Source organism: Microcaecilia unicolor, chromosome 6 (assembly GCF_901765095.1).
Source record: "Microcaecilia unicolor chromosome 6, aMicUni1.1, whole genome shotgun sequence".
NCBI classification, from domain to species: domain Eukaryota; kingdom Metazoa; phylum Chordata; class Amphibia; order Gymnophiona; family Siphonopidae; genus Microcaecilia; species Microcaecilia unicolor.
In genome coordinates, this window is record NC_044036.1 from 303,121,387 (window position 1) to 303,193,475 (window position 72,089).

The window sequence follows — 72,089 nt, forward strand, 5'->3', positions numbered from 1 at the left end:
ATATGCTGTCTCTTCTCATGATACAAGTGGTGAATAATTACACCAGGTATTAGGGATATATGATCTGGCTGAACTTCATCCATTCTGGTTGTCAGCTGGACCTAATCCAACCCCAGGAAATTCAATATATTTGGAAGTTTAGAGAAACCTGATTTCTGTGGTTAGAAGTTGGAATTTTGATTTTCAAGCTGAAAAATGCTCAGAACTGATACTTTGGGATTTAGTGACTAAAGATGTGTGTTTGTTATAGACACAAACTGGCAAATAGTTCTCTTCAAGTCAAATAAGGTCTTTGGTGAACTGGGTTTTCTCAGGACTCTAATCAGATTCTTGGAACTGAGTCTCTATCAAGTGATGGCATTCAGTCTGAGATGCCTGGATAATATTGGTGATAGGCTTTTACAAAGAGGGGTCCTTTTACAAAGGTGCGCTAGCGTTTTCAGCTTGCGTTAAAAATAAGCTTGCACTAAATCTAGAGAAGCCCATGGGTGTCACTAGCATTTACCGCTCACTAAAAATGCTACTGCACCTTTGCAAAAGCACCCCACACTGAAAAGAATTGCAGAAATTCTCTGACCAGTGGTGTTTAGAAGGCTGAGAGTGCCTAGAGGGAAGGGGTCCCATCCTGGTAACTATTTTAATGGAAAGTGGTATTTCTGTTGGATAACAGCTGACTCCAGACCATAAGCACATGAATTAATACTGAAGCACATTCATCAAATTTAGGGCAATTTATGACAACAGTCACAATTGTTATAGTACTGAACCTGTTTCTCCATTTTGTCATGGCAGGCTTAAGTCAGGAGTGATCTTAAGAGGTCCTCATCTCTCCTTAATTTTATCCCTCCTTATCCTTTCTCCCAAATTACACTATCCTATCCTGTCTACCCTCTTTTATCCTAGTCATATATTATCTAGCTCAACTTATCATACACTACTAAGCCCGACTTTACGTTGTTTTACTACTGTTTTATTGAAAATTCTATTCTTAACTTTGTATTTCAAATTACTATGTAAGCCGCATTGAGCCTGCATTGTGTGGGAAAGCGCGAGGTACAAATGTAATAAATAATAATAATAATAATAATAATGCCACGACACCTTGAGTAAATTATAAGGCACTGGCCAATAGCAAGGCAGCTTTTGTTTGATGATATCACAGTGTGCCCTGCAAGTTGTCTTATTTGGCTCTGTCTGTCTGTCTTTATATAAGGAATGTGCATATGTTTGAAATAACATGGGTAATGTCCATGACATTACCCATGGAAACCCCACCCCCCCTAAATTTTGGATTTTTTGGATGTCAATAGTGCACACTCTTCTGAAAGAGTGTGCACTATTTATGAAGAATGCATTCTTTTTTGGAAGAGTGCACACTTTTTGTGAATAGCATGCACTATTCATGAAGAATGCATTCTCTTTTGGAAGAATGTGCTCTTTTCATGAAGAACGCCCACTATTCATGAAGAATACATTCTCTTCTGAAAGAGTGTGCACTTTTTTGTGAAGAGCACACACTATTCACGAAGAATGTGCACTCTTTTGGAAGTGTGCGTACTTTTTGTAAAGAGTGCACATTATTCATGAAGTATTCATTCTCCTTTGGAAGAGTGTGCACTTTTCATGAAGAGCGTGCGCTATTCATGAAGAATGCATTCTCTTCTGAAAGAGTGTGCACTTTTTGTGAAGAACACACACTTTTTGTGAAGAGCACACAATTTACAAAGAATGTGCACTCTTTTGGAAGAGTGTGTACTTTTGAAAAAAGAGTGCACATTATTCATGAAGAATGAATTCTCTTTTGGAAGAGTGTGCACTTTGAGCAGGCAGTATTCACGAAGAATGTGCACACTTTTGGAAGAAAGTGTACTTTTTTTTCTGATAGTATCTGCTTGCAGATGTGCAATGGTGCACACATACACACACTATCAGTAAAGAGTGCACGCTTTTTCAAAAGAGCATGCATTCTTTATGACTAGTGCATGCTCTTCATGAAAAGTACATGGAAGAATATGTGCTCTTTCAGAAGAGTGTGTGCTCTTTCTGAAAGAGCACGCACTATTAATGATATTGCTTCTGTAATGACAAAAAGCAAAAGCAACAACAACAAAAATCGAAGCTTAATGAAAATTCACATAAATGGCAAGAGAAATGATACAACATGAACATATTGGGGCTGCACCCCAGTGGCGTAGCAAGGGCGGGGCGGTGGTGGCGGTCCGCCCCGGGTGTCATCGGGTGCGGGGGTGCTTCGCTCCTGCTGCTCCGCCTTTAAAATTTTTTTTCCAAGCGCCGGAGAGTGGCAGGCAGCGCGCCTCACGCCTGCCCTGCTAGTAAAGAAGATCTCGCTGAAGTCGTCGCCCTTCCCACACTGAGTCCCGCCTGCCCTCGCGGTAATAGGAAGTTGCCTCAGAGGGGGGCGGGACTCAATGTGGGAAGGGCGACGACGTCAGCGAGATCTTCTTTACTAGCAGGGCAGACCCGAGGCACGCTGCCTGCCACTTTCCGGCGCTTCAAAATTTTTTTTTTAAAGCAGGACAGGGTAGGAGAACGGAGGTCGGGTCGGGGGGTCGGGGGGTCAGAGGGGATTGGGGAGGGGTGGGGGCGCTCAGAGGGGTGCTTAAAGGGGATTAGGGAGGGTGGGAGAGCATCAAGGAGGGGTGGGGGACCTCAGAGGGGTGCTTAAAGGGGATTAGGGAGGGTGGGGGAGCTCAGAGAGGGGAGAAGGGGATTGGGGAAGGGTGGGGGAGCTCAGAGGGGTGCTTAAAGGGGATTAGGGAGGGTGGGGGAGCATCAAGGAGAGGAGAAGGGGATTGGGGAGGGGTGGGGGCACTCAGAGGGGTGCTTAAAGGGGATTAGGGAGGGTGGGAGAGCATCAAGGAGGGGAGAAGGGGATTGGGGAGGGGTGGGGGCGCTCAGAGGGGTGCTTAAAGGGGATTAGGGAGGGTGGGAGAGCATCAAGGAGGGGAGAAGGGGATTGGGGAGGGTGGGGACGCTCAGAGGGGTGCTTAAAGGGGATTAGGGAGGGTGGGAGAGCATCAAGGAGGGGAGAAGGGGATTGGGGAGGGTGGGGACCTCAGAGGGGTGCCTAAAGGGGATTAGGGAGGGTGGGGGAGCTCAGATGGGTGCTCAGAGAGGGGAGAAGTGGATTGGGGAGGGTGGGGGTGCTCAGAGGGGGGAGGGGAGTGCTCAGATGGGAGAAGGGGTCTGAAGCTGGAACTGGGGTATGACAAGGGGGCAGGAGGGAAAATGGGTCCATGCCTGGGGCAGGTGGGAGAATGGGTCTGGGGCTGAAAGGGGGGGATGCAAGGCATGTGGTGGATGAAGGGGACTGGAACTGGGGGCTGAAAAGAGGGGGCAGAGAGAGAGGGGACAGATCCTGGATGGAAGGGGGGCACGTGAGGGAGGGCAGACCCTGGACGGATGGGAGAGGGAGGCCTGGACGGATGGGAGAGGGAGGGCAGAAGGATTGAAGGGGCAGAGAGAAAGGGCAGATGGTGAGTGGAAGGGGAGAGAGAAAGAGGGCAGTCTGGGGCAAATGGTGGATGGAAGGGGCAGAGATAGAGGGCAGATGTTGATGGAAGGGGGGGAGAGATGGCAGACTGGGGCAGATGGTGCATGGAAGGGGCAGAAGTGGATGGAAGGGAGAGAGGGCAGACAGTGGATGGAAGGGGCAGAGAGAAAGGGCAGACACTGGATGGCAGAGAGAGAGAGAGCGAAGACAGATGCTGGATAGAAGGAAGACAGTGAAAAGATGAGGAAAGCAGAAACCAGAGACAACGAACTGTAAATATATATATTTTTATTTTTTTTGCTTTAGGATAAAGTAGTATTGTAGCTGTGTTAATAAATGTTTATAATAGAACATGTAAATAAGGTAATCTTTTTATTGGACTAATTTTAATACATTTTACTTTCGGAGAACAAAACCCCCTTCCTCAGGTCAGGATAGGACACTGTAACAGTACTATACTGAATTGACCTGAGGAAGGAAGTTTTGGCCTCTGAAAGCTAAATGTATTAGTCCAATAAAATGATATTATTTGTTTTATTTCTATTTGTTAATTTGTAACGTGGTGATTGGTATTTGTCAGTTTTTTCAAATTTACATCTGCTGTCTTTATATTTTGCACAGTACTAGAGGACATTTTCTGTTTCTGTGGTGTTGCATTGTATGCAGAGTCTGGCATCAGGGGTTCAGTTTAATATTTGTCTAAATAGAAAGTTTATGATTACTTATTCTATAGTGGATTAGGGTGTATCTATTTGTGAAAAAGACATGGCTTTTGGTTGGCATTGACTGTGCAGGATCGACGATCTGTACTAATCTGTCTGTTTTCGTTTTACAATAGGTGAATTGATGTTCTAGTGCTCACTGTAGTGTTTAAGATGCTTTCCTTTTCCTTGTGTGACTCGTACAAATTACTGCTTATGGTATGGTAGAATTGCTCTATAGGTCCTGAGTGTTTTGTATTCTCGGCATGCCTAGTGCTGGATTTCGGGGGGGGGGGGGGGTGTTAAAAAATGACCGGCCCCGGGTGTCAACTACCCTAGCTACGCCACTGCTGCACCCACCTCTTTTATATTGCAAATTGGTAAACCACTTTGATGCCTTTGTGAAGGGCAGTATATGGAACTCTTTGCCAGAGGATGTGGTAACAGTGGTTAGCATATCTGGGTTTAAAAGAAGTTTGGACAAATTCTTGGATGAAAAGTCCATAGTCTGCTATTGAGGCAGACATGGGAAGCAACTGCATGCCCTGGAATTTGTAGTATGGAATGTTGCCACAATTTGCATTTCTGCCAGGCACTTGTGACCTGGCATGGCTACTGTTTGGAAAAGAGGATACTGGGCTAGATGGACCATTGGTCTAACCCAGTATGGCTACTCTTATGTTCTTATGTTGTTATGTTTAAGTAAACTTGTAAACAAAGTAAACTTTCACACTGAATTAAGTAATGTGGTTGTCATGTTACTCCTCTTAGATATGTAGAACTAAGGGTCAGTGAGGAAACATGTTGTAGGTTTACTGCCCCATTTACATATAATGTCAAAGAAAGAACTGACAAAGAGAAAGCCACCAAAGTGGAGGAACAGAGTGACTACAATGACAGTCTCAAAAGGTACAGAGGAGTAGGGTATATGATGACTCTTCCAACAGAAGATATGTTCTGCGATTTGCAAAGATTATTTTCACTCCATTAGATGGTGTCACATAAGGTGTGTTAACTATAGAAGATTCTTATATATCGCTTTGGTTTAAGCACATGACCCGAGATTACACGCTCATAGACTCCTGAAGCAGACGGTTTCACCAGACATGGCTCCGTGTTGAGTCTCGGTGTTTTTATAACAATAAACTCTCCTTTTGTGGAATTTTTATGTTCTCCTGGTTTTCTGTTGGAAGAATCATCATACACCCTACCCCTCTGTGCCTTGAAGAAGGAATTGACACATACAGGTTGGAAGATTCAGAATTTCCCTGGTATTTTGCACAAGTTGTTGCTGAACACGAAGCCTTTTGTAAAATATCTATAAGGACACTGAAAAATACATATGTATTTTCTGGAATATAAAGTAGAAACAGCTGTGCAGAATATAACCTGTTCAAAAAAAGAAAATCATCATCACTTAGGGCTTTACAGGTGTGTATGCTTGCATCTGTGCGGGTAAGTGCCAATCTTGCGGCATGCATGTGTATGTACTGGATTTTACAAAGCTATGTGCACAAGAGAAGCCAATTAAGCAGCTGAGTGAAATTCCCACTGCAGTTCCTTGTGACCCTGGGCAAGCCACTTAACCCTCCATTGCACCAAGTACAAAACTTAGATCGTGAGCCCACTAGGGACAGAGAAAGCGCCTGCATATAATATCTGTAAACCAGTTTGGTTATACCGCAGAAAGGTGGTATACCAAATCCATGACCCTTTATCCTTTTAATGTATTTTTGAGGTGTTAGACATTACAGTGGTAAGCACAACTGCCACTTGAATCCATGGTGGAGACCCAAAGGTCAAATGCTCAGGTGGATGGCACTCTGTATGCCTTGGAGCAGGTGCAAAAGCCAGTGTGGAAATTTTTAGAAATATATGTGCAGTACCTTTGTTAAATGGGAACTATAAATACAGTATATGCAAGTCCCAGCCAGGTGAACTCAACACAGACTGTGTTTCGGCTTGTCAGCCTTCCTCAGGAGTCAATTTGCTGTAATACATGTTGCAATTGTAGGGCCCCTTGGGATTCACTGCTAGAGCAGTATGAATCCTGTAGCAAGAGCATAATAACAAAAATAGAGGAGAGGAATATCTTATCATGCTAAATCTTACACACTCATGAGAATGTTGCAATGCTTGTTCTCTTTTATTCTTTCCAACACAATGGATGTTGGAAAGAAAGTATACATAAAGGAGTCAAGAATGTTTGCCTGGAGCAGATTGGACTGGGGGGGTTCCAGAAAAATAAGCTCCCCCTAAAATGACCCAATGCATTTTTATGTGACAAGCTGTTCTAGCTTTTGTAGTATTGAAACTTTGATGGACTGCATCACAGCAGTTAGGGAATTGCTCCTTTTAAACTGTCTCTCTTCTCTTTAGTAGTCTCTTGGTCACAGATGCAGAATACCCATGGACACCATGGATAGATATACCCAAGATAGATACATACATCCACAGCAGGATTGGAAATAATGACAGCATGAAGTTGCCTAGCAATATCACTATCTTGCATAGCAATTTTATAAATGTCTTCAATTATCTCTCTATCTCTATTTCTTCTGCCTGCAAGACAGGTCTGTATATCATATGTTCCAGCCCTCTTTCCAGATTAACCCACAGTTCCTCCTCCTTACCTCATAAACCCTGCAATTCTATTGTTTCAATATTATTTTTACATATTACAACATTCCTTTTCCCTTTCTTCCTACCCTGTTCATCCTGAATAGATTATAGTCTAGTATAACTATATTCCAGTCAAGTATCTCTAGGTTCCACATTTCTGTGACCACCACTAAATCCAAGTCAACCTCATCCATTATAACCTCAAGATTCAAAATTAGTATATGTGCTTTCCAGATGTTCTTCTAATTTCTATAAAAGTGTTTAATATAGTATTTTCCTGTGGGAAAGGGCCTTGATATACTGCCTTTCTGTGGTTACAGTCGAAGTGCTTAACATACTATATACAGGTACTTATTTTGTACCTGGGGAAATGGAGGGTTAAGCGACTTGCCCAGAGACACAAGGAGCTGCAGTGGGAATTGAACCCAGTTCCCCAGGATCATTGTTGGCTACACTGGGAATCAAACCCAGTTCCCCAGTATCAATGTCACCTGCACTAACCACTAGGCTACTCCTCTCACTTTTACTTATCTGTAGATTTTGTCCACCCATTGCTATTTATCATAGTTTATAGCCGTCTTCAGTAGGTTAGACTGTATGTTCTGAAAGACATTTTGCCCCTTCAAGTAGCCCTTGGAAAACCATCCAAATGGCCCAGGAAGCCAAAAACACACTCTCATTGAGACCATCCATGCTGTCATGCTTTCATCTGCAGGATATGAGTTTCCTTGCCTCAGCCTTTACACTCAACTGGGAGGACTGAAGAGAACCTCACTTGAGCACCTATTTGCGTCACCCTCTTTCCAGGGCCACTTAGTCACTTTTGATACATTCAGTAGGATATCTAGCTGTGTCAGAATCCAGCGACTCAACCTTGTTCTTTATTCCTAAAAGCTTAGGATGGAATTACAGAGGAAATAGTCATTTCATATGCCTGGAGAGAACCTGTTTTACCCTTTTGCTTTTTTAAAAATTTTATTATGGGAAGGGGGATTTTAGTCTCTCACTCTATGTCTGAAGGTAAAGAGGTATCTGAATAAAATCCTGGGAATTCTCAATGAGATATTTGTATGCAGTAAACATAGGAGAGACTGAGAAAGATGTTCAGAGAAGGAGATAAAAAGCTTCCTTAAAGGGCGCTCACACTCACACAGAGGAAAAGTTGGAAGAGATATTATCCAAATACCAAAATCAAGAAGAGAATGAAGTAAAGAGTTCGGTGAAGCAAGCATTGTGTCCAAGATTTGAGAAGGGAATACAGAATTGCCCTATTCACAGATCTTAAGGAGACCCCAAGAACCAGGAAGGACGCTCAGCTCAGAGACAGATTTAAATTCCAAGGAACCAAATACAGATCTTGCTTCATATGAGATTGGTTATAACTGAGACCAATCCATCTGCTATATTTCTGTTTATCCTCAGTTTACCACAATTTTCAGTAGAGTTATGATGGGATACTATCCCAACCTCCCTGTGGTTTTCTTTAAACAAACTATGGCCAATTCCTCATATCCTGGTGCATGGACCCTGAAGAAAGTCTTCCCAGTAGTGGAGAATTGAAGAGTAGTGGGTGATGAGAAGCAACTCAGCCCTGGAATTGAGTGTGCGTTCTCTCTCAATGATTATAGTCCAAGAGAATGGGTTATACTATTGTAGAAGGGACACAGCAGGAGGCCAACAAGAGAAAGAAATATCAGAAGGTGATATTAAGGGGAGGATTCAATGTCTATTCTATTTTTTTTCTACCTTGAAACTAACTGTAGGTTGGGACTGTCGCCAAGACCAATATTTTTTTTACATTGTATTTATGGCATGCATGTTTCCAATATTTAGAATGAATGACTTGTACTGCATCCTAAATAGTTCTCCCTTGCCATTATTCAGCAGTCCTTGATCCTTGTAGCAAGACTATCTCATGCATTGTGTGATGAATCATCTGCTGTTCTGCATCTCTGAGCACTGTAAGCAAAGTTCCACATTTAGACAATGGAATGCAGTGAATATTTAGATTCTGCTTCTGTGAAAGTGTTGCTTAATGTTATGCGTAAGCAAAAACATTTTTTGAAAAGCCAATCGGCAGTGAGGCACAAATTATTAAGATTTCTATTTCCCTTTGCTAGATGACAATGAACATGGCAGAAAGGATGATTTTACAGCAATCCCTCATTACAGAGAAATGTATTTCATGGAAAGACTTCAATGGACAGAAGATGGGGACTTCTATTACTGGAATTTGGCCTAGAACACTTCTTGTAGTACTGAGCTTCCTGTGGGCTATGTAGGGATACAAAAGCCTGCTTCCTTTCTTTCTCTAGTTTGAAACACCTGGGATAGACAGCGCACTGAAACAACATTGGAGAAACTTGGTATTGGTGTGCTTAATGGCACCCTGACATAATATCCCAGACAAGAAAGCCCCAACAAAAGAGCCTTGTAACAAAATAGCCCTTGACAAATCAGCCCCTAACAAAATAGCCCCCTAGAAAAAACAACACATCACAGAAAAAGATGATAAAATACAAGTGAAATCTTCACTGATAAAGACTCCTACCAGCATTGCATTGTATAAAGCATATCTAAATAAACAAAATTCTATAGCTACCAAATGGTATTCATGATCCATTCTGCTGTTTAAGGAAATTATTCTTCCATCAACGTGCTAATTAAAAAAACCCCCAAAACAATACTATCATCATTTTCATAGTCTTACCAACCTTATCCTGTTTGGCACGGTAAGATTATTAGGAAAAAAAATGCAGTGCCTGATCGGGCCCTTTTGTTGGAGGGGCTAATTTGTCAAGGGCTATATTGTGGGCAGGCCGTTTTGACAGTGGCTGTTAAGTCAGGGGCTATTATGTTGGAAACTTTTTTGTCGGGGGCCATTTTGTCAGGGCTATTTTGACCAGGTACCACTTGGGGATGTGTGCATACACTTGCCTAAGTGATAGCATTCTAAATATTTACCTGTGCAACATGAGTGTAAATGTTGGTACCTAGGTTATAGAATTGCCCTTTATGGTGCTTATTTTTGAAGCTCTATTCACTGTTTTGGATGATTGAAAACTGACATTTAGACATCCATATTGAATGGATGATCAAATCCCTGTTTTACAAAGGCAGGATATGGAGGTCTAACACTGCAGAATGTCTATATAACAAGGGGATGTGGTCTGGGTGTGTTTTGGGTTGGACTAGGGAGGGCCCAAAGTATGGACATCCAACTGCGATTACAGAAGGGGAAGGGATGACCATCTAAAAAGAAGAATGTCTGTGTTTAGACCTGGTACAGGTCTCACTTGGATATCCCTATTCTGAGTTGGATAGTCCTTTCAAAAATGTCATTCTATATGTTTATATTTGGGAAAGCAAACTGGTATATAGTCAATGATACAAATTATTTCCAGTTTATATATAAAGAAATTAATCTCTCATAGTTTCTTTAAAGATATATTAAACAAAAGAGACCTCAAAGCTTCCCAGTGAGGCAATTCAATACTGAATGTTTGTACCCCCACTGGATACACCTCAACTGTATTAGGAGCAAGGTATTATCGCTGGTCTCTACAATAAAAGAAGAGGGAAAAAAAAGAACCAATATAAAAAAACTCTTTCATACAGAGAAAAACCATTGGTTCCTAAAAAATCCCCCCCCCCCTAAAGTAATTTTCAATATGAAACAATGAGAGAAAGTGCTCAACTAATTTCAAAAAACATACAGCAGACTTATACTATAAAAAAATCCCCTGAATGGTGCACCCATTAGTACTTATCTGACAATGAACATCAAAATCCCATGACATCTTCTAATAACTTTCAGCAATGTCACCATCCACTCTTCGCTGGCAAAATTAATCACAAACCTGCAAAAAACCCTGCAAAATCTTCTACAAGAGCACCTTGTTTCGCTGGAGCTTGCTGCTTCAGGAAGAATACATATCCTTATCTGTGGACTTTTGGCCCTTTCACAGATAATATTGTGCCAAAAATCCTTCTCAATGCATAGTAAACAGATGGAGAGTGGGCTTTCAAATTATCCAGAGAGTGGCGTCATTCAGTTGCTCTCAGGATAAGTCATATGTTTAGTTTAGGCTTGCCGAATAGCAGCAGTGTAATGGATTCCATAATATGTATAATCCTGTGAATATAGCGGCATCGAACCTATGTATTAATTTAAATGCTAAAGCTGGCATTAAAGTAAATTTGGTCATCGCTGCCACAAAATCTTTACTGGGCAATAAAGAGACAGACAAAAAGGTATTCTCTTCACAGCAGAAAGATTAGTTGATACACAGACTGTTGCAAATTCTTAAGCTGACTCTTTCATAGCTACGAAGGTTTCTTTATCTTCTTTCCTTCTCAGAGAAGGACTACTCCTTTGATGTACTGATCAGACAGATAGGATAACTCTTCTGCTCAGTCATCTCACATCCATGCTCCAGCTTCTGGATCTGGAAGACACTTCCAACTCCTTCCTCTCCTTTTCTTCTCCATGTCCCTTGTGACAGATATATTCCTTAAGCTTCCTATTCATCTTCAGCTTCCTAAGCTACAAGGACAAGTAGGAAAATAACAAAAAAAAAAAGTCTAAAAAAATGTTAGCTTTCAGGTTTTTTGACTTTATATTGCACCCATGACTGGCAGGATCCTGTCCTTGCAGTCCAGCAACTTACAACACTACAATTTACAGATTTTCAACAACCACATAGAGAAACAAACACAACAGCAGAAGGTAAGAGCAGCCTATCTTCAAGAGACCTTTATTTCTATACTTCATTTGAAATCACTCAAAAGCCTCCTGGGATGTAAAAGTCCAAACAAGTTCTTTAGAAAGCCTGACTTGATCAAATTTTGGCAACAGCCTGCATCAGGAGCATAGAATCAGAAAGATTAAAAAAAAAACAACTCTGTAAAAACTGAAAAAAACTATAAATACACAGTATTTTATTTATCTAAAATGTTTGTAACCCACAAATTCTGTCCAGAACTTTCTACGTGGCAAACAATAAAAAACATAGGGGGGGGGGGGGGGGGGGTCGATATTCAGTGTGGTTTAAATGGTGGGAGATGCTCCTGTCCGCTTAAGCCAAGAGGGCTGGGAGCCAATATTGAGCAGCACTTAACTGGAGAGGGCTGCTGAGTGTTGGCTCTATCTGTCACAACATTCTCTGGTTAGTGCCGGGGCAGTCCAGGGGTAGAGCCGGGGAAGAGCAAGAGCTGAGAGTTATTTGGGCACTGAAGACATTCAGGGTCCCTTTTACAAAGGTGTGGAAGGGCCTACACGTGTACAGCGTGTGCCAAACTGGCACTACCGCCTGGCTAGTGCATGAGTCAGGCAGTAATTCAGAATTTGGTGCGCGATGAATCCCGCGGTAGAAAATAATTTTCTACTTTCTACCACAGGCCGCTTAGCCGGTGGTAAACAGCAGTTGGTGCGTGCTGCATTCGTACTGCGTGGGTAGCGTGTGAGACCTTACCGCTAGGTCAGTGTGGGGCGATAAGGTCTCAGGCTGAAAATGGACACACGCTGGTTTCAATTTCAGCACAGGTCCATTTTCTGACCCCTTAAAAAAGGCCCTTTTTCCTAGATGCAGTAAAAAATATGTCCCAGTGTGTGCCGAAAAGACAGGCTCATACTACCGCAGGCCACTTTTTACCATGGCTTAGTAAAAGGACCCCCTCAGTGCTGCTGCCTGTATAGCTAACTGGGCAGCTGGCCTGCACAAAAGACAGTTCTATCCAAATAGGTTTTATGACAGGAAACATCATCAGTTAAATTGTAAAACATTTCACATTGGGCGCCCTGCATTTATTTTTCCTTTATTCCATCTGGGTCCTTTTGGCTTCTGCTACTCACCTTGGATTCTGGGTTTGGACAACAAAGATCAGGCAGCTGCCAGCAAAATGCAGGGCTCAACCCCAAAAGAAGGTTGCCACTGCAAATGGACAACCCCACTCTCTCTTCCCCTGGATCCAGGTTACCATGTCCCATGAAGAATTTGTTGGTGAATCTTGCCTGTTCAGTGTTCTTGGATCCTCCTTATTGATAAGCATTGTCACATATATGGGGATGAGGTGACTCCTAAAATCATATTTGTTTCTTTATTATTTGTAGGTTGTTTATACTGCCCCCTCTCATGCTGAATAAAAATGCCCCTACATGTTTCTCCAGTAATATCTGAACTTACCCAATGTACATAGAATACTAACCAGCATTCAGTTCTCTTTTGTATCCATAATAGTGAACAGTTTCTACGGATGAACAGTCTAATGGAAGTACTATAATCAGGACTGACAGTGAAGTGACATTGAAGCCATTGTCATTCAGATAATATGGAAGTTAGATGGTAATGTATGTCTCCTAGACAACAAAGTGGATCAATGCTGGCCTAGGAGGTAAGAAAATAAAATCATTTTAAAATGTGGAGAGAATAAGAAAAGGATGTTGGATTCATGGAATGGCCATCCAGCAGATGTAGTGGAAGCAAGAATAGTACGACAGCACAGCAGAGGCGTAGCCAGACCTCAGATTTTGGATGGGCGCATGTAGTCTCTACATCCCCCTTGGCATCAGCAAAAAACATACCTAAGCTGGTGGGGATCGCCAAGCTCCACCAGCCGCAGAGGTTCTCCAGAGGCAAGAACAGCTCCCATTCTAGTAACATAGTAACATAGTAGATGACGGCAGAAAAAGACCTGCATGGTCCATCCAGTCTGCCCAAGATAAACTCATGTGTATACCTTACCTTGATTTGTACCTGTCCTTTTCAGGGCACAGACCGTATAAGTCTGCCCAGCAGTTTTTCCCGCCTCCCAACCACCTGTCCCGCCTCCCATCACCGGCTCTGGCACAGACCATATAAGTCTGCCCTCCCCTATTCTCGCCTTCGAACCACCAACCCCTCTTCCCCCCACCTGCTCCGCCACCCAATTTTAGCTAAGCTTCTGAGGATCCATTCCTTCTGCACAGGATTCCTTTATGCATATCCCACGCATGTTTGAATTCCGTTACCGTTTTCATCTCCACCACCTCCCGCAGGAGGGCATTCCAAGCATCCACCACTCTCTCCGTGAAAAAATACTTCCTGACATTTTTTCTCTAACTGTGCAAAAACTGAGCATATGCAGCAGGGGGGAGGCCAGCGCCACAGCAGTGCATACACAGTGCCAGCGGCTGGAGCAAGTAGGAGAGGGAGCTATTCTTGCCCCTCGAGGACCTCTGCAGCTGGTGGATCTTAGGGGTCCCCACCAACTATAACAAGGGCACTAGAATTTTGGGTGGACATGAATCCAAAGTGGGTGGGCCCAGGCCCACCCATGGCTACGCCACTGCAGCACAGGTAATCCTTAGTTGTATACAAACAGAATGATAAACCTGAGATCAAACAGGTTTATGCACCAGGATAGAAGCTGGCAGTTTAGATTAACCATATGATTCCTGTTTCTGTTGTATAATGCATAATGGCTGAGAACTCAAAAGTTACAAAATATGACTAGATGAAATGGCTTAAAGGCAATTCTATAATCTAGGCATCCACATGGAGTGAAGGAGTAGCCTAATGGTTAGTGCAGCAGGGCAAAATGGTAGAGACTATCATTAAGAACAAAATAACAGAGCACATTCTAAAGCATGGACTGATGAGACAAAGTCAGCATGGATTTAGTGAAGGGAAGTCTTGCCTCACCAATCTACTACATTTCTTTGAAGGGGTAAACAAACATGTCGACAAAGGTGAGCCGGTGGATATGTATCTGGATTTTCAGAAAGCATTTGACAAAGTCCCTCATGAAAGGCTCCAGAGGAAATTAGAGAGTCATGGGATCGGCGGTAGTGTATTGTTATGGATTAAAAACTGGTTGAAAGATAGGAAACAGAGAATAGGGTTAAATGGTCACTATTCACAATGGAGAAGGGTAGTTAGTGGGGTTCCCCAGGGGTCTGTGCTGGGACTGCAACTTTTTAACATATTTATAAATGACCTAGAGATGGGAGTAACTAGTGAGGTAATTACATTTGTTGATGACACAAAGTTATTCAAAGTCAAATCACGGGAGAATTGTGAAAAATTGCAAGAGGACCTTATGAGACTGGGAGACTGGGAGGCATATTTTCAAAGCACTTTGGGAGGCTAAGTTCCATAGGTTTCTATGGAACTTTGGGAGGCTAAGTGCTTTGAAAATGAGCCTCTGGGCGTCTAAATGGCAGATGACGTTTAATGTGAGCAAGTGCAAAGTGATGCATGTGGGAAAGAAGAACCCAAACTATAGCTACGTCATGCAAGGTCCAGCGTTAGGAGTCACGGAACGAGAAAGGGACCTGGGAGTCATCATTGATGATACGTTGAAATCTTCTGCTCAGTGTGCTGCTGTGGCTAAGAAAGCAAATAGAATGTTAGGTATTATTAGGAAAGGAATGGAATACAAAAATGAGGATATTATAATGCCACTGTATCGGTCCATGGTGCAACCTCACCTAGAGTATTGTGTTCAATTCTGGTCGCCGCACCTCAAAAAGCATATAGTGGAATTAGAAAAGGTTCAGAGAAGGGCGACGAAGATGATGAAGGGGATGGGACAACTTTCCTATGAGGAAAGGCTAAAACGGCTTGGAGAAAAGGTGGCTGAGGGGTGATATGATAGAGGTCTATAAAATAATGAGTGGAGTGGAAAAGATAGATATGGAGCGTCTGTTTACGCTTTCCAAAAATACTAGGACAAGGGGGCATGCGATGAAGCTGGAGTGCAGTAAGTTTAAAACAAATAAGAGAAAATGTTTCTTTACTCAGCGCGTAATTCGACTCTGGAATTCGTTGCCGGAGAATGTGGTTAAGGCGGTTAGCTTAGCAGAGTTTAAGAAAGGTTTGGACAGCTTCCTGAAGGAAAAGGTCATAGAATATTATTAAATGGACGTAGGGAAAAATCCACTATTCCTGGGACAAGCAGTACAAAATGTTTTGCTCCGTGGATCTTGTCGGGTGATTGTGACCTGGATGGGCCACTGTTGGAGACAGGGTGCTGGGCTAGATGGACCTTTGATCTGTCCCAGTGTGGTGATGCTTATGTCTTTGATTCTGGCAACCTGGGTTTAATTCCCAGTGTAGCTTCTTGTGACCTTGGGCAAGTCATTTAACCCTCCATGGCCCCAGGTGCAAAAACCTAGATTGTAAGCCCTCTAGGGACAGAGAAGGTACCTGTATATAATGTGTACATCACCGCATAGATCTAGAAGTGCTATAAAATGATGAGTAGTAGTATTTACATGCCTCTTGCATACATAAATATATAGAATACTAGCACTAATCTTTATTACAAAGGCTTGATATACTGCATTTGCTGGCTAGCAGGTCAAAGTGGTTTACATAAGCAAGTGAAGGGAACACCAATTTGTCAAAGAAAAGGTCCAATTGTACAAAAATAAAAAGGGAGACACAGGATTAATAGCACAATAGGAAGGGAGGTTACATTAGACTCATAATCACACACCCATGAAAGTGCCAGAGGGTGCCTAAGCCCTGCTCTGTAATGGTGCATGTAAGTGGCATAAATATGAGTGGAGCATTGGCAGGATATGGATAGGACTCCCTTCTAAGCACATAACTTACACAATACTATAAATTATGCACACCCCTGCTGCATTTTTGATGCCGCAGTTCAGGGCCGTTGAGAGACTGGGCCGGGCCCGGGGCAAGGGTGCCCCCCCCAGGTCGTCGTCGCCGCCCCCCTCCATCCACCACTGGCCCGGGCCCCCCTGAATTCAAGTCATAGCGCCTCACCTCGACCTCACTCCGTGTGAAAGAAGAGCAGCGGCGGCAGTCTGCAGATCACCTCCCTTCGGGCTTTCCCTCCCTGTGTGCCGCATTCATTCAAGTTACGTCAGACGAGGGCGGGACACAGGGAGGGAAGGCCCGAAGGGAGGCGATCTGCAGACTGCCGCCGCTGCGCTTCTTTCACACGGAGCGAGGTCGAGGTGAGGCGCTATGATTTGAATTCAGGGGGGCCTGGCCCGGTGGTGGACGGAGGGGGGCAGGTGGAGGGGACTGCGGCGCCGGGCCACCCTTGGATGCCCGGGCCCAGGGAATTTTGTCCCTCCTGTCCCCCCCCTCTCGGCGGCCCTGCCACAGTTACACCAAGTCTTTGGCTTGTATAACTGCAGAAACAGAAATGTAAGGTGCACTGATACCAGGTTATGCTAGAATTCTATAATGGAATCTTGGCACCCAGATGCCATTATAGTATGACACGTGACATTGGGGTATCTAAATGGAGAAGCCCATTTATAAATTTGCCCCTTTATTGTTTTTGGATTCATATGGTCATGTTTAGTATCTCTATAATATAGTAGTGGATGCATATTCCAGGAGTGGTAATAACTTAACGTCTTTCTCTGAGCAGGTTTAGAAAATATAGATGACCCTGAGGGACCTCCTGCAGAAACTGAAAAGAAACAGGACCAGCAGGTCAACCTGAACACACTAGAATGAGTCACTTGAGATGAAACTTGGGAAACATTTGACAGATTAACACTTGCAAAGGAAATTGTACTTTAATGCATATATCCCAGGTGCATGACTAGATCTGAATAAGTATTGGATTTGCATATTGCCCGAAGGTAAGCATTGTATTAAATATGCATGGCACGTGTAAGACTCCCGTCCTTGCTGTATATATTTTACCATTCCCTAAGACCTTCAGGCTGCTACATGGTACTGTGTGTTTATACATGTTTTACACACTCTCCTGAAAAATTAAGTTTCATTTTGACATGTTCTGCTGTATATAGGTCTGATACAGACTCAGTTACAATATTATGTTCTGGGCTTTCTGGGTTGATCAGCACAAACAGAAGAAAATCGATGATTAATCACAAAGCCTAAGAGCAGAGTACCAAAATTAATTTAAAACATATCACATAACTAGTATTTCCTTCAACTGTACTCAGAATATTAATGTAGTTGTTGACCTTTGATCTTATTCTTAGAGCTGTTTCCTATTTTGCCCTAATATTTCATTACTTGTAATGTATATGGTTGGTATAAATATTAATATAGCTATTCTGACGGTATATGCACACCATCAAGGGAAAAAGGGGAGAGAGTAAGGGAAGACGGGGAAAGGAAACTTCCAATGATATGCAACAGAAAAAAAACACACTAGGATTTTAAAAATAGAGGAGAAATACAAATCTCCAAAGGCAGGAATTCAACCTGATGGAGCATGGGAGCAAGGTAAGAGGAGAAGTGAGAGTCTGGTGAAATGTGACTGTGGAATACAGTACATTTTTCAGACTAGATAATCCCTATATGCTTCTGTCCCATCAGTGGTCCAAGTTGAACATGGCATCTCTGACCCCTAGCTGTAGTCTCATGGTACTGCTACTAGGGGGTCAACCTGCCATATAAGGGACCTGTGGCAGTGGCGTTCCTAGGGGGGCTGACACCCGGGGCGGATCGCCGATGCGCCTCGCCCCCGGGTGCAGCGCCCCCCCGGAACAGCGCGATGCCCCCCCCCCAGCGAAAGAACCCTCGATCCCCCGGTGAAATACCCCCCCCCCCGGGTGCACGCCGCTGGGGGGGGGGGGGTGCCACGCACCTGCCGGCTCTTCGTTGTCATGCTCCCTCTGCCCCGGAACAGGAAGTAACCTGTTCCGGGGCAAAGGGAGCATGAAAACGAAGAGCCAACAGGCGCGCGGCACCCCCCCAGCGGTGTGCACCCGGGGAGGACTGCCCCCACCGCCCCCCCTTGGTACGCCACTGACCTGCGGCTAACTGCATGACCAGATGCAGGGAACACTGCGACAGATAGTGCCAAGGCTTTGCATTACAATTACTGTATTAGTCCATGTTTTAAAATTGGTTTGATTAATTTTTCTGAATGTTAATTTTATTCCTTGTAACTATATTGCTTTATTGTATACTGAACAATTATTTTGTGTTTATGCTGCAGTCCTTTTTTGTACATTCCTTTGTGTCTGTGGGCTAAGCAATAAACCATCTTAACATAAAGAAATACATTTAGCAAGTACTATTCCCATATTTAAGAAAGGCTTTTGGCTATGATGCAATGTTTAAAAATATGTGACAGGTCAAAAGTAATATTATTCTATACCCAGAGATTATGGTTTTATAGTATTTTAATCATTTTTAGGTCTAAAGTTCCATGGAATTTGCTTTCAAGACTCCAGGTAATACAATATATTTTGAAGACTCTTGGTTTTAAATTAGTCTTAAAATAAATGTCATGAACGTGTTAACCCCCCCCCCCCTCCAAAAAAATTGTAACCCATGCTATAAAATATTAGTGTGTACTCGTAGCTTAGCCATTTCTGTCACATCCTCATTCCCTTAAATATTCCCCCCAGCCCTCCTCATTTTCTTTTCTCTGATTTATGCTTCATTCATGAAAACATAAAGGGCATCCAAATTTAAGTAGCAATCGTGCGCATAAATGTAAGTGCCCTTTCACAACGCCGTGGTAGAGCTATCGTGGCATTGTCATGCGCCAATCCGGCATGACTGCTGACCTTACATAGTAACATAGTAACATAGTAGATGACGGCAGAAAAAGACCTGCACGGTCCATCCAGTCTGCCCAACAAGACAACTCATGTGTGCTACTTTTTGTGTATACCCTACTTTAATTTGTACCTATGCTCTTCAGGGAACAGACCGTATAAGTCTGCCCAGCACTATCCCCGCCTCCCAACCACCAGCCCTGGCACAGACCATATAAGTCTGCCCAGCACTATCCCTGCCTCCCAACCTCCAGTCCCACCTCCCACCACCAGCTCTGGCACAGACCGTATAAGTCTGCCCAGCACTATCCCTGCCTCCCAACCTTCAGTCCCACCTCCCACCACCAGCTCTGGCACAGACCGTATAAGTCTGCCAGAACTATCCCTGCCTCCCAACCTCCAGTCCCACCTCCCACCACCGGCTCTGGCACAGACCGTATAAGTCTGCCCAGCACTATCCCTGCCTCCCAACCACCAGCCCTGGCACAGACCATATAAGTCTGCCCAGCACTATCCCTGCCTCCCAACCTCCAGTCCCACCTCCCACCACCAGCTCTGGCACAGACCGTATAAGTCTGCCCAGCACTATCCCTGCCTCCCAACCTCCAGTCCCACCTCCCACCACCGGCTCTGGCACAGACCGTATAAGTCTGCCCAGCACTATCTCTGCCTCCCAACCACCAGCCCTGGCACAGACCATATAAGTCTGCCCAGCACTATCCCTGCCTCCCAACCTCCAGTCCCACCTCCCACCACCAGCTCTGGCACAGACCGTATAAGTCTGCCCAGAACTATCCCTGCCTCCCAACCTCCAGTCCCACCTCCCACCACCAGCTCTGGCACAGACCGTATAAGTCTGCCCAGAACTATCCCTGCCTCCCAACCTCCAGTCCCACCTCCCACCACCAGCTCTGGCACAGACCGTATAAGTCTGCCCAGAACTATCCCTGCCTCCCAACCTCCAGTCCCACCTCCCACCACCTTCCGCAGGAGCTGGCAGTAGTGACACTCCATTGAATGCCATTTCTGTCACAACAGGAATATTTTGTTTTATGTTACCACCGGGTTAGCGCGGGAGCCCTTACCACATCCTAAGTAGGCGGCAGTAACGGCTTCCCCCAGAAATGGCAAGTGTGCATTTACCGCACAGCCATTTTCTTTTTTGGCCTTTTACTTGCTGTGGTAAAAGGGGCCTCAGCAGTCAGCGCACAGCAAATCCACATGCTGATGCCACCACAGGGCCCCTTTTACTGCAGCTTAGTAAAAGGACCCCGTATAGAATAGGGGCACTTACTCATGACAAAGATGTCACAAATGGGCATTTACATGCATATGTGCTAGGCATTATTCCTGCACAGTAGTTGCATGGTGCATAATAGCAAATGGGTCATATCAGTGGGTGGAGTATGGGAGTGTCACAGGTTCCCATTCAGCAATGTGTGCTTCTGAAAGAGTATTATCAGATATGTGCATTTATTTATTTATTAGGATTTATTTACCGCCTTTTTGGAGGAATTCACTCAAGGCGGTGTACAGTAAGAATAGATCAAACATGAGCAATAGGCAACTACAGCAGTAAAAATATTCAACCAACAATACAAAGTATGACATAGAGGGGCAATCATCGAAAGGGACGCCCAAGCTTTCCTGGGGATGTCCTTGCAGGACGTCCCCGTGAAGGGGCGGGGAAACCCGTATTTTCCAAAACAAGATGGACGTCCATCATTCGTTTCGATCATACGGTCGGGGGACGCCCAAATCTGGAAATTTAGGTCGACCTTAGAGATGGTCATCCTTAGACTTGGTCGTTTCTGATTTTCGGCGATAATGGAAACTGAGGACACCCATCTCAGAAATGACCAAATCCAAGCACTTTGGTTGTGGGAGGAGCCAGCCTTCATAGTGCACTGGTCCCCCTGACATGCCAGGACACCAACCAGAACCCTAGGGGGCACTGCAGTGGACTTCAGAAATTGCACCCAGGTGCATAGCTCCCTTACTGTGTGTGCTGAGCCCCCCAAAACCGGTTTTGGAGTGCTCACATTTACCACCACAAGTGTAACAGGTAGGGGGGATGGGCCTGGGTCCGCCTGTCTAAAGTGCACTGCACCAGGGACCTGCATACTGCTGCGATGGACCTGAGTATGATATTTGACGCTGGCATAGAGGGTGGCAAAAAATATTGTTAAATAATTTTTTTGAGGGTGGGAGGGGGTTAGTGACCACTGGGGGATTAAGGGGAGGTCATCTCCGATTCCCGTCGGTGGTCATCTGGTCAGTTCGGACATTTTTTCGTGGCTTGGTCATATCAAAAAAAGGACCAGGTAAAGTCGTCCAAGTGCTTGTCAGGGACGCCCTTCTTTTTTCGATTATGGGTCGAGGACGCCCATGTGTTAGGCATGCCCAAGTCCCACCTTCGCTACGCCTCTGACATGCCCCCGGGAACTTTGGTCATCCCTGCAATGGAAAGCAGTTGGGGATGCCCAAAATTGGCTTTTGATTATACTGATTTGGGCGACCCTGTGAGAAGGACGTAAGCTTGATAGTATACTACTTACAATATCAACACAATAGGTAATATAACATTTTAATTGATAGTGAAGGGTAAAGCAAAGATGAAACATATAGATGGGTAAGATAGTAAGAAGAGTTAGAAAGTAAGGTGACTGATTTAAAGAAAGTTGCACATGAGGTCAGAGAGATGGTTAAATATGATCTCAGCTAGGGTAGGAGTGGATAAGCATTGCAAGGTGTGTTTAGGCCTGCCTAAGTTTCAGCATGCCAAAGCAGTTTCCTGTTACTATTCTATAATGGGTTAGGCATGTCGTAATGCCATTACAGAATTGATGCTAAGTGCACTTCGTTGTTGTCTCTACAGTTGGGGGCAATTCTATAAAGTGGCACCTGACACTGAGCAAATATGGAAGGAAATTAGCCAGGACTCACTGAGGTCTTTTACCTGTCTAGATTTAGTCCGGGCCCCCTCCATTTTTGACCCCCCCTCCCCACCGACCCTCCCCCACCACTTTCAAACCTCACCCCGCCGCTACCAACGCTAAAAGGCCACAAGGTACCTTTGCTGGCGGGAGTCTCCAACCCCCGCCAGCCTTAGTCTTCAGCGCCACTCTCCGGCGCGTTCGCTCACTGCGCTGATCTGTGCTGTGAGCCTTGACATCCAGCATGTCCTGCAGGAATGTGCAGGGCGTCAGGACTCACAGCACAGATCAGCGAAGTGAGTGAACATGCCAGAGACCAGCGCTGAAGAAGACTAAGGCTGGTGGGGGTTAGGGACCCCTGCCAGCAAAGGTACCTTGTGGCGGCGGAGGCAGCAGGGAGGGGTCGAAAGTGGTGAGGGAGGGTTGGCAGCGGCGGGGGGAGGAGGTTGGTGGTTAGGGGAGGTGGGCTAAAATGTACCCCCCACCTTGGACTCTGGACCCCCCTCCCGCCAAGGTCTGGCTACACCCCTGCTGGCATGTACTCTCACTGTCACAACTTTGGGGGATAGGGTTAGGGTTATTGACCACTGGAAGATTAAGAGGGGGGTTATGCCTTAATCCTTCCAGTGGTCAGCTGGTCAGAGCACCTTTTTGTGGCTTAGTCTTGACTGAAACAGGTCTAGATAAAAAATCCCAATTTTTGTCCTAGACGTTTTTATGTTGTTAAATTGTCCCTGAAAACTGTCCAAATTCTGGTTCCACCCAAATCCCCCCTAAAATACGCTCCCCTGACATGTCCCCAATGCGCCTTCTTTTGAGTTAGACAAATGGCGGAGAAAATGGTCTCAGATCGGATCGTGACCGCGATGATTTTTGCCACCTTTAAGATGTTTTTCTCTTTTAAAAAAGGGGTGCCATAGGTTTCCTATATGCCATGAAGATGGAATAAATGTATTGAGTACTTCCAGTGACAATAAGAGTTACATAACATTCACACTTTAAAGAATTTAAAAAAGAATCAAAGAAGGGAGATAGACTGCAGCGGCTGCAGCGGCATCAATTACAATCCTTAAGACAAAGTGGGGGAGGGGTAACCCATATGGATTTGGAGGTACAAACCTGGTCACTTTTCTGGGCAGACTGGATGGACCATGCTGGTTTTTATCTGTGAAAATCAGATAGATAGGACAAAAACTTAATGCGAAGGGGCCTTAAAACATGCCCAAAATATTCCCAGCATCATACACAACTCACATATCTTTCACTACTTTGCAAAACATATCATTTTGATAATATGGATCTTCAGATATAACAACACAGGTACTGCAGAATCAACTTATCTTAAGCAGCAGAGTGCGAATCGTCATTGATCCAAAATAATTTTTCAATAATCTTTTGTTTGAATATCATTGCAGGAAAAATTAAAGCTATTTAGTTTCAAATTTCAAAAACAATCAGAACCTCTGCTGACTTAGCCAGGTTTTGGTTTTTTTCTTGAGGGAAAGGGTTCAATTCAATTCTTCTCACTCCATACTGAGCATCAGTGTCTTTATCTGTGGTCATTTATGGGCAGGACAATTCTATAACTTGCTTCCAACACTTATTTATTTATTTAGATTTTGCTCACTTTTTTCAGTAGTAGCTCAAGGTGAGTTACATTCCGGTACTATGGATATTTCTCTGTCCCAGGAGCAGTGGCGTAGGAAGGGGGGCAGTGGGGCGGTCCGCCCCGGGTGTACACCGCTGGGGGGATGTCTTCTCCGTTGGTTCCTTGCTCCCTCTGCCCCGGAACAGGTTACTTCCTGTTCCGGGGCAGAGAGAGCAAGGAACCAATGGAGCCGACGCAGCTCCCAGCGACGTGGGCTCGGGGGTGGATCGGTCCTCCCGCCCACCCCTCGCTGCCAAAGTAAGTTACAATGCACTCCGGGGGGGGGGGGGGGGAGGGTGCACGGCGGCAACCCGCCCCGGGTGCCAGCCGCCCCCGCTACAGCACTGCCCAGGAGAGCTCACAATCTAAGTTTTTACCTGAGGCAATGGAGGGTTAAGTGACTTGCCCAAGATCACAAAGAGCAGCAGTGGGATTTGAACTGGCCACCTCTGGATTGTAAGACTGGTGCTCTAACCACTAGGCCACTCCTCCACTCCACACCTCAAATTGACAGATACACACATAAGTGCACTAGATGTCATTCTGTAGCACTGTGCCTAAGTGCCGTGGTGTAAACAAAGGGAGTAAACTTGGGTGAATCATTTGGCGGCACATGGACATGTATTTTACCTCACATGCACCTTAGATTCTACTGCATGGTGTACGTAGGTGCACCAACTTACAGCAAGCCATTCACCTAGCATAAGTGGGCACGCCTAAATGTAGGCGTGTGGATGCAGAGTTACGCTTCTATAATGGAATCTTAGCAGCAAGTTGTCGTTATAGAGTCAGCTATCAGAATGTGGCATTGAGATGCCTAGCTTGAGCCATTAGGTTATAGAATTGCCCCCATGGGTGCTTTCATGTTATATTTATTTATTAGGATTTATTTACCACCTTTTTGAAGGAATTCACTCCAGGCAGTGTACGTAAGGATAAATCAAACGTAAGCAATAGATAATTACAGCAGTAAAAATATTGAAATAACAATACAAAGTATGGAATAGTATATGCTACTTACAATGTCAACATAATACGTAATAAAACATTTTCATAGACAGTGTAGGGTATAAGCAAAGATGGAACATATAGATAGGTAAGAGAGTAAGAGGAATTAGAAAATAAGGGGACTGATTTAAAGAAAGTTGCACATGATGTCAGAGAAGTGATTAAATATTATGTCAGCTAGGATAAACATATTGAGCTTATTATGAAGGGGAGGAGAAAAACGTTGGAGAAGGCTGTGCCAGTGTGACCAGCAATAATGCTTTACTAGATTTTGCTACTTCACTCATTGGGAGCAACCATGGATAGGGTGCAGTTCTCACCTACAACCATTGGGCCTGATTTTCACATAAAGCTGAGGGGTCAATTTTCAGCTGGCAGTGGGCAGCATTTTTTTGGCCACTGGTGGCAGTATCCCCAGATATTCAATGCCTGGCCATGCCCAGGCACCGGCATTGATATTTAATTACACATAACCAGATAACATAGGCAATTGGTTGCCCCTGACTCCATATTACGTAGCTGTATTTGTTAGTAACCAAAATTACTCTTGAACAGTAATTGCTTGTAAATATTAGTACCTTAGCTCATAAAATCTAAAGGCAAATCCACCAGGGCAGGGGCGTAGCCAGACTTCGGCGGAAGGAGGGTCCAGAGCCCGAGGTGAGGGGGCACATTTTAGCCCCCCCAGCGCCGACGACCCCCCTGCCATTGCCGCCGCCACCAACTTTGCCACGCCCGCCATTGCTGCCACCACCGCCGCCACCAACTTTGCCCCCCCCCCCAGCCGATCTGCAAGGCTTCGTTCTGTGAGTCTGACGTCCTGCACGTGCAGGACGTCAGAAACAGAAGGAAGCCTTTTACGGAAAGAAGAAGATCTCGGCTGGCGGGTGTTGGGGTCCCCCGCCAGCAAAGGCAGGCGATGGTGGGAGGGGGAGGTTGAGAGGGTCGTCGGCATGGGGGTCCGGGGTGAAATCTATGGGGCCCAGCCCCCCCAGGCCCCACGTAGCTACGCCACTGCACCAGGATAAGACTTTCCTGTGAATAACTTGATGCTGCGTTCCCCCTTTGTTTTTATGTAAAATCACTTTGATTAGTAGGTATGTGGTATATCAAGAATCAATAAACATAAACATAACTAGATGGGAATCTGTTGATAATTACTATAATTTACTCATAGCAGAACTAGACATGTTACCAGCAAGAGAATCAGATACTAAGCTTGTGTATTTTGGGAAGTGCGTGGGGAGGCAATTACTGGTGTTATCACAAGTAAGCCAAAATGACAGATTCATGGACTTAGGAAATGTTCAGAAATGTGGCTGTCCCTCAGGGCATCCTTACTGTACTCCTCAGCTGCTGACATTGACACTGGTGATGGATTTACTGAGTCTGTCCCATCAATGGACAATTCCACAAGATTCTTCTGGATAGATGTATTCTTACAGAACAGCCAAATGTGTCATTAAGGGACTTCCTCTTTTTCTCAGCCAAAAAGCATTACTGTTTTATTTCACAGTCTTCTTCCTAAATGTCACCTTTCTCCAGTAGCTTTCAGAGGAAGATATGAGCTTTTGCCTCTACATCCAAGCCTTTGCTGTAAATTAATGTCAGTTTGGGTTACACCTTTCTACTGGTAAAGCAATATTGAACTTGCGTTACAATATTTGTTTGATAATAAATCAATATACAAACTATTTAGAGCTGTATGCCAGACTTTACATACGTAAGTACTCACAAGGCCTCACCACTATCAAATCTTAAGATTATGCAGTTGTTGATGTAATCCACACAAATATTATCACTGAATGAACTCCGCTCTCAAGACAAATCCCTCCTTTCAGTACCCTTCTCCACCACCGCCAACTCTAGGCTCCGCCCTTTCTGCCTCGCCTCACCCCATGCTTGGCACAAACTTCCTGAGCCCATATGCCAGGCCCCCTCCCTACCCATCTTGAAATCATTGCTCAAAGCCCACCTCTTCAATGTCGCTTTCGGCACCTAATCACAACACCTCTATTCAGGAAATTTAGACTACCCCAACTTAACATTTCGGCCTTTAGATTGTAAGCTCTTCTGAGCAGGGACCGTCCTTAGTTATTAATTTGTACAGCGCTGCGTAACCCTAGTAGCACTCTAGAAATGTTAAGTAGTAGTAGTAGTAGTGAATGAACTTAAACAATTGCATATTGTGATTTAACGGACCATTAGAGGTGCCCTTCCAATGGGAGAAAACAGGGCCGCCGAGAGGGGGGGCGGGGAGGGGGGACAAAACGCAAGGGTCAGGCCGCCGGCGCTGCAGTTCCCGGTCTCACCTGCCTGTCTCCTCAGCTCCGGGCCCCCTGCATTCGAAGCGGCAGTCACAGATCGCCTCCCTTCTGGCCTTCCCTCCCTGTGTCCCGCCTTTGCGGAAAGCGGAAGTTACATCAGACGAGGGCGGGACACAGGGTGGGAAGGCCAGAAGGGAGGCGATCTGTGACTGCCGCTTCGAATGCAGGGGGCCCGGAGCTGAGGAGGCGGGCAGGTGAGACTGCGGACTGCAGCGGCGGGGGGAGTGAGGGGGGCAGTAGCGGCAGGGAGTGGCAGCGGCAGGGGGAGCGACGGGGAGTGGCAGTGGTGGGGGGGGGGGGGGCAGAGGCGGGGCGGCCATGCCCCGGCTGAGTCTCTCGGCGGCCCTCCGAGAAAACCCCTATTGTGAAAGTAGGTGAAACATCTTATTTCGTCATCAGTCGGTACTTACCTCCCACTACAGTGATAATTCAAGATAAGTAATCTGAATGTTTTGAGCATATAACTATATTGTTACCTATTGTAACTCGTTTCTACATATTATGATGAAGGTATGATAAAGTTACAAAACTGATATAAATCAACAAATCGTAAAAATTAAGAAAGAAGTCGGACTGATGACGAAATAAGGTGTTTCACCTACTTTCACAATAGGGGTTTTTCCCCAGTGGAAGGGCACCGCTGATGGTCCATTAAATCACAATATACAATTGCTTAAACTTTACATACACGACATTCAGTTGGCTATTAGAATTTCTAAGGGAAAAGTCCAGGCCCCAAATGTAGATCTGGGTAGTACAGTAAAGAAAAATTTAACCAAGTGGATAATGGCACGATCTTAAATCTAGACAAAACCAGAGTGCTGGCGAACAGCCAATATCATCACAATTGGAAGATGGATTGATGATTCTCCAGGAGGCCAGGAATTATAACAAACGATCAATTACTTTTGACTCAACAATTGCAGCTGGTTTTGCATGTGAATTTTTTTAACTTAGGGGGGGGGGGGGGGGGCTATGAATCCTTGGCAGTCAGCATTTTTTAAAACGCCAGCTGCCATGGGTATAAAATACCAGATATTCATTGCTGGTATCCAAATAATGGCTGATGCTGATATCTGGGAATCGGCACTGACCTGTGGTGCTATCTGGTAAGCGGTAATTTTCATTTCACTAACCGGATAAAATTAATACAGAGTTTTGCACCTTCTTTATAGAAAGAAAAGAAAGCAAAACAAATTTAAGAAATCATAGTCTATGGATTATATATCTAGACTACATAAGTACATAAGTAATGTCACACTGGGAAAAGACCAAGGGTCCATTGAGCCCAGCATCCTATCCACGACAGCGGCCAATGCAGGTCAAGGGCACCTGGCGAACTTCCCAAACATACAAACATTCTATACATGTTATTCCTGGAATTGTGGATTTTTCCCAAGTCCATTTAGTAGCGGTTTATGGACTTCTTCTTTAGGAAACCGTCTAACCACTTTTTAAACTCTGCCAAGCTAACCGCCTTCACCACGTTCTCCGGCAACGAATTCCAGAGTTTGATTATGCGTTGGGTGAAGAAATATTTTCTCTGATTTGTTTTAAATTTACTACACTGTAGTTTCATCGCATGCCCCCTAGTCCTAGTATTTTTGGAAAGCGTGAACAGATGCTTCACATCCACCTGTTCCACTCCACTCATTATTTTATATACCTCTATCATGTCTCCCCTCAGCCGTCTCTTCTCCAAGCTGAAAAGCCCTAGCCTTCTTAGTCTTTCTTCTTAGGGAAGTCGTCCCATCCCCGCTATCATTTTAGTCGCCCTTCGCTGCACCTTTTCCAATTCTACTATATACACTAGTCTACTATATAGACTAGTGTATAGTACAGGAAACAACATTCAGGAAAACCCTTTGAGGCCGATATTCAAACTGCAGGAGTTAGCCGGGCTGCCTCCAATGGTTGGCGCTGAGCCCAGATATTCAAAGCTGGGCAATTCCCAGTGACTGGCATTGAATATTCAGTTTCTTTTTGGCTGGTTTAAACTTAACCAGCCAAGTTGATATCCAGAGCTGGGTGGTTAAGTTTAAACTGGCCAAAGATTTCTGTGGCCCAATTTGGCCACCAAAGATAGGGCTCCTTTTACTAAGCGGTGGTAAGTCCAATGCAGTCTTACCGTTTGCTATACAGGAAGCATCATTGGGCTACCGCAGAGCCTGGCGGTACTTCCCACCCCTAGCACGCTGTCATTTTTGGCGCCACAAAAATGTATTTTTGTAGTGCCGGAATGTATCTCCAACGAAATCAATCAAAGTCTACACATCATGAACACATGGGCAGATGCATTCCGCCTGAAACTAAACGCAGAAAAAAACCAATGCCTGATACTCACCTCCCAATACAACACAACTGAATTCAACGTGATAAACACACCAAACCTAAAACTCCCAATCTCAGAAACGCTAAAAATCCTTGGAGTGACTATCGACCGCCACCTAACACTCGAAACCCACGCAAACAACATAACCAAGAAGATGTTCTTCTGCATGTGGAAATTGAAAAGGATAAGACCATTCTTCCCAAGATTCGTCTTCCGCAGCCTAGTGCAATCCCTCGTCCTTAGCCACTTGGATTACTGCAACTCATTATACGCAGGCTGCAAAGAGCAAATACTGAGGAAACTTCAAACAGCCCAGAACACAGCAGCCAGGCTCATCTTCGGAAAACCTAGATATGAAAGGGCAAAACCACTACGAGAGAAACTACATTGGCTTCCACTCAAGGACCGTGTTACTTTTAAAGTTTGCACATTAGTCCATAAGATCATTTACGGTGAAGCCCCAGCGTACATGTCTGATTTAATAGACATACCACCCAGAAACGCTAAAAGATCATCCCGAACTCACCTCAACCTTCACTACCCTACTTGCAAGGGCCTGAAATACAAGACGCTACACGCGTCAACCTTTTCCTACATGAGCACGCAGTCTTGGAATACATTACCGCGCAACCTAAGAATGATTAACGAACAAGCCTCCTTCCGTAAACTACTAAAGACTCACCTGTTTGAACAAACTTACGGAAAGAGCCAAAACACATAGAGACCACACTCACTGTTCACCAATGCAATACACATCCACTTCTGATCCCTCATCCCGTTATCCAGTCAATCATACATTTATTCACGGAACTATGTACACCATATGTCTTGGTGTCTAACAATGCCCTCTTTCCCATTGTCTCCTTCTAATGTTTCTATGTTGATGTCCCATTGTTATATTCCCAATGATATTCGAATGTCTCGCACAACTCTGTTCAATGTAATCCATAACCTAGTTGTAACAAATGTATTTCTATTATTCATGTCTTATTGTAAGCCACACTGAGCCTGCAAATAGGTGGGAAAATGTGGGATACAAATGCAATAAATAAATAAATAAAATACCCAGTGGTAATTGGGCAGCGGTTACTGCTGGGTTAATGAGGGAGCCCTTACCGCCGTCTCAGTGGGTGGTGGTAAGGGCTCCTCCCCCCGAAATGGCTACGGGGCAATTGTTTTACTTGCTGCCCGGCCATTTCCTGTAGAAAAGCGAGACTTCCATTTTACCAGCTGCAGTAAAGGGGCCTCAGCACGAATGTAAAACACATGCCAACACCAGTGTCGGCCCCCTTTTGCCACAGCTTGGTAAAAGGGACCCATAGCTGGTGTTATATCACATGTTATAGCTGGTTATCCGCTAAGCGCTGACCACAAATATCCAATGGAAGATAACTGGCTATTTCCTATTGAATATTCGTGGATAGCCAATTAAGCACTATTTAACCGGCCAGGAATCATTCCTGGCTGGTTAAATAGCGCTGAATAGCGGGTGGTTTTTGAAGAAAAGAATGTAAATGTAGTGGATAACTTTCCCCCCAAGTATCCTTCAGATCACCTTGGCACTGAGTGGATAGTGTCAGAGCTTTATGGGCACAGAAACTGAAGTTATCTGGTTTAGTGGCGACATTCAGGGCCCTGTTTACTAAGCTGCAGTACAGGTGCGTTAGTGTTTTTAATGCGTGTTAACCATGTACGCGCTTACAATATCCCTATAGGCGCCTATACCATTAGCGCAAGCACTAATTGTAGGCATGTTAAAAATGCTAACACACCTTAGTAAACAGGGCTCTCAGTCCGCTAACTTGAAAACTAACCTGCTAAAGTTAAGATAGCCCTGGCACTGACCTTCCTACCTGGATATTCCGGTTCCCATGAAGTATGCAGAGCTTGCTTGTTCCTCACTATTGAAAATGTAGTGAAACAGCAGCCCCGTGCTGGCAGAACGATAGGTGGAGACTCCTGCTCAGCTTAGAGGGAACGGTGCATGCCACTTTAATCCCCTGACCTAAATACACTCCTATTAACTATAGCACTCTCCTTAACCAGCTAGATAAGTTATTGTCTTTTTGTGTATGGTGTACAGCGCTGCGTATGCCTTGTAGCGCTATAGAAATGATAAATAGTAGTAGTAATATTCCGTGCCAGCCACTATCTGAATACTGGCGCTGATCATCTAGACAATTTTTAACCATGGTGGCCAGCATTAAAAAAAATGCTGACTGCTACTGCTCTAAATTGATCCACAATGTGTCGACCTGTAGATAAGATTTCATCTTAGGTTAGCAATATTTCTGTATTTAGCATGTGCAAAGTCATCAAGTCAGTCAACAGTCGTATCGGTGATAACAAGAGTTCTTGAAGCCCTCTATCCCAGTTTAACTAAACCACAGAACTCGGGGGCACTTTTTCCAAGCAACGGTAAGCCCACCGCAGGTTTGTTGTGCAGCAATCTGGAGTTACCGCCGGCCCACACCCAGCACGCGGCATCTTCGGCGCTAGCGGAAATATTTGAGAAACATCTCCACAGGGGCTTACCACCAGGTTAACGTGGGATCCCTTACTGCCATCTCAATGGGTGTTGGTAAGTGCTACCCCTCCGAAATGGCCGCGCGCCAAGTGCAAACTTACCGCACAGCCATTTCTTTTTTTGGCCTTTTTATCCGCGGCAGTAAAAGGGGCCCTCGTGCATGGCACAAACAGCCACTGACGCTAGCGCAGGTCCGCTTTTACTGCAGCTTAGTAAAAGGGCCTCTTACAGTGTTAGCACCAGATGCTGACTGAATGAGTACTTTGGAATTTTGACCTACACACCTTACTACTACTTATCATTTCTATAGCGCTACTAGATGTACTCAGCGCTGTACACTTGAACATGAAGAGACAGTCCCTGCTCGACAGAGCTTACAATCTAATTAGGACAAAGAGTAGCAAGATTCCATGCAGAATCCCAAAGAATAGCAAGATTCCGGAATCCCATAGTAGCAAGATTCTGTGTGGAATCCCAAAGAGTAACAAGATTCCGGAATCCCAAAGACTACAATTACTACTAGTTATCATTTCTAAAGCGCTACTAGACGTACTCAGCGCTGTACACTTGAACATGAAGAGAGAGTCCCTGCTTGACAGAGTTTACAATCTAATTAGGACAGACAAACAGGACAAACAAGATATAAGGGAATATTAAAGTGAGGATGATAAAATATGGGGATCAGCATGAAGAGTCAATCTGCAATAGGGGGGTTTTCTTGATGGTAATTTTGCAGACAATTAAGGGAGGGTTGTGGGGGATAAAGATAAAAATACCAATAAAGTTGTACATGGATTGACTAGCTTGAATGTTTGGATTTCCTCTGGTTTACATTTTGTAACGTGTTTTGTAACGGTGATATTTTTTTATTGCAAGATTTCCAATAAAATATAATATAAAATAAAATAGGAGGTCAACTGCATGCACAATTTTTTTGGAAACTGATTCAGAATTTCATTAATATTTTAATTGGTATTTGCACATTCATTAAATTTGAAAATGGCCCATCTAAATGTAGAAATAGAAAGTACTTAGCATTCACATGAAATCAATTTTATTGCTGAATTCTATACGTCTAGAGGGGTATGTAATGTTAATTTTATGCTCTGCAAAGAGTTGCTCTAAAAAGCATCACTATGCAAAACCTTTTGCCACAGGGACCAATGGAAACTTGTACACAAAACAGAAACACATAGAAAATTCTCATTATACTGATAGAGAATTCCAGGGAAATAAATGTGAAATTGGTGGGATAATGTTTATAGGCTTCTATGGATGGTTAAAGCAATATTCTTTCATGAATAATTTGCAAGGACACAAACTTCAGCGTGAACACTTGCTGCTTGGTGTGGCAATTTTCTCACAATGCTATTGGAGTCTCTTAAGACTGCAAAACAGAGAGCTACCTTCAGTGCCCTACGCACAAAACGGTCCCAAATCTACTCTATGTACAAGATTAGAGCAGCATGGTTACTTCTTTGGGGGTTTTCATTAGCTCCATTCCTCTAATATTGGGGATTGTAGTGCGTTAATGATTTTTCTCTCTTTTCTTCTTGGAAGTTTGGCTTATTTAGTTATACCGGGGGTGGGCAACTACGGTCCTTGAGGGCTGCAACCTGGATGTCTTCTAAATTTAGTCGGGCTGAGCAGCACTCGGTGTTTTCTATAATGTACATCACCTAAATTAAAATGTATACTTTATAGAATGTGCTTTGATTTCCATGCGGAAATTGAGGCATGATATATAGAATCTAGCCATATCCATGTAAATATTTAGAATAATGGCAAATATGAACACACATGCCAAAATTCTGCCTAAGCACTATTCTGTAACCACATGTGTATATTACATAGCATGCATTTTACAGGCAGATGCATGCATGAGTGGAGTTTGGGGAGGACTCATCCTTATGTACATAGGGGTTCTTTTACTAAGGTGCACTGAAAAATGGACCTGCACATATCCAATACACGCATCTACACCAGCGCAGGCCATTTTTCGGTGCACGTTAGTAAAAGGACCCCTTACTTTCTTGGTATGTTTTGTCTTGCCTCTGCTCACTAACTTGTGCTCTGCTAGATGCTCATGGAATTCAATGGGCTTCTTCTCTTCCACATGTTCTCTCATTTTTATTTTTAAATTTTATATTTATTAGATTTCAATTTGTGTATCTTAAATACACAAGTTTGACTGGGGAGTCATGTTTAACAGGAAAATGCTCTCTCACATCTTCCTACACTGTCCTATCATTGGATCAGTGTCACTGCTGATACTTGAAAAGCCTTTGCCAGATTATTTTAGGATGACAACTAAAGACTCCTTTATTTACACTGGCCAACCCGAGCACCTAATCCCTCTCTCCCTCTTCCCCTAATTGTCTCTATTAAGCAATTTTGTATTTTATTCTCTGTTGAATGGTGCTGTCAAAATACTACATACAAATATATCAAATGTATTAAATTTAATCGTATGCTAATTGCGAGGTACAGGAGAAAAAGAAAAATACAGGAAAAAAGGAACCAAAACACACTTGTTTCCTGTTTCTTTCTCCTAAGAAGCTTTGCTGTTCACAGCTGAAGGCTTATAATGGCTCAGCAAGAGCCTCAGAAGTGTTCCAAGTTTGGTTCTGTTAGGAAAATGTCTCAATTAGAATTAGAGAAGTTACAAAGTGTGAGCTGCAGGGGACAGAGTTCACAGTCTCTCTGTGTCTAGCTGTGAATTCTTAATTGGTAAGATGCTGTGATTAAGGGCATACACTTTTGGAAAGCAAAACTGATTAAACAGTAGCAACACATATCAATCTACGATTTAATGTTGTAGTCCCAGAGTTGGAGCAAAATCATATCTGGCAATGTGATACAGTTTTATATCTTAGCAGCTCCTGTTTCTCTATCTGCTTCTCCCACACTTTAACATTTGCTTTCTTGTTCCTTCTGTACTTCCAACAGTTTGGCTTTTCCAGTGGGTTTCTGAGCACTCTGGCGTAGCCTTGTCTGTCCTGCAGCCTCTTATCCTGCCCTTATCTAGACAATTGGCTGATTTGAGCCCCTTCCCATCAGGAGAGCCTTCAAAGCTCTTCCAGAATAATATTGCTACTGTCCATCTTGGTTGGGTGATGAACTATTTCAAGAGTCATTTAGATCAGACTCAGTCTCTCAAATATCTGGGTGTCAAGTTTGATACAAAAGAGGGGAAGGTCTTTTATCCCTTAGCTCATCAGTTGAAGATTCAGGATCAAATTATCAATGTTCTTTCTCTTCTATGCCCCAGAGCTTGGGACTAAGTGCAAGTTTTGGGTTTGATAGCAGCCAGCCACTTTAGTATTCCCTGCTGAGCAATTGGTTGCTAGTGTTGGAGGACTATGGAGTTTTGGTGCCTTGGACCCCTCAGGCCAGGATCAGTTTGAACTGGTAGCTTCATCCTCCAAACCTTCAATCAGGCCTACCATTGCACACTCAAGATTGGTATTTGGTGACTTCAGATGCCAGCCTTCTGAGCTGGGAGGTTCATTGTCTTCATTAGACAGTGCAGGGGCAATGGTCTCTGATGGAGGCCTCATGGTCAATTAACAGGTTGGAACTCAGGGCCATCAGGAAGGCTTTCTTGCATTTGGCCCTCTTCTTCAGGGGAAGCTAGTGTAGGTGTTTTTGGACATGACTGCAGTTTCTTCAATAGGCAAGGGGGAACAAAACGTATGCTCCTTAGCAGGGAAGCTCACCTATTTTTTCAGTGGGCAGAGTTAAACATACTCCTTCTTTCAGCAACTCATATTGTGGGAACTCTGAAAACACAAGCAGACTACCTCAGCAGAGTTTCTCTGGATCCAAGGGAATGGCAGCTGTTGTACAAAGCCTTCAATCTGATTACATCCAATTGGGACATTCCTATTCTGGATCTCATGGCTTCCAGTCAATGCACAAGTGAATAGCTTCTTCAGTTGCTGAAAGGAGACATCTCTCTGGGAATCAATGCTCTAATACAAACTTAGCCAACAGCAGTACTTCTTTGTGTCTTTCCTCCTTGGCCAATGATAGGCAGGACTGTCCGACACATAGCTCATCATCCAGGGCAGGTAATTTTCATAGCACCAGACTGGCCAAGGTGTCCTTGGTATGCGGATTTGACTTGTCTGCAAGTTGCTCCTTCATTATGCCTACCTTCTGAAAAGGGGCCTTACACCAGGGTCTGATTCTTATGGAGGATCCCTCCCCCTTTGGCATTATGGCCTGGCTACTGAAAGCAGAGCAGACTCAGAGTCCAAGAGAATCTTTATTGAAATAGACCTGATATGGCCACATTTCGCCAATTAGGATGCATCAGGGATTTTACAAAACACTAACAAGGGGTTAAGGCAAGGTTTCTCCAGCTAGTAATTGCACATCCAACACTACAATTGGCAGCTCCTGAATGTCAAGAAAAGGAAAGCAGAGCAACAGTTTCTCACCTCACTTTCACAGAGGAAAACATGGACTCCGGGTCTGCTCTGGTTTGTTGTGTGCTATTTGCTGAAAATTCAAGAACCTTGACTAAGGAAGAACAGGTATTCATATAAAGTTATTGCAACATTATTACAGCTTAGAAAAGATCCACCTCTACTGCATATGTGAGAGTTTGGAGAACCTTTGAAGGTTGGTCTAAAGAGAGAAATATTTCTCCAATTAACACTTCCTTACCTCAAATGGAAGGAAAAATTAGTTCTTACCTGATAATTTTCTTTCCTTTAGTCTCAAAGGATCAGTCCAGAACCCATCCTTGATGGATACTCAGTTCTTTGTTATTGTATATAGTTTATGGGTTTCTTTGATTCTTAGGCATAAATTTAGAAAAATGTTTGGCTATATTCTGGTTCATGTTGCTATATTTATAGAGGAGACATGAGTTTTTGCTTACAAGTCACATTTCTACTGCTGAACTATCGAATGCTGGCTGAGTTAGCCTGTACAATACCTTATAAAGCATAGCTCATTAGTGCTCTCTATCTGTACCTGCTGGCAGATGGGCATAAACCATTAGTCTGGACTAATCCTTTGGGCCTAAAAGGAAAGAAAATTATCAGGTAAGAACTAATTTTTCCATCATCTATCTCTATAATTTGTTGTGCAATACTCTGATCTAGGTCACTAAAAAAATTCTGAACATTCGATTTCCATTCTCAAAATGAGTCATATCATGCTGTAATGCAAGACAGTAGCTTTTTAATTTATGTGTTTATTTATTAGGATTTGTTTACTGCATTTTTCAAGAAATTCATCCAAGACAGTGTACAGCAAGTATTACCTGGATATAGACAATGAACAATTACAGCAGTAAAAATATTCAAACAATAGTACACACTATGGGGGAGATTCTATATATGGCGCCTAAGAACTCAGCACGGAAATCAATGCGGACTAGCATATTCTACAGTATAAGTGGTGCCTAGATTTAGGTGCGGTATATAGAATACACAGTTGTTATAAGTACATAAGTATTGCCATACTAGGAAAGACCAAAGGTCCATCGAGCCCAGCATCCTGTTTCCAACAGTGGCCAATCCAGGTCACAAATACCCAGCAAGATCCCAAAAATGTACAAAACATTTTATACTGCTGATCCCAGAAATAGTGGATTTTCCCCAAGTCCATTTAATAACGGTCTATGGACTTTTCCTTTAGGAAGCCGTCCAAACCTTTTTTAAACTCCACTAAGCTAACCGCCTTTACTACATTCTCTGGCAACAAATTCCAGAGTTTAATTACACATTGAGTGAAGAAAATGTTTCTCTGGTTCGTTTTATCTCAGTGCCTAAAACTACGCGCCTCCACTTAAACCAATGAAAACGTGACATAAATTCACTGGGCCATATTCTATAACTATGCACATGAATTTCAGAACACCCATAAAATGCTCATTTCACTACATATAACCATGCCACTTTCTGCCTGCTCGTATTAGAAGTTAGGCATACTGTGTTACAGAATTTGCTTAGTGAGTTGTGTGCATAAATTCTAATTAATGCCAATTAGTGCTCATTATTGCTTGTTATCAATGCTGATTAACTTGTTAAGCCAATTACGTTATGCACATTGTTATAGAATACTCTTGGATTTCAGCGCGGATCTCTAGGCATTGCTATATAGAATCTGGGGGTATGCTACTTACCATGTCGACACACTACACATTAAAACATTTTAACAGACAGCAAAGGGGACAAGCAGAGGAAGAACATACAGACATAAAACAGAGTAACATGAGTTTTCATAGATAAGGGTGACCAATATGAGGAAAACCTGCATGTGCAGGCGGAAAGAGTGAATGCAACTGACTTTATCACAACTTTAGACACTGTTCAGACATACACAGGACTAATCATATTATACGCATCTTGAACACAGATGGCAGGTCTGGAAGTTATGCTATACTGCACATTGCTCTCCAGACATTCTTTTATAGCTCTCTGGGTATATTGTACTTCTCCTTGGTGACTTGAAATCCAGAAACTAAATTGGGCAGTAAGTTATGCACCATGGCTCTGTATTGTTGAGCATCTTCTATTTGCTCCCTTTCTATAAATATTTGTATTCTTGAATGCATGGGGACTACGTGACCTGAAAAAAAACAACACAAAACAAATCCCTCCAGTATGCTTCAGTATCTGTACAAGTCAGGTGTGGTAAGCCTGGCACTGTGTTCCCAGTGTTGTCCCAGCAATGACCTCATCCTCGACTCTGGGACTGCAATCTGTGGTGGAAGCAACATAATTCATTGCGTCTACCTGATGAGTCTTGGCTTTCTTGAGCAGACTATCAAAGGCTGATAGAGCATCAGCATAGAATTGTTCCAACCCAGAATAAGATCTGACTTGCACATGTGAAGGGTAATTGTTAGCAGACAGAACTCCAAGTTTACTGTATGGAAACAATGTCTGTGTGGTTTGGCCATGGGAGTGGGCTCAAAGCAGGGGAAAGACAGATACAACTTTTAGGAATGATTAAACTGTACCTCAGTTGTACCCTATACACAGAAGGTTAAAAGTATTTCTGGTCTGGATTTCATTGGGACCACCCTGATTTCATTTGTTTTGAGTTATCCAAAAAAACAAATTAGGAATCCTTATGGATATTTTGAAAAGAGGAGGTAAAGTTACATCTTCTGTTGCTTTCAGTGCCCAAGAAAATGTCATCCAAATTAATCCTTCACTTTCAATAACTTTCATGGTACAATTCCAGTTGGGACTTAGATCAACGAGCTTTGGTATAGAGGCAACACATGAACTCAATGGTTGAGCAAAGTGCCTCCTACTGCTCAAAGAACAGAAGCTCTGTTATCTTCTGCATATCTCACCATTACAGGAGGTTTTTTTTTAACCATGTTTCTGGGGTAAATGGTCAGTATTTGGCTTTTTATTCCAAAAATACTTTAGTCAGGTCATATGCTTGAATGATGAAACTTTCCCCAGGGTTCAGTGGATGAATTGGCTGAGACCTTGAAACTCCACAATGACAGGATCAGGTGAACAAATGAGTTGCCTAGAGTGCCAGGAGTGTGGTAGCCGTGTTAGTCCACTCTTAAGGTTATCAATAGAAATCAAACAAAATAAAACATAGAAAAGAAAATAAGATGATTCCTTTTTTATTGGACATAGCTTAATACATTTCTTGATTAGCTTTCGAAGGTTCTTCACAGTGAGAATCCTGAAAGGTAACTTTAAAACCATACAAGAACGTAAGACCTTTGAAGTCAGAATGATTGAATATTTTAACACCCAACAGAAAGGACTTAACAAGGACCTGGGGTTCCTAGCCCATTATAAACCATAAAGCTGTATGTCTCTGTTGATCACCCCACCCCTCACCTATCCACACCCATCCTGTTAGAATATCAATGATATGCTTTGATGTCCCCATGCATACCTCCGACCCACCCCCATCCTCCCACCCTGTCAGACTGTCATAGTAATGCTTGAATGTTTTCACTTATATACACTGTCAGCTAGCACATTTGCTTATTTCCGATCTGACGAAGAAGGGCAACCTTCGAAAGCTAATCAAGAAATGTATTATGTCCAATAAAAAAGGTATCATCTTATTTTCTTTTCCATGTTTTATTTTGTTTGATTTCTATTGATAACCTAGAGTGCCAGAAACTGTGGAGCAGCAAAATCCTGGAAATGTTACTACATGTTCACTTTTAAGGAAGGTATGACTCCAAACACAAACATTTGTAACATTGCATTGTGAGATCAACAAGCAGGACATTAGATGATGGTAGAACCCATCCTATCAGTGGCTGAAAACAGAATAAAAGCCTTGAACAACCGCATTTTGGAAGAGGGGGGAAGGAACATGAATTCTGGGTTGGTGGAGGGTGGGATGGAGAGAGAGAGAGAGAATACTGGGTGGGCTAAAGGTGGTGAAAAAAGTATGCAGAAGGTGTGGGATCCAGAGATAAAAGGTGTGGGGATGGATAGAGTGTGCTGAGTGGATGGGGGTGCAGGAAGAGACTGTATTGAGTGTACTGTGGGATAGAAGGGAAGTGTGCTGAGCAGCCAGTGTGTTAGAGGGAGAGGGTGAAAGAAAGTATTGGGCAAGAATGGGAGGGGTGAAAAAGGGGAGATGGTGCTGGATACTTTGAAAAGTGGGCAAAAGACATGGGGTGATGTTGGTATACTATACAGAGAGAAAAGGGTAGGAAAGAGGAAGATGCTGTGGGGGGAAAACAAATGCTAGGCACTATGAACAGAGGGCAAAAGAAAGGGGGTATTGAAATGAGGGTGTGAAAAGATAGCAAGGAGGATGCTGAGCTCTAGTGTATACAGGAGCTACCGCTAAGGTTAGAAATATGAGCTCTGCTGGAACGGCCAGTGGTAGGTAAGAGAGTTGGGGTGGGGGCTGAGGGGTAGAGGTGAAAGGAGGGCACATGGCTGAAGCCCTAGGTTATTTTCAGGTCAAAATTCAGCCCTACAAACCTTATCATTGTCTGAAGCCCTCTCAGAATGAATTGTGAATTATCCCTATAATTGTTTTTGATATACTTGGGGGGGGGGGGGGGGGGGGTATTTTACTAAAGATTAGCGCATGTTATTTGCAGCAGGGCCCATAAGAATAAATGGATTATGTGGCAAACCTACACTAACCTCTAGTAAAAGACCCCTTTAGTTAGACCAAGAAGTAGATCCTCTTGTAGATTTTGAAGAAATTTAAAACTTGGCTCTCTATGTAAATACTGGATAGTAACCGATGGGTCAAGTGGATTGAACAAGTGAAGTTTATTTACTGGACTTTTGGTAGGAAGTTTATTTTATTGTGATGTGTTAGGCAAGATTTACTAAACTATATTACCACATTAGCATACACTAGCATGCATTAATGCATGTTATTCACTTGAGTTTCCATTTTATGCGATGGGAATTTTATTAATCACATGCTAATGCAGTAGTAAACTTCAGTAAATCTAACCTTTTATTTGTTATCATTTCTGTTGTATGATTGCTTTAGAGTGCTATTAAATGAAGCGGTTCTATGGTGTAATGGATAGCGTGCTGGACTCTGAATCCAGCTATCTGAGTTCAGATCTTAGTAGAACCTTAGCTTTTGAGTGGAGGAATAGACCAATGCAAACTGGATTTGGTTCCCACAGTGGCTTCTTGTGACCCTGATCAAATCACTTACATCCGGATTCTATATAGCACGACTTAAGTTGCGCATGCAAATCTGGTCGTATTCTAGATTTGCGAGCACAACTTAAGTAGTTAACAAGCTAATCAGCACTGATAATTGCCCTTTAAAAGCAATTATTGACACTAATTGTAATTAATTAGAATTTATGTGCACAACTTTCTAAGCACAAAAATTCTAAGTCACATAGTTTATTTTATTTATTTGTTACATTTGTATCCCACATTTTCCCAACTATTCGCAGGCTCAATGTGGCTTACACGGTACCGGAAAGGCATTTACCGATTCCGGTGTGAACAAGTACAGTGTGGTGTTGTGGTATGATGAAGATCATATGGCAGGGCCACAGTAAGAATCGTCAAGCAGAAGAGTAGAGATATGTTCATGACATGTTTTAGTTGAAAAGGAGGCGTGGAATAGGTGTGTCATGCAGGGGCATAGCCAGACTTCGGCGGGAGGGGGTCCAGAGCCCGAGGTGAGGGGGCACATTTTAGCTCCCTCCGGTGCTGCTGACCCCCCCCCCCCCCCGCCATTGCTGCCACCACCAACAACAACTTTGACCCCCCCCCCTGCTGACGACCCTCTCGACCCACCCTCCCGCTGCTTTTCACACGCGCCAGGACCCTTTCTTACTGCAGTGGGTAAAAAGTCCCTTTTAAAAAATGACTATGTGGTAAGATAAATCTTACCGCATGGCCATGTGGTGGGGAGAACTTACTGCCACCCGTTCAGTTGCGGGCAGTTATGCAGAGTAAAATTTGGTGTAAATCCTGATGCCTAAATTAGGCACAGACTAGGTGTATTCTATAATAATGCGCATACATGATGCCAGTGGCGTAGCTAAGTGGGGCCACGGGGGCCTGGGCCCCTGTAGATTTGCCCCTGGACCCCCCTGCCGATGACCCTCTCGACCCCCCCTCCCGCCACCAACCCGCCGCCGCCTACCTTTGCTGGTGGGGGACCCCATCCCGCCAGCCGAGGTCCTCTTCTTCCGGCGCAAGGCTTCATTCTGTTTCTGAGTCTGACGTCCTGCACATGCAGGACGTCAGACTCAGAAACAGAACAAAGCCTTGCGCCGGAAGAAGATGACCTCGGCTGGCGGAAGTAGGGGTCCTCTGCCAGCAAAGGTAGGCAACGGTGGGTTGGTGGCGGGAGGGGGGGTCGAGAGGGTCATCGGCAGGGGGGTCCAGGGGCAAATCTACAGGGGCCCAGGCCCCCGTGGCCCCACTTAGCTACGCCACTGGCATCATGTATGCGCATTATTATAGAATACACCTAGTCTGTGCCTAATTTAGGCATCAGGATTTACACCAAATTTTACTCTGCATAACTGCCCGCAACTGAACGGGTGGCAGTAAGTTCTCCCCACCACATGGCCATGCGGTAAGATTTATCTTACCACATAGTCATTTTTTAAAAGGGACTTTTTACCCACTGCAGTAAGAAAGGGTCCTGGCGCGTGTGAAAAGCAGCCCTCCACTGCTACCGCAGGGCCCTTTTTCCTGCAGCTTAGAAAAAGGTAGACTTGGGAAAACCACTGTTCATCCCTGAGAATGAACTATGGGAAATAGATTTTACTTTTGTGACCTAAATTGGCCACTATCAGACACAGGGTGCTGGGCTCGATGGTCTGACTTTTCTTCTGTTCTAAAACCCTTGCACCATTCCTCCATTGTGGGTCCAGACCATTTCTAACCTGTATTTAGAAAAAGCAGAGTGATTAAGAGATTGTGATGCATCATTTTGGATCAACATCAGCATTTTTTTTGTGTGGAGATGTTATGCATTAACCTTACCAGATGTGATCTCTAAATGCTAGTATGTAGCAACAATTTTTTATGAAATCTATTTCTTTATTTTCTATTGGGACCAATAAGGCAGCAAGCATTTTGCATTCTGTGTATTGTACACCAAATGAGGAACCGGATGTGAACAGCTGGAATTTAAAAAATCCTTCTCTGTCTATTGTTTTTATGAATGTCTAGTGAAAACAGTTTGAGGTTTGTTTTCAGGACCTTTTTCAAAGGTTTTCCTTGATTTTCAAACATTTTTGGTTTATTTCAAAACTGTTTTTTTAATAAAAATGTTGAAACAAGTGTTAGAAATTTTCAGTAATGTTAACTTTATATAACAGGTGCTGAGTTGGAAGCCCAAGTAGGTGTTTGTTTCAGGTGTAGGAGGTCTCCTGATTCACTGGAGCTTAGGTTCACCCCACACACACACTGAGGTTGATATTTAGACCACGGGAGGCAGCCTGGCTAACTCTGGTGGGTGGCGGCAAGACTGGATATTCAATGCAGGGCTGTTTTCAGTGACCAGAACTGGTATTCAATATCCAGTTTATATTTGGTCAGTTTAACTTAAACTGGCCAGGCCAATATTCAGCGCTAGCCGGTTAAGTTTATAGTGGCCAAAGATAGGCCTGCTATTTCAGCAGCCTGATTTGGCCGCCAAACTTAACTGGCAATGCACTGAATATTAGCGGACAGTTGGTTATATTGCGTGATATAACCTTTAGCTGCTAAGCACTGACCGGGGAATATTCAGCGGGAGGTAAATGGCTATCATTGCTGAATATTTGCAGATAGCCAGTTAAGTGCTATTACATAAGAATATAAGAATAGCCATACTGGGTCAGAACAATGTTCCACCTAGCCCAGTATCCTGCTTCCAATAATGGCCAATCCAGGTCACAAGTACCTGGCAGAAATTAGCAGAAACATTTCATGATACCAATCCCAGGGCAAACAGTGGCTTCCCTCATGTTCATCTCAATAACAGACTATGGACTTTTCCTCCAAGAACTTGTTCAAACCTTTTTTAAATCCAGATATGCTAACTTCTGTTACCACATCCTGCAATGAGTTCCACAGCTTAACTATTCTTTGAGTGAAAAAATATTTCCTTCTATGTTTTAAAAGTATTTCCTTGTAACTTCATTGAGTGTCCCTTGGTCTTTGTACTTTTGAAAGAGTGATTAATTGATTCACTTTTACCTGTTCTACACCACTCAGGATTTTGTAGACTTCATTAATATCCTCAGCCATTTCTTTCCAAGCTGAAGAGCCCTAACCTCTTTAGCTTTTACTCATATGGGAGGAGTTCCATCCCCTTTATCATTTTGGTCCCTCTTCTTTCTAATTGTGTTATATCTTTTTTGAGATATGGTGACCAGAATTGAACACAATACTTGAGGTGAGGTCGCTCATGGAGCACTACAGACTAACTGTTCCTGGCCGGTTAAATAGCGCTCAATATCGGGGGGCTTATTTTTGGTGTCTGTGGCTGTAAGATCAAACTTTTGGGTAACATATATAGAATTTACTAGTTGGTATGTAAATTTAGACACTATGTTACAGAGTGAGGGTCTTAGCAATGATATTCAGATGGTCCAAGTTTTCAAAGAGAAAATTAGCTTGAACCCATAGATCTGAAAGCTACCTGTTGCCCCCTTGATGCACAGTTATTTGTTCAACCAAAACATGGTTGCAAATTGGAAGGCACCGTATCCCAATCCCACCTTTCCCAGAGAGCTATGGCTCATGTCCCAGGCTACGCTGGCCAAGCAGACCCACTGCACTGCATTTTGGTATACTATGAACTTTGTTTAATAGAAAACCTGTGCTATATAACCACAAATCTGTTCTTTAACAATAATGTGATTCACACCACTGAAACCACGTTCTTAACTCACTGACAGCTTTATGAGCTTCATAGGGAAGGGTGGACCAATTCCCTTTTGTTTGTTGCCATTTTGCTTTGATTAGAATGATATTTTTTAAATTAGGAGCCCAGAACTTTCATTTATTTCCATTCTTCCCCACTGGTCTTTATGTGCTTAATTGCTTTTTCAGCTTTCAGCTTGCCAAAATGAGGTGGGCTTTAAAAAGAACCCCAATCTGGCCAGTAGCCATCTAAGCAGATATTTCTGTATTTTCTATGCTTTTTAGTTTTTTTTCTTTGTACTTTCCAGTGTAACCCTTTGGCTAACAGGCGTAGTCAGTCCTTGATTTTTTTTTTTTTTAGGAGGTGGGCCCATTTTACCCTACCTTCCTGCTACTCTCAGCTCCCACCACAACCCCACATACCTGGACTGGTGGGGTTCCCCAAACCCCACCAGCAGAATCTTTCCTGCAGCGATATTCACTACCGCACTGCCTGCATGCTCTGTTTCACTAAAGCTGAGCATGCGTGCAAGGGAGGGGGAAAGCAGGACAGGCAGTGCAGGGCGAGGATTGGTGACCCCTGCCCACCAAACCAGCAGACCTTGGGGGCCTGAAACCAAAATTGGGGGGGGCCCAGACCCCCAAGGCCCCCCGGTGGATACACCACTGCTTTTGTTGCTAAGTTCAGATACCTCTGAACAGTATCAGATTATGTTCAAATTAATTGGCACATTTAAGGGGTTAACCGGTGTTTCTAATGACAGTTTTCAAATCCAGTCCAGATGACCAGGCAGATATGATTTTCAAGCTATGCACAATCAATATTGTCAAGGTTAGTTTTTTGTATTAAGTTTAAGAGCCATATTAGGTTGCATATTTTAGATACCTATTGCATGCTTGCTTTCTAGCCTATCTCAAGGACTAATTTTTAAAGCTGTTTATTTATTTATTTGATTGCAACTGAAGACATATGACAGTAACCTAAATTATAAGTACATAAGTAATGCCACACTGGGAAAAGACCAAGGGTCCATCGAGCCCAGCATCCTGTCCACGATAGCGGCCAATCCAGGCCAAGGACACCTGGCAAGCTTCCCAAACGTACAAACATTCTATACATGTTATTCCTGGAATTGGGGATTTTTCCCAAGTCCATTTAGTAGTGGTTTATGGACTTGTCCTTTAGGAAACTGTCTAACCCCTTTTTAAACTCTGCTAAGCTAACCGCCTTCACCACGTTCTCCGGCAACGAATTCCAGAGTTTAATTATGAGTTGGGTGAAGAAATATTTTCTCTGATTTGTTTTAAATTTACTACACTGTAGTTTCATCGCATGCCCCCTAGTCCTAGTATTTTTGGAAAGCGTGAACAGACGCTTCACATCCACCTGTTCCACTCCACTCATTATTTTATATACCTCTATCATGTCTCCCCTCAGCTGTCATCCTTAGAGATGGTCGTCCCTGGTTTTCAGCGATAATGGAAACAGAGGACGCCCATCTCAGAAACGAACAAATCCAAGCCCTTTGGTTGTGGGAGGAGCCAGCATTCATAGTGCACTGGTCCCCCTCACATGCCAGAACACCAACCGGGCACCCTAGGGGGCAGTACAGTGGACTTCACAAAAAGCTCCCAGGTGTATAGCTCCCTTACCTTGCGTGCTGAGCCCCCCAATCCCCCCCAAAAACCCACTCCCCACAAATGTACACCACTACCATAGCCATAAAGGGTGAAGGGGGGCACCTACATGTGGGTACAGTGGGTTTCTGGTGGGTTTTGAAGGGCTCCCATTTTCAACCACGTGTAACAGGTGGGGGGGGGGGGGGCCTGGGTCCGCCTGCCTGAGCTGTACTGCACCCACTAAAACTGCTCCAGGGACCTGCATACTGCTACGCTGGACCTAAGTATGACATTTGAGGCTGGCAAAACATTTTTTAAAGTTGTTTTTTGAGGGTGGGAGGGTGTTAGTGACCACTGGGGGAGTAAGGGGAGGTCATCCTCGATTCCCTCCAGTGGTCATCTGGTCAGTTCGGGCACCTTTTTGAGCCTTGGTCGTGAGAAGAAAGGGACTAAGTAAAGTCGACCAAGTGCTCATCAGGGACGCCCTTCATTTTTCCATTATCGGCGGAGGATGCCCATCTCTTAATCACGCCCCAGTCCCACCTTTGCTAAGCTCCCGTGAACTTTGAGCATCCCCACGACAGATTGCAGTTGGGAACGGCCAAAATCAGCTTTTGATTATGCTGATTTAGCCGACTTTGAGAGAAGGACGCCCATCTTCCGATTTGTGTCGAAAGATGGTCGTCCTTCCCTTTCGAAAATAAGCCTCTTAGTCTTTTTAAAGACTGTATCCACATTTAGCATCTTTGTGAAGCTTTTGTTGTTATACTTGGGCTACTTACCTATATAAAGAATCCTGAGGCAGGCCCCTTGGCTGAAACTCGGTGCGTTGTCAGTATAGTTACTGGAATAAACTGTTTGTAACCACTACCATCTACTACTTGGTGTGCTTGGAAGTGTCCTGTTGGCCACTTCATTGTTTGACTTGTTCGAGTGCATAGTGATCTTGGTTCCTCCATTTTGGTGGTTGTTCTCAACATTAGCGCATGGCCATCCATTTGGAAAATAAAAAAATTGGCCATTATCCAGCTGCACTAAAAAAGGTCTTAGGGTGCAGGAAAGACCCATTTAAATCAGTCATGGTTGTTGCTTAAAAATACCATCTTGGAAGTCCATTTCAATTGTATTGCATGTATCAAAAAAGGTGGTAGGAAGGTAAAACGATAGTTAACATTGTTAAAAAGTGGGGTGAAAGAGAGCCTTAGAGCCAAAAGAACCTCCTTCAATGAAGGAAACAGGAAGAAGCATAACTACTAGCAAGTTATATGCAAAACATGGATAAAGAAGGCTAAAAGAGAATTGAAAAAGAATCTTGCTGAAGAGGTGAAAACATATAGCAAAAACTATCAGGAGCATTAGAACAAAAACCATGTGCAGGAGTTATTTGGACTGTTAGATCATCAAGGAGGTAAAGGAGCACTAAGGAAGGACAACATCATAGCTGAGAAACTAAGGGGTTTATTTTTGAAAAAGAAATATGTCTAAAAAGTGTTCAAACAATGGCAAAAGCCAGGCCACAAGTACCTAGCAGAAACAGAATTAGCAGCAACATTCCATGCTACCAATACCAGGGCAAGCAGTTGTTTCCCCATGTCTGTCTCAATAGCAGACTATGGACTTTGCCTTCAGGAATTTGTCCAAACCTATTTTAAACCCAGATATGCTAACTGCTGTTACTACATCCTCTGGCAAAGAGTTCCAGAGCTTAACTATTCATTGAGTGAAAAAAATATTTCTTCCTATTTGTTTAAAAAGTATTTCCATGTAACTTCCTCGAGTGTTTCCCTAGTCTTTGTACTTTTGGAACGAGTAAAAAGTCAATTTACTTCTACTCATTTTTCACCACTCAGGATTTTGTAGACCTCAATCATATCTCCCCTCATCCATTTCTTTTCCAAGAGCCCTAACCTCTTTAGCCTTTTCTTAAATGAGAGGCGTTCCATCCCCTTTATCAGTTTTGTCACTCTTCTTTGAACTTTTTATAATTCTGCTATAGCTTTTTTGAGATATGACAACCAGAACTGAACGCACCATGGAACGATACAAAGTCATTACAGTATTTTCGGTCTTATTCAACAACCCTTTCTTAATAATTCCTAACATCCTGTTTGCATTTTTGGCCACCGCCACACACTGAGCAGAAGATTTCAGCATATTATCTACAACCTAGATCTTTTTCTTGAGTGCTGACCCCCAAGGTGGACCATAACATCAGGTAACTATGATTCAGATTATACTTTCCAATATGCATCATCTTGCATTTGTCCACATTAAGTTTCATCTGCCATTTGAATGCCCAGTCTTCCAATTTCCTAAGGTCTTCCTGCAATATTTCACAGTCCGCAAGTGTTTTAACAACCTTGACTAGTTTTGTATGATCTGCAAATTTAATCACCTTACTTGTCATTCCGATTTCTATATCATTTATAAATATGTTAAATAGCACCGGTCCCAACACAGATCCCTGTGGCACTCCACTGTCCACCCTCCTCCATTGAAAGAAATGACTGTTTAACCATACTCTCTGTTTTCTGTCCAATAACCAATTCCTAATCCATGCCAGAACCTTGCATCCTATCCCTTGACTCTTTAATTTTCTCAGGAGTCTCTCATGACGAACTTTATCAAAAGCTTTCTGAAAATCTAGATATAGTACATCAACTGGCTCACCTTTATCCATATGTTTATTCACACCTTCAAAGAAATGAAACAAATTGGTTAGGCAAGATTTCCCTTGGCTGAACCTATGCTGACTCTGTCCCATTAAACCATGTTTGTCCACGTGTTCTGTAATTTTATTCTTTATAATAACGTTCACTATTTTGCCCAGCACCAACGTCAGGCTTACCGGTCTGTAATTTCCTGGATCACCTCTAGAATCCTTTTTAAAAATCAGCTTCACATTGGCCACCCTCCAATCTTCAGGTACTATGGGTGATTTTAATGACAGGTTACATATTACTAACAGCAGATCAGCAATATGCTTAAGTTCTTTGAGTACCCTTGGATGTATGCGATCTGGTCCAGGTGATTTACTACTCTTTAATTTGTCAGTTGGCTCAGTACATCTTCCAGGTTCACCAAGATTTTTTTTCAGTTCCTCTGCATCATCACCCTTGAAAACCATTTACGGTACAGGCAGATCTTCTTACATCAGAAGCAAAAAATTCATTCAGTTATGACCTTGTCCTCCCTGAGCACCCCTTTTGTTCCTTAGTGACCTAATGGTCCCATGGATTCCCTCACAGGCTTTCTGCTTCTGATGTACCTGAAAAAGTTGTTACTGTGAGTTTTAGCCTCTGTGGCACTTAGATAAACATCTGTCAGCAGTCACAATACCTTTGAAGGCTTTCCAATTGGCATCTCTTAACTCTACCCCCTCAACCTGTACTATCCAGATGGCTTAACCATGTCCAAGATTAGGAAAGAGTGGCATCTCCCAATTTGATAGCTGCAGGGCCGGTCTTAGCAAGTGCGGGGCCCTGTGCAGACCAATTTGGTGGGGCCCCATCCTAGCCCCGTCCTAGCTTCACCACCACCCTAGCTCCACCCCATTGATAAGATTATTCCATTTTTAGAAATTTTTTTTATTTATGAAATTTCAAATAAAGAGAAATGAAGCTAAACTTGTACAAAAATACTGATTGAAATAATAAGCACAATGCTATCATGAAACCTCCCCTCCCCAGAAGTGGAGTGGCCGAGCCGCGGGATCATCATGAATAATGCGGACGATCATCCGAGGCGAGAGGAGGTCAGAGCGGAGGCAGAGCGGGGCCCCCTTAGGCGCAGGACCCTATGCGGCCGCCTTGGTCGCCTCTGCCTAAGACCGGCCCTGGATAGCTGATGGGAGAAGCTCTCCAGACTTACAGTAAGGAATGGCTGAATGTTCAAGTGTGAAAGTTCAATTTCTGTTCTACCAGATGTTTTACCAGAGCCTCTTCTAACACTGCGAGATATTACTCGAAAGGATGTTTTATTGTCTATTAATAAGATGGATAAGAACTAGCAAGATAATCTGAAACTTTATAGTAAATTTACTGAGGAGGCATTGGCTAAATTTCTAGAAAAGGACAATAGAATTTCTTCTGTTGAGAATTTTGAAAAGGTTGAATTACATATGAAGGGTTGCTATGCAGTTGCAGTGTCTTCTTCTAAAGACAATTTGCTTATTCATCTTCAGATCAAGGCACTTAAGAATACTTCTAGGGCAGTCAATTTAAGACTCCTTAATTTTCAGTGACTCATCATTTTTTCCCGAGAGAACTTTTTAAAATGTACCTGAGAAATATCTTACAGCTGACCTCGAAAGATCGTATGACAGTGAATGTTTATTATATTTCTAGAGATACCAAGGCAGTTAATAAAGAAGGGGAAATGGATAGTCTTGATCTTACAAAATTTTTGGAAACCTTTCAGGATATTATTGTTGAAAGAGCAACTTTATTGGTTACCTTGTCATCTATGGTCAGCCTATACATTGTTTTCTGACATTTTTAGGCATAGTCAGATGAGAAGTGAGGCCTTCCTACTGATAAAGCCTAGAGTTTTACAGCACCGGGGTGTACCTGGTGTTAATTGGGCAGTGACACATGCTGCCAGGTTAGTGCCGGCTTAGCACGGGAGCCCTTACCACCGACTTGGCATGGGTGGCGGTAAGGGCTCCCCCCCAAAATTGCTGCACGGTAAGTGCTTTACTTGCCACATGGCTATTTCCTGCAGAAAAGAAAGACTACCCTTTTACCAGCTGCATTAAAAGGGAGCTTCGGATTATGTCAAAACATGCGCCGAGGCCCCCTTTTGCCGTAGCTTGGTAAAAGGGGCCCTTAGTGACTTTTAAAGAATTAGAGGGTAAGGGCTTAACACCCTTTAGTAAAAAGGCCTCAAAATTACTTAACACAGACAAACATGGTTTCAAGCGATAGAGTCAACATAGATTCAGGCAAGGGAAGTCTTTGTACATTTTGAAAAAGTAAGCAATTGATCCTTGTTTACCCATTTCACTCCGCTCAGGATTTTGTAGATGTCTTTCACATCTTTCCCTGAGCTGCCTCTCCTCCAAACTCCAACCTTCCCTGCGTTTCCTCATAGGAGAGTCATCCCATCACCTTAATCATTTTGGTCATCCTTCGCTGTACCATTTCTAATTCCACTATATTTTTCCGAGATGCAGAATTGTACATGATACTCAAGGTGAGGTTGCATCATAGAGCAACAGAGGCATTATGATATTTTTGGTTTTATTCTGTATTCCTTTTCTGATAATTCCTAACATTCTGTTTGCTTTCTTGGCAGTCTCCCAAAAAAGGAAGGAGAAAAGCAAAGATCAGTTTGGAGTGATGACATTAAAAAATGTTAAAGATTCATAAACACAGATAGAACAAAGCTGAACACAAACCAGATGCAACATAATCATCTACAGAGCAAGTGATGATGATGGCCGATGATATATCTCATGCTGATTTTTTGGAAGAGGATGGTAGTGATTCACCTTGATGAATATGATCTTATATTACAAAGCTTTAGGGACTAGGCCAGAACTTAAATGGAGGAGCCAGATGGGCGATATGAGAAAGCGACTGACCTTTTTTCATGCTGCACTAACGAGGACTTGAAGCAGCTTTCCAGAACTTAGGTCAGTGGTTCCCAAACCTGGTCCTGGAGGCACCCCAGCTAACCAGGTTTTCAGGATATCCACAATGAATATTCATGAGAGAGATTTGCATGCAGTGTAGGCAGTACATGCAAATCTCTCATAAATATTCATTGTGGAAATCTTGAAAACCTGACTGGCTGTGGTGCCTCCAGGACCAGGTTTGGGAACCACTGGCCTAGGTAATTGATGTCCTAGGGACAAAGATAAATGAATAACATTTTGACCACTAGTCATTTCTAGATCTTTGTAAAACAACATTCATGCTTTTTCTTCACCTGAAGGCTTTTAAATCCAATTTAAAAACTCAACTATTCTGACAGGCATTTATTTATTTATTAGGGCAAAGCGGTTCACAATTCTAAAACAGAAGAAAATGGAAAAGAGAGAATTACAATATTTGATAGGAAAGAACACATACCATTCATAACAAAAGCAGCGAACATTCAGGACACGTACTTCCAGGATAACTGTGTTCCAAGTTGGTCACTCTAGTACTGAGGAGTTTACAGATGAGTAAGCTTGTTCCAAAAGCCAGAGTTTCAGTAGTGATTTAGACTTTTTCAAGGAGGTCGATTGTCTGGGATGTTGGGTTTTGCAAAGGGATCTGATTTTTTTGTTGTTGGATGCTTGTACTTCTCTGAGTACCTGATTCTTTCCTGTGATGATGGTAGTTCCTTTTTAACTTTTTTGTTCTGCGTTTTTAATATTTGTAAAACTGCCTTGATTTGCCTCATAACTAAGGTGGTAATGCGAGTCCTAATAAACCATAAACTATAGCATTTTTAACTCCCCATATATATAAATGTGTATATTTATTATCAAATATATATAGTATACATTTCAAGGAAGCATAAAGGCAAATCTAGCAGCACATGTGAAGGGGAAATATGTTTATTTATTTACCACCTTTCCAGAAGAACTACCCTAAGCAGAGAATGTGGCAAAGGCGGTTAGCTTAGTGAGGTTTAAAAATGGTTTGGATGGCTTCCTAATGGAAAAGTCCATAGACCATTATTAAATTGACTTGGGGAAAATCCACTGCTTATTTTTGGGACAAGCAGCACAAAATGTATTGAACTGTTTTGGGATCTTGCCAGGTATTTGTGACCTGGATAAGCCACTGTTGGAAACAGGATGCTGGGCTTTATGGACCTTTGGTCTGTCCCAGTGTAGCAATACTTATGTACTTATTTATACACTGTATATCATGAAATATCTGAGCAGTATACAGTGATACATAAATTAAATAAATAAAAGCATCGACAAATGTTTTACAAATATTGCATAATTGAATTACTACTACTACTATTTAGCATTTCTATAGCGCTACAAGGCATACGCAGCGCTGCACAAACATTAATCCTCCTTAAAACCTACTACATAGAGATCAAAAATATCTACAAAAACCCACAGCTTATTAAAACGACCCTATAGCTGCTACAGCCCTGGTTTAAACTTTTACTTATGAGGTCCTTTTAATAAGCTGTGGTAAAAATATGCCTTAGTGTACCTCTGTGTGCTAAGGGCCTGTTTATCATGACAGTAAAAATCCCAATTTTCTATTTTTTCCGCTAGTGGTCATGCACTAATGTTGCGATTAGCACGTGGCCATTTAAAAAAAATTACTCTAGGAGCACTTACCGCTTTCTATTTTGTAGGCAGTAAGGGCTCCTGCGTTACCCATGCGCTAACCGGTTAGTGTAGGAATGCCCACTGTACACCCCTTGCTATTTGCAAAGAAACAATTGAAGTGTTCTCTGAAGCTGCTTTATTGAGCCTGAGTCCCTGAAGCAGAAATATGAAATGGGGCACCTCGGACCAGTTGGCTTAAGGAGATTGAATTGAATAAAGCAGTTAGACTCCTGCTATTTTATAACTAAGTTGTTTTTCAAGTTTTTGCACTTTATTGTTTATTTTGGGGCTGTTTATGAGTTTTGGATATTAGGACATTTATTATGGAGGAGTTAGTTGTATAATGATGTAATTGAATGAGTTGCTCAAGAGCTGAAAGTGCTGAATAATACTTCTCTGTATGCAGAACAATGAGCGATGCTACTCATGCTGTATGGTTACTGAAACATCTTCCTCCATTCACACAATTATTTGAGATTCTAAGTCCAAACCAATTCAGTATTTAGAGACAGTTTTTCTTGGATCAGTTGACTGTTTAGTCTCTTGTTTGGAAACATTTACAGTAGAAGCACTCTACACCCCTGACGTGCCCCCCCAAAAAATACAAAAAAAATGTAACTCACAGTGGATCCATTTTACAAAGTGGCTGTAATCCCAATGCGGGCTTACCACTTGCTAAAAAGGAAGAGCCGCCAGGCTACCTCAGCAGCCCGGCGGTAGTTCCTACCCCCAGTGTGCCATCATATCCACCGGTGTGTACCTGGTGGTAATTAGGCAGTGTCGCTTGCTGCCCAGTTATTGCTGGGTTAGTGCAGGAGCCCATACCGCCACCTCAATAGGTAGCGGTAAGAGCTCCCCCTGAAATGGCTGCTCGGCAAGTGCTTCACTTGCTGCATGGCCATTTCCTGAAAAAAAAGAAAGACCTCCCTTTTATCTGCGGTGGTAAAAGTGGGCCTTGGCGCATGCCAAAAACATGTACTGATGCAAGCGCAGGCCCCCTTTTGCTGCAGCTTGGTAAAAGGGGCTCAGTGTGTGCACGTTCAAAAGCTACGCTGTGAAGCTGTAGATTGTCCCACGGTAGTCAATATTTTGCAATATTAGGCACATAGCTTAGTAGAAGGGTCTTTATGAGCAGCCAGTGTGGCCACACAGGGCGCAAAATTAACCAGGTGCTAAAATTGTGTCCCATCCATTGGCTTCCCTTGTTGACATCACAGAAATGGACAGGGAAGGGGCATGTTGAGAACACTTGGGGGGGGGGGGCGTGTTACACAGGATGCATTCGCTACTTGCGCTACCCATGACTTAAATGCTTGGTGAAAAAAAGCATGCTTTCAGTAATGTATGAAACAAAGCCTCATCTTTCTCACGTCAAATATAACTTGGCATAGAATTACAAAGTGAAGGCCCACTGATGTAAAACATTTCCCCTCTCCCCTGATATTCAAAAGCATTTAATCAGCCAGGATCAGCACCATGACCTGCTGAAAATTCACAGTTAGCAGCTAGTGGATAGCCAGTTATAATCCCAAAAAATGCAGGGTCATGCACTTGGGTCGCAAAAATCCGAGGGAACGGTACAGTATAGGGGGTGTAGTGCTTCAGTGTGCGAAGGAAGAGCGGGACTTGGGGGTGATTGTGCTGGATGACCTTAAAGCTTTCAAACAGGTAGAAAAAGCGACAGCCAAAGCCAGAAGGAATCTTGGGTGCATAAAGAGAGGCATGACCAGCGGGAAAAAGGAGGTGATAGTGCCGTTGTATAAGTCTCTGGTGAGACCTCATTTGGAATACTGCGTGCAGTGCTGGAGACCGCACCTACGGAAAGATATAAACGGAGTCGGTCCAGAGGGCGGCTACGAAATTAGTAAGCGGTCTTGAATGCAAAAATTATAGGGGCAGGCTTATGAACCTCAACATGTATACGCTGGAAGAGAGGAGGGAGAGAGGAGACATGATAGAAACATTTAAATATCTCAAGGGCATTTATGTACAGGAAGAGAGCCTTTTCCAAATGAAGGAAAGATCTGGAATGAGGGGGCATATGACAAAGTTAAGAGGGAATAGGCTTAGGAGTAACCATGGTCTCCCGGTGGAGGTGGTGGAGTCGAGGACTGTTCCAGAATTTAAAAAGGCATGGGATAAGCATGTTGGATCGCTTAGGAACAGGAAGAATTGGGGGTTATAGAGGATGGGCAGACTGGATGAGTTATATGGTCATTATCTACCGTTGTGTTTCTATGTTTCTACGTGTTATAACCGGCTATCTGCCAATTTTCAGAGCAAGTTTGGCAGCTAGTATTCCGCATGATAATGCCTGCAGATTGGCAGATCTTCATTTTCAACAACTAGATATATCTTCTGCTAAAGTGGAATTTCTCAATATGCTTATGGGCATTGTGATATGGAAAAATTATTTTCAGTTCGAGGGACAAATTTTTCTTCAAACACATGGCATTGCTATGGGTGCTACAGTTGCACCGACCATAGCATGCCTTTATATGGCTGATTTTGTAGAAAATTTTCTCTATTCATCTAGATTTTTCAACATATTGTCCTGTGGAAAAGGTTCTCTGACTAGATAGTGGTGTGGAGGTAGGGTGTGCTATGATGGTGATACAGGTGATTTTACATATCTCGAGCCTTGGAGTCGCAGTAAAACACCAAAAAAACTGAGCACATTAAAAAAAATTTTCATGAACATTTGGTTTGAAGTTGAATTTTCAAAATAGCTAATTTATTTATTTTTAGTTTTCTTTGGTTTCTGTAACATTTTGTAGTGCACTAATTGGGAACTGAATAACTTCTTAAACCCAGGATTAGCTTTTAACTATATAATACTGACAGCTAGTGGAAGGGAAAGACTACTGGAGAAATACACTCAAATTTATTAAGTCCAAAAAAAATCAAACAGGTGGTGGTATTTCGAATCATTTGTAAGGACTCTATGGCTTTCTCCAGTAAACATGAAGTTTCAACAGCAGGATGAGAACTTATGAGACCTCTGAAGAACCGGTGATGGTGAAACAGGTCTCCACTGGGATCGGGTGACGACAGAGCACGCTAAAGTTAAGTGCTTTTTTTGCTATGTGATTGGACATTAGATATATGAGTTTATCACATGTTTGCTGCAAGAATTGTGAAGAAATTAAAGAGTATTGGGAGGTTTTTGCCGATGATTGGTCTGAGTCAATCAGAAGCTGTGGTTCTCATGTTGAGAGTGGATTGGTCTAAACGAAGGGTGCCCAGTTTCCACAACATTAATCTGTGACTGCTGAGGCTTTTTTCCTCTCTTTCTGAAAAATTAAAAAATTACAACTTAATTAATTAAAAATTGCAATTAAAGAGTGAAGAATCAAAATAGCGGAAATTGAGGGTGTTTTTCAAAGGTTAAGTTGGTGTCCACATGCTTTTGTTTTAAGCTGAGCTTTTTTTGTGACAGAATTTTTTTGTGTTTTCTCCAGTAAGCCCAAAGACGTACAACACACATGTGCTAAAAGGAAAAATTCTGTCAGCTGTCTGTTTCCCCTGATCTCCCTATGCACCATATGGAACATGGTGGCATATGCTTTGACATATGGCTGTTTCTGCAGGTTATCATATAGGTGCCAACAACCCCCAAAACAGTGTTTTTTAAATGCTTGCCACCAAGCACGGATATTCAGCGACTCTGTTTAAATGCTGCTGAATACTCCTGGATAGCCCCAGGCAAGTCATTTAGGGGTCCTTTTACTAAGGTGTGCAGAAAAATGGCCTGTGGTAGTGTAAACATGTGTTTTGGGTGCACGCAGAATTATTTTTTAGCACACCTATAAAAAAATGCCTTTTTTGTTCTGTTGAAAACGGACTTGAGGCAAAATGAAAATTGCTGCGCATCCATTTTGGGTCTGAGACTTTACTGCAAGCCATTGACCTAGCGTTAAGGTCTCATGTGGTAACTGGGCGGTAATGGTACATATGTCAAATGCCACATGATGTGCGTAGCTGCTACGTGCCAGAAAATAAACATTTTTTCAGACGTACGTAGCAGACGCGCGCCAAAATTGAAATTACCACAAAGGCCATGCGATAACCGGGTGGTAACTCCAATTTGGCACACATTGGGTGCAAGTAGGTGCCTATCCAACTCATTTTTGAAAGTGATCGCCAGCCATCTTCCGACACAAATTGGGAGATGGCCGGCGATCTCCTGAACCCGGCCAAATCGGTATAATCAAAAGCTGATTTTGGCCGGGTTCAACTGCTTTCCGTCACGGAGCTGGCGAAACATCAAGGGGGCGTGTTGGTAGGGTAGTGAAGGCGGGACAGGGGCGTACTCACGAGATGGCTGGCTTCGCCTGATAATGAAAAAAAAAAGCCAGGCTTCACGAGCATTTTGCCGGCTTTACTTGGTCCCTTTTTTTTCATGACCAAGCTTCAAAAAGGAGCCCCAACTGACCAAATGACCACAGGAGGGAATTGGGGATGACCTCCCCTTACTCCCCCAGTGGTCACCAACCCCCTCCCACACACACAAAAAAAAACAAACTTTTTTGCCAGCCTCAAATGTCATACCCAGCTCCCTGATAGCAGTATGCAAGTTCCTGGAGCAGTTTTTAGTGGGTGCAGTGCACTTCAGACAGGTGGACCCAGGCATATCCCCCCCTACCTCTTACACTTGTGGTGGTAAATGGGAACCCTCCAAAACCATCTGTACCCACATGTAGGCACCCCCTTCACCCCTTAGGGCTATGGTAATGGTATAGAGTTGTGGGGAGTGGGTTTTGGGGGGGATTTGGGGGGGCTAAACAACCAAGGGAAGGGAGCTATGCACCTGGGAGCTATTTTTTTTTATTTTTAGAAGTGCCCCCTAGGGTGCCCGGTTGGTGTCTTGGCATTTGAGGGGGGCCAGTGCACTACAAATGCTGGCTCCTCCCACAACCAAATGCCTTGGATTTCGCCGGGTTTGAGATCGCCGGCAATATTTTCCATTATGGTCGAAAACCGATGCCGGCCATCTCAAACTTGGCGAACTCTGACATTTGGCTGGGCCCAACCGTATTAGCAAAGAAAAAGATGGCTGGCCATCTTTTTCGAAAATACGGTTGGCTTCACCCACTTACGGAGCAGGCCCTGAAGATGGCCGGGCACCGTTTGATTATGTCCCTCCACATGACTTAGTAAAAGGGCCCCTAAAGAGCCAGGAGCCTCTTCTGGTCTTTTAAATCACTTTACATATTGGGCCCAGTGAAATTTGTATTCAAAATACGAGTTTAAATAAGAGGACCTCAGAGCAGAAAGATGCTTGCAGTAATGGACCTTGCACATAGCAGATCACTTAAACCATTAATATTTGAGGTTTTGTGTAATTATCCACCACCAAACCTATACGTTGAAATAAATAGTAAATAAAACTCAAATTAACATCACAAAACACAAAAAATCATTGCGTCTACAAAATCTATCTACAAAAATCAGCACTTCCAAACATAACCTAAACATGTTGATATAGTTTTCTGTTAAGTCTATAGCCTTTACCATTTATTTTAATGTGTTTCAACAAGCATTATGCAAAATGAAAATCTTTGTAAACCTTGCCTTTTAGAATCTGTTTGTACTTTGGTTATACTTAGTGCCTGTGTCTTTCTTACCATTTGTTAATGTGTATTTATTACCTGACAATAAATGCCTTTGAGACACATTAATTTATACAATTTTGAATAAAATTCTACTCTCTCTTGTCTTTTATTGTAATGCACACTGTGCATTATAGAAGTGTGGTTTTCTCAATAGCTGGAACCGAACACAACTCACAAACATTTTGAGATTTTTTTTTTTTTGTCATGCAGTAAAAATTCCCACTCCAAAAATTAACCCTGAAAATCTTGCAGAATTTGCCACTTCATTTTTTTTCCCCAAATAAAAGCAGTTTGGAAACCTGCAACCTGTGTCTGATTAATGTACAGTCCTCTAGGCCTTATCAATATCTCAATGTTTACAGCATCAGGTTCTGAATGAGCATGTAAAAGGAGCAAAATACGCATATTCCTTGTTGAATGAGCCGGATCCAGGCCACCTAACAAACAGGAACTTCAAGGCTCTTAATGGGAAACTATGGTAAAATGTCAGGAGACGCCAAAAATAGTGCTTAGCTCTTTGACCTGAATAGTTCAGAAGATGTAACACTAATGTTTTGCTATCAAAATCAATTGCTACTTGCATCAGATTGACCCAAATTTCACCTTAGACTTGATACAATTGAAGTTGAATCATGTGGGTTTAGGTGACGTCTAATGAAGATAGAATCCATGCCCAATACTGCGTAAAGGCTAATTGATGAATGCTTTTTCCTACTAAGGGCTAATTCCGTAGTTAAAATTCACTCTTTGAGTATTACCATCTGCAGACAACAGTAGCCTGGATTCTTCTTGCACATATAATATTCAGCTTATAATGGGCCAGATTTTTTGGTGCAGCCCACACAGCTAATGTATGTGCAAGCACTTCCTGGTGTAGATTTTCTAGCTTATTGGGGTCAAGGTGAATCTTTGGAGCATGCCTCCCCACATAAGGTGCTCCTTTCTGTTAACCCCCATCAGAATACCTACTAATTAGGGGGTCAGTTGCAGGTCAGAGGTGTGCTCATGTTGTGCCACTTGGCTGCCTGTCCTGTGATTATAATGCAGTGAATTCACATGTGCCAGAAATACAGTGTGTGCTCAGAAAGCTGTATGTGCAATTAAGGTGCATTAGGCCTCTCTGCACACATTAGCTGACACTGAACGGATGATAAGGAATTTCATTTGTTTCCTATCACCTGAGAAAACTCGCCAGCAGCCGGGAAGCTTCGGTTCCACCCAGTACAGAAGTGATAGTTCAGTGACTTCACTTACACTTATTTCTAGTTCAGCTGTCCTTTTGGTGGTTGAAGTCACTGTGGAACAATTAATCCTTTCTGCTTTCTATGACTCCCAACTTCCAGATGGGGTCCTTTTACTAAGCTGCAGGGGCGCTGAGAGACTGGGCCGGGCCCAGGGCAAGGTCATCCCCGGGCCCCCCCCCCCCCCGAGGTCATCGTCGCTGCCCCCCAACATCCACCACTGGGCTGGGCCCCCCTGAATTCAAATCACAGCGCCTCACCTCGACCTCGCTCCGTGTGAAAGAAGCGCAACAGTGGCAGTCTGCAGATTGCCTCCCTTCGGGCCTTCCCTCCCTGTGTCCCGCCCTTGTCTGACATAACTTGCGCGAGGGCGGGACACAGGGAAGGAAAGCCCGGCCCTGGAGTTTTCTCTCTCTTGCTCCTGTTGGGACACAATCATTCGGGTCCAGTCAGGAGCAGAAGAGAGAGAGAAAGAGAGAGAGAGAGAGAGAGAAACCCCGGTGCTGGGCCATCCTTGGAGGCCTGGGCCTGGGGAATTTTGCCCCTCTCTGCCCCCCTCTCGGCGGCCCTGGGTTTGGGGACATTGAGTGGGCGTGTCCTGCACTAATCAGTTGGTACAGCTGCATTGCCATGTGCTAACCAATTAGTGTGTGGTCAGTGTGTGAACCCTTACTACTTACATAATGGGTGGTGGAAGGGGCTCATATGCTAATGGACATACGTTAATGAGAAAATTAGCACATGTGAACAGTGGATACCCCTTCTCAGTATGTGTAGACAATGCAACTATCATCATTAAGCAAGGAAATGTTTTGTATATAGGAGGAAAAAACCTCATAACACCAGCGCAAAGCCTATTAGTTATACAAACCTGTATGAACTGCAGCTGGTTCAAAAAGTAATCATGAGTCAAAAAAATGATCCAAACTTGATCTTCTATATTATAGGGTTAATAGTGTCCTAAAAGTAAAAGGTGCACACTTAACTTATGGAAGTCATTTGCAGCCAAGGTGATTTTCCTTCTGTGATAAACTTCAAAGCATCCAAGCGGTGTTGCAACTTTCAACTCAGCACTGTGTTGCTTCGTGCAGGATGGCGGCGGTCCTGATGGAGACCCATTTCACTAATGGCTTCTTCTGGAGACCACACTGCTAATGCTCCTGCCACTTCTTGGCTCTGTCTGGCCCATGATTACTTTTTGAATCAGTTGCAGTCTAGAATGATTGATTCATGCGGGGTTGCATAACCAATAGGCATTCCGCTGGTGTTATAAGGTCTTTTCCTTCTATTTTTGAAAAAAAATAATGTAAGAAAAGATAGTTTTTCAAGTTTGATTGTATTCACTATTTTATTTCAAGGTGACACTTCTGAATGTAATGTTGGTTATTTTGTAACTTTGTTAAATTGCAGTTCTCTAACCATGCACTATTTTATTTTATTGTATTTTATTAGGGTGATGCTTGATGATGCTATTGTATTATTCACTGTCTTTAACCCTCCAGGGTACAGGCAGAATGTATAAATGTCTATTTAAATGAAAGTCAAGGTGACCTCTATTGGACCTCCTGACCTCCACAAATAAATTGTTGATGGTGAAGAGTGACAAAAATACTGAAGTACATGTGTTGCTTCAGCCCCTGCCCCACCTTCCCCAAAAGTATGTATGTTTTTGCACTATGCACATCCTTTTACCACATAAATCAACTATCTGAAGACCTCTGCCCTCTGTTCGGCTATAATGTTTTTCACCTGCACAAATCACTTTGAAAATGTCCCTCTAAATCAAAAGATTTCCCACTCATGGGCTGCTGGGATCTCTCCTCTCATGGTAATCTATTCCAGAGGTGTACTAAGAGCTTTCTATAAATTGTCTTTTCTCTTAAACACTGTAAAAATATTGGAGTTTCTAAATGTCAAAACTCCAACCCTCACAATTGACAGTGGAACTGAACAAGTGGTAATGATGAGAATTGTACTGTGGAACTTAAAATCAATCAACGGCAAGGGCTCTGGTCACAACAGTGAGAACTTGACAATGGTATTTTCTTTAACACAAACCATCAAGATTGCACTCTGCAGCTGCCTTTTATTGAGCAGTCTCGTGCCTGCTTGCTGTGCACCATGGGGCAGGGATGTCAAGTGCTGAAACCTCAGTTGGGCATCCTCACAGTCACAGGTCAATTCTCCTAATGATAATTGAGTGAAAAAAAATCAAACTAAAAACTCGCTCGGAGAGTGGAAGGCGGTGCCTGATGCACATCTGAATGGCAGCTTGCCTGCTGGCACTGCTGTGGCAGAGTTTTCAGGTTCTTTGTTCTCGGCATTGCATCGGAACCGATCTTGCATGGTGAATGAGAACCTCTTACATGAAAATAATTTTGCATGAGGAAAACTGCTAAAAATTTACACTATAAAAGGGTTTTCGTGCAATAAGGGCATACTGTGTAGAAATAATAATATAGGCATCCACTTCACTTCTGTCTGATTTTTTTCCTTATGGTGCAAAAATACCTTGAGCTACACTGGTGACTGATTCTTTATATGTGATCTTTTCATTAAAATCACCTTTGCTGCTCAGCAACTGTTTACTGTAGCATTGACTTCTGGCACTGTTACAGGATTTCTGCTTCATTGCAGTATATTGGAAAACAAATAGAATCTCATAGTGCCAGACAGTGAAGACCCGCTTTGCTTTGTGTAGGGTGGTCAGGTAGCTTATGGCACACCTAGAGCAAAGAAGGGGGCATCTTTTCTTTGCTATGAGTCTGCAGTATCAGCTGAAGCACCAGTGTTCTGATATTGATGATTGATGGGTATTAACAGTGGGCAACCTGCAGGGCCAAGTTTATCTTTTCATGAACGTTCCTTTATAGAGGCTCCTCCCAGGTGTACTCTGGGTACGTAATTCTAGGTGCCCTGTTGTAGAATTTCTCTGCTTATGTACTTGGCTATACTAGCAATGGTGGGTATTTAGAATATTAAAGAGACATGAAAAGGAAAGTACATTGGGAATGAACTATTTATGTATTTAGTAGGATTTAGTTACTGCCTTTCTGAAGGAATTCACACAAGGTGGTGTACAGCAAGAATAAATCAAACATAAGCAATAGACAATTACAGCAGTTAAAATATTAACAGTATAAATTATGGTACAGTATACTACTTACAATGTCAACACAATACATAATAAAACATTTTAGTAGACAACATAGGGTGTAAGCAAAGATGAAACACACAGAGTTACAGGAGTAGGAAAATAAGAGGATTCATTTTAAAAAGTTGTACATGAGGTAAGAAAGGTGCTTGAAAATTATCTTAGCTAGGGTAGGAGTGGATAAACGTGTTCTGATAGAGTATGTGCAGCCAGTGTCACTCCTTGGCTGCGTGACTAGAAAATTAGTTACTTCTTTCATTAAAGGTCTGGTTGAAGAGCTAAGCTTTTACCTGCTTCCTGAAATAGTTATAGTCTTGGGTTAAGTGTTATCTTTTAGGGACTGCATTCCAGGGGCGTAGCCGGACAACAGATTTTGGGTGGGCCTAGTCAAGAAGTGGGTGGGCACGAAGTGTTTCCCCCTCCCCCCCCCTCCAACCACCACCAAAATAATACCTCAACTGACGGGAAAACGCTTCTTTCCACCTTGGCAGGCTGCAGCAGGCATGTGTTGAAAAATGAGCATGCTCAGGTGCCGGTATCGTGGAGAGTAGCACTTTTGTTACCATCAGGGGGTAAGTCTTCAGTTGGCCAAGCTTGGGATCCCCACCAGCTACCGCTAAACATGTGCAACTGTTGGGTGGCTACGCCACTGCTGCATTCCAGAGGGTGGGGGCTACTCCAGTGAAGGCTCACTGATGGGTATCACATCATGTGATGTCCTCCGGAGAGGGTGTGAATATTCCCTGGGGAGGACCTTAGTGTCCCTCGCTTCTGTCCCTTGTGGCCGCTGAATGAAAATGGCTGCCATGACCTCTCACAGTACTACATAGGGCTGTGTTTAAATTTTAATCTCCTAACCTTTCTGTTCCTCTCCTCCTCTAAGAAGGAGTTTCTTTTCTTTCATAATTTCTTTCTTCTTTGTATGTATGCCTCTGTGTTTCGTAAACAAGCGTTAATACTTGTGAATGTTATAAATACAATCTCTATATATAAAAGGCACCACCAACGTTCTAATGAAGCCTCCAGCCGGAAGTGTGAAGCGCCAGAGATATCCGGTTTCCCCATGAGTGAAGGAAAACAGCACAGCACAAAATCTCTCTCTCTGTAACAGTGAAGGACTCAGAGGGGGGAGGGGAGAGAGACGCCCTCACTCTCTCTGTAACACAAACACAGCATAGCAGGAAACTTAACACTGAAGGACTGGACTCAGAGGGGGGAGGGGACAGACAGCACAGGGGAAGGGAGAGAGGGCAGCGGGCAGGGACACACACACACTCCCACATGCACACTCTGAAGAAAATCTTGCTAGCCCCCGTTTCATTTGCATCAGAATATAAAAATATATAAAATAAAATAAAAAAATGAAGATGAGATCCAGAGGTTTCCAGGGGTTGTCATTAGCTCCTGTGCCTTGCATTGAAGATATATCCTTAGTGGTGTGAGCTCGAATAACTGAGTAACTGGGCAGACTGGATGGAGGAACTGGTCTTTTTTTTAATTTCATATATTGTGTTGCTATGTGCTTTATAGGTTTGCTATTTTTCTACACATGTCCACTATAAAGAAAGCTACCATGATCAAGTAGCTGATTATATTCTGGATCTGTTATATATATATATATATATATATAGCTTGTTTCCATGGTACAAAAAAAAGCTTTACCAGGAAGTTTCTTTTTAATGGTAATTCACTGTGTCTGACCTTGAAGTCTAAATGCTGTAGCATTTAGGCTCTATCGTTTTATAACTCAAATACAAAATAGGAAAATATCACTAAAAATCATTATCAAATTTTTTACTATACATTCTTTATTAAATGTTTAAACAAATCATCATATATAAATCAAATTATCTTATTTATGCTCTATACCTGCACATCAAATCTTCACAAGAATCTGTAAAACAAATCCCCCATTCATACATTCATTACCCATATAAATACTAAAAAAACTCTCCTCCAAAAGCAGAAAGAATCCGTGACAGAGATTTTTTTCTTTCTTCGTAATAAGTCAGCAGTCCGTTCGGCAAATCCCATCCGGTTCTGCCCCACTCAGTCTCTTTGTTTTTTCTCGGAAATCTGGCGATGGATAATCAATTCAAACAAATAGAGTCAATTCTCCAAATCCTTCAGATGATTGTCCAGCCCGACACAAAGATTGTGTGTTGCTGAATTGGCATCCGACACAGAAATTGTGTTTCACTCGGTTGGCGTCTTCAGGAGCTGTTAGTCTGTGCATATAGAATCAACTAAATTACCAACTAACAATAAACCATGTCTATCGTACATCACATATATAACAAAAGTTCACTCACCACAATCCGAATAATGTAAATATCTTTGGCATACCTTAGCTGAAGAATCAATCAGTCCGACCACAGTCAAACCTTTAAACTCTAGACATGCGCATAGGAGAAAAGATCCGCCCTTTACTTTTAAAACATTAACAAATTACACACCATCCAATCAGAACAGCCCAAACTGAAAACCCACCTGACTACATGGTTTTAATTATCTTACCAAATCCAAATCTATTTCACGATTCAAACCAACTGGTTCAAGGGTATTATACAGTAAAATATATGTCTGTTCTATCCGGTGTAATTTCTGTGGTCCATTACCACCTCTAAAATTCTTTAACTGATAAAGGACCACAAAACGCAATGTATCTATTGCATGTCCTGCATCCACCCAATGGGCAACAAGAGATGCCTCCAGTTTATTCAATCATATATTGCTGAGATGTTCACCCACTCTTAATTTAATCTTTCTAATCGTATATCCAATGTACCATCTGCCACATGGGCAGCAAATACCATATACTACCTCATGGGAATTGCAGTCAGTTTTACTTTTCAGATAATATATTTTTATTATTACCAAGCATAACATGATCAGCACATAAACTGTATCTTCAATAAATGCACTTATCACACCTTGAATGTCCCCCAACAGTCAATTTCCCAGATGTAGAATATCTATTACTAGATAAAAGCTCGCCCAAATTTTGTGCCCTTCTATATGCTATTTTGGGGGATTCATTAAATACAAAATGAACCATCAAGATATTCCAGTGCCTCATAAGCACCTTACGTAAGACCATAGACTGTTTAGAGTATGGTAGAATACATGTCAAGCACTCATTCTGCTCAATATTAGACTCACCAAGGAGCCATTCTCTATGTGTATTTTTGACCCTCAAGTGCTTTCTTAATAACTGATTTAGGGTATTTTCGTTGGGTAAATCGTTTAGCCACTACTTGTGCTTGGCACTTGTAATCCTCCTCGTCTGAACACAACCGTTTAACCCTCAGCAACTGGCCCACCGGGATTCCGTCCCTTATATTTCTAGGATGAAAACTTCTGTAGTGTAGTAGAGAGTTTGTATCAGTTTTCTTCCTAAATAATGTCATTCTGAATGTACCATCATTCAGGAACATCGTAATATCCAAAAAATGTATACAGTCAACAGCTATATTATCTTCAAAACTAATATTATCATAAATCTGACCTGTAGAAGACACTGTTGCCCAATGACAGGGGCTTTCCTCTCATTCCATGAAAGCTGCCTCCTGGGTATTCTCATCCCAGGCCTACCTTTGAAATGGAAGACCTGTCCCGATAACTTAGCCTATGTTTCCCACATGGCAGTGCAGAGTGCTGTTATTGAACAAGACCTAGGCACACACCTTTTCATAGATAGTAGAGAATGACATGGGGATGGGGACCCACAGTTAACCACAGGAATGGAGTGGACACAGATTCCATGGGAAAGAGGACAAACTTTGTCCCTGTGTTATTTTCTACTTTGAAGCCTGTTAATGAACTGGACTGTTATTTATGTTTGAGTGATGCAGATAACAAGATTTTGATTTTTTTTTTTTTTTTTTGGGGGGGGGGGGGGGGGGGGGGGGGGGGAAGAAGCAAATGTACTGGCCACAACTAGCAAAATTTGCATGGTGGATGCTGTACATTCCTGCTACCAGCACATCTTCTAAGAAGACATCTATTGCAGGAGGGACTGTGGAGGAGAGAAAAGCTAGACTGAATCCTGAGATTGTTGATGACTTACTCATCCATAAATTAAAAAATCAAAACAGTGCTCATAAGGCATATTTCTCCCCAGCTAGGGAATACAGAACGGGTTGTATTTTGTACCCCTGGACATTTTAACAGGGTTGATTAGGATTCCTTGGGGGTAGCAGAAGTCAGTTATTGTTGGGGTTGTAAGAGTAGAGGGTGGTGGTGGTGGCAGGGGGTTATTATAGTTGCTCATTGCTATTATTGTTTACTATTTGTGATTTATAAACAGTTGCACAGCATATTTGTTCCTTTTTATACTTTTATAAAAAGATTTAAATATAAAATACTACTACTACTACTTATCATTTCTAAAGCGCTACTAGACGTACGCAGCACTGTACACTTGAACATGAAGAGACAGTCCCTGCTCGACAGAGCTTACAATCTAATTAGGACAGACAAACAGGACAAACAAGAGATAAGGGAATATTAAAGTGAGGATGATAAAATAAGGGTTCGGAGTTAAAAGCAGCATCAAAAAGGTGGGCTTTTAGCTTAGATTTGAAGACGGCCAGAGATGGAGCTTGACGTACCGGCTCAAGAATCTATTCCAGGCATATGGTGCAGCAAGATAAAAGGAACGGAGTCTGGAGTTAGCAGTGAAGGAGAAGGGTGCAGATAAGAGAGATTTACCAAGTGAACGGAGTTCCCAGGGAGGAATGTAGAGAGAGAGATGAGAGTGGAGAGATACTGAGGAGCTGCAGAGTGAATGCACTTATAGGTCAATAAGAGGAGTTTGAACTGTATGCGGAAACATATAAGAAGCCAGTGAAGTGACTTGAGGAGAGGGCTAATATGAGCATTACGACACTGGCGGAATATTAGTTGTGCAGCAGAATTTTGAACAGATTGAAGAGGAGAGAGATGGCTAAGTGGGAGACCTGTGAGAAGCAAGTTGCAATAGTCTAAGCGAGAGGTGATGAGAGTGTGGATGAGGGATCTGGTAGTGTGCTCAGAAAGGAAAGGGTGAATTTTGCTGATATTATAGAGAAAGAAACAACAGGTTTTAGCAGTCTGCTGAACATGTGCAGAGAAGGAGAGGGAGGAGTCGAAGATGATCCCAAGGTTACGAGCTGATGAGACAGGAAGGATGAGATTGTTATCCACAGAAATAGAGAATGGGGGAGGAGGAGAGGTTGGTTTAGGGGGAAAGATGAGAAGCTCAGACTTGGTCATGTTTAGTTTCAGATGGCGCTGAGACATCCAGGCATCAATGTCAGACAGGCAGGCTGATACTTTGGCCTGGATTTCGGCTGATTTTTGGTGTGGAGAGGTAGATCTGGGAGTCATCAGCGTAAAGATGGTACTGAAAACCATGGGATGAGATCAGAGTTATTAGATTGTAAGCTCTTTGAGCAGGGACTGTCTTTCTTCTATGTTTGTGCAGCGCTGCGTACGCCTTGTAGCGCTATAGAAATGCTAAATAGTAGTAGTAGTAGTAGAGTACCAAGGGAGGAAGTATAGATGGAGAAAAGAAGAGGTCCCAGGACGGATCCCTGAGGTACACCAACTGACAGTGGGATAGAGGTAGAGGAGGATCCACTAGAGTATACACTAAAGGTACGCTGGGAGAGATAAGAAGAAAACCAGGAAAGAACAGAGCCCTGAAATCCAAGTGAGGACAGCATATCAAGGAGTAGGCTGTGATCAACAGTGTCAAAAGCAGCAGATAGATCGAGAAGGATGAGGATCTGGCCAGGAACGGATCATTGGAGACTTTAGCAAGCGCTGTTTCAGTTGAATGAAGGGGACGAAAGCCAGATTGAAGTTGATCAAGAATAGCTGGAGATGAAAAAGTCAAGTCAACGGCGGTGAACAGCACGTTCAAGTATCTTGGATAAGAAAGGGAGGAGGGAGACGGGGCGATAGTTGGAAGGACAGGTAGGGTCCAATGAAGGTTTTTTAAGGAGTGGTGTGACTATGGCATGTTTGAAGGCATCAGGAACAGTCACAGTGGACAGTGAAAGATTGAAGATATGACAGATAAAAGGGATGACAGTAGGAGAGATAGTGTTAAGTAGATGGGTGGGAATAGGATCAGAGGAACTGGTAGTTAGTTCCGAGGAGGAAAGAAGATGTGTAGTTTCCTCTTCAGTGATTTCAGAAAAGGAAGAAAAGGAGGCAGGGGTTGGAGGGTTGAGAGAATGGACTAAGGGAAGGAGAGTTGGAGGTGACCTGGTTGAGAATTCAATTTAATCTTGTGAATCTTATCATGAAAGAACTCAGCCAGAGTCTGGGGAGAAAGTGAAGGGGGAGTTGGAGGTGAAGGCACTTTGAGGAGAGAGTTCAGTGTGGCAAAGAGACGTCGAGGATTTGAGCCAAGAGAATTTGTCAACTGGATGTAATAGTGTTCAAGGCTTCTGCAGATGAGGATGGGGCAGGGAAGGAGACAGAACCTGTGGGACGAGGTGGGGACAGAGACAAATTTTGTCCCTGTGTCATTCTCTAATAGTCAAAGTGTGAAAATGTTAGGACATGAAATATATCAGGATAAGAAGCTTAGGGGTCTATTTACTAAGCTGTGTTAACTGGTTTATGTGCATTACTTAGAGTTAAAACAAAATTAGTAAATAGGTGTCATTAAGAATAATGGAGCATGCATTATTTAGTGTGCATTGAAATGCATGAATGCCTATTAACACTTTAATGTACCTTAGTTAGTGCTTCAGCTTTAACTGACTGAGCCAAGGAACGTTTCTATTTAAAAAGAAAAACAAAACAGCTGTAAGGAGTGCCAGGCCAGGCAGCATGAAACCCATTACAATGTAATGAATTTAAACAGCAAAAATTTGAATAGACATGGTTTAAAGCCAAGCTTTGAGTCTGCTTGATACTAATATCCTTCTGTCTTCATTCTTAAGTGCCTCTTGGCATCTGTTCAGGTACTACTACAGGAGATTCCAACAGGCTTCAAGAGTAGACATTATGGTTTGTCCTGGATTTCGAAAGGATAGATATTGGCCAACCAGCAGTTTGTTTTCAAAGACTAAATGCAGAAGAGAACTGCAGTTGTTCTATTTTTATTTTCTTTTATATCAGGCACAGATACTCCAAACTTTATCCTGGCACTCCAAAAATACACTATAATCTCCCAAACACGGAATCTAAAAGCATCTTAAAAATCCCTTAGATCCTCAGAGGGCTCGGAGTCTGATTTTGAACAATATGTTAGTAGACTTTGGGTGGAAAACATGGAGATATTGGCTGCCCTTGCACAATTGTGGATTGTTTGGGGGGGGGGGGGAGGAAGTAGTAGGGAATGGAATGGGAACAGCTGTCTGTTTGGGAGAAGACTATTGAGTAGGAGTGAGGAGGTGATAAAAACTAAGGGGTCCTTTTACTAAGGTGCACTGAAAAATGGCCTCCGGTAGTGTAGACGCGTGTTTTGGGTGCGCACAGAATTATTTTTCAGCGCACCTACAAAAAATGCTTTGTGTGCCAAAAACGGATGTTTGGCAAAATCAAAATTGCTGCTCGTCCATTTTGGGTCTGAGACCTTACTGCCAGCCATTGACCTAGCGGTAAAGAATCCAGGCGGTAATGACCTATGCACACCAAATGCCACTTGGCATTTGGAGGAGTGGCCAGGTGGTTATAGCACCGGTCTTGCAATCCAGAGGTGGCCAGTTCAAATCCCACTGCTGCT

General features: G+C 43.0%; 1 long non-coding RNA gene across 1 annotated transcript; it reads left to right on the forward strand.

Moving 5' to 3' along the window:
- The first annotated feature begins 31,460 nt into the window (after positions 1-31,460).
- Positions 31,461-58,475, forward strand: LOC115473205. Its single transcript, XR_003942617.1, has 4 exons — positions 31,461-31,650; positions 39,645-39,651; positions 40,907-40,911; positions 58,462-58,475. It is a non-coding gene; the product is annotated as an uncharacterized LOC115473205 (long non-coding RNA).
- The last annotated feature ends 13,614 nt before the right edge of the window (positions 58,476-72,089 follow it).